Source organism: Psittacula echo, assembly GCF_963264785.1.
Source record: "Psittacula echo genome assembly, chromosome: 21".
NCBI lineage: Eukaryota > Metazoa > Chordata > Aves > Psittaciformes > Psittacidae > Psittacula > Psittacula echo.
In genome coordinates this window covers 6,460,967-6,529,883 of record NC_137757.1, presented here as the reverse complement: position 1 = coordinate 6,529,883, position 68,917 = coordinate 6,460,967, and the positions used below count along the sequence as shown (strand labels likewise).

General features: G+C 49.2%; 4 protein-coding genes across 8 annotated transcripts in view; 3 read left to right on the top strand and 1 right to left on the bottom strand.

The window, feature by feature from the left end:
• The window catches only part of AGO3 (argonaute RISC catalytic component 3), a 26,570-nt gene extending 2,743 nt beyond the window's left edge, over nt 1–23,827 (top strand). Inside the window, exons 2-19 of the mRNA XM_080632445.1 lie at nt 6,389–6,560; nt 8,825–8,945; nt 9,480–9,688; nt 10,735–10,871; nt 13,430–13,564; nt 15,743–15,830; nt 15,974–16,121; nt 16,402–16,521; nt 17,343–17,465; nt 17,671–17,804; nt 18,195–18,379; nt 18,651–18,810; nt 19,242–19,332; nt 20,006–20,200; nt 20,550–20,684; nt 21,330–21,431; nt 22,172–22,371; nt 22,994–23,827. Coding sequence (XP_080488571.1) covers nt 6,389–6,560; nt 8,825–8,945; nt 9,480–9,688; nt 10,735–10,871; nt 13,430–13,564; nt 15,743–15,830; nt 15,974–16,121; nt 16,402–16,521; nt 17,343–17,465; nt 17,671–17,804; nt 18,195–18,379; nt 18,651–18,810; nt 19,242–19,332; nt 20,006–20,200; nt 20,550–20,684; nt 21,330–21,431; nt 22,172–22,371; nt 22,994–23,102 — 2,564 coding nt within the window. The 3' untranslated portion in view covers nt 23,103–23,827. The remainder of the gene's footprint in view (nt 1–6,388; nt 6,561–8,824; nt 8,946–9,479; nt 9,689–10,734; nt 10,872–13,429; nt 13,565–15,742; nt 15,831–15,973; nt 16,122–16,401; nt 16,522–17,342; nt 17,466–17,670; nt 17,805–18,194; nt 18,380–18,650; nt 18,811–19,241; nt 19,333–20,005; nt 20,201–20,549; nt 20,685–21,329; nt 21,432–22,171; nt 22,372–22,993) is intronic.
• Nucleotides 23,828–35,729: 11,902 nt separating this feature from the next.
• On the top strand, nt 35,730–41,133 carry TEKT2 (tektin 2; the record flags this gene model as incomplete). Of its 2 annotated transcripts, XM_080632284.1 has the most annotated exons (9): nt 35,730–35,885; nt 36,267–36,392; nt 36,997–37,202; nt 37,723–37,866; nt 38,412–38,526; nt 38,863–38,970; nt 39,402–39,545; nt 39,772–39,851; nt 40,807–41,133. In XM_080632284.1, 9 exons carry the CDS (start codon nt 35,730–35,732, stop codon nt 41,075–41,077), a joined length of 1,350 nt encoding a protein of 449 aa, XP_080488410.1. In that variant the 3' UTR covers nt 41,078–41,133. The 2 variants fall into 2 exon arrangements, with proteins under 2 accessions (XP_080488410.1, XP_080488411.1); XM_080632285.1 differs by lacking the exon at nt 38,863–38,970.
• Nucleotides 41,134–41,827: 694 nt separating this feature from the next.
• On the top strand, nt 41,828–50,289 carry ADPRS (ADP-ribosylserine hydrolase; the record flags this gene model as incomplete). Of its 4 annotated transcripts, none has more annotated exons than XR_013958287.1 (8): nt 41,828–42,065; nt 42,753–42,849; nt 43,667–43,874; nt 43,983–44,167; nt 44,257–44,357; nt 44,840–45,458; nt 49,523–49,730; nt 50,062–50,289. XR_013958287.1 is itself a non-coding variant. In XM_080632567.1 (6 exons), the coding sequence occupies 6 exons, from the start codon at nt 41,828–41,830 to the stop codon at nt 45,130–45,132; spliced, it is 1,122 nt and encodes a 373-aa protein (XP_080488693.1). In that variant the 3' UTR covers nt 45,133–46,983. The 4 variants fall into 4 exon arrangements, 1 of the variants encoding a protein (XP_080488693.1); XR_013958288.1 differs by having other exon boundaries at nt 50,067–50,089; XR_013958289.1 differs by lacking the exons at nt 49,523–49,730; nt 50,062–50,289 and adding an exon at nt 46,985–47,822.
• Nucleotides 50,290–51,045: 756 nt separating this feature from the next.
• COL8A2 (collagen type VIII alpha 2 chain) lies at nt 51,046–58,352 on the bottom strand (the record flags this gene model as incomplete). The annotated part of the gene is made up of 2 exons (XM_080632531.1): nt 51,046–52,967; nt 58,187–58,352. 2 exons carry the CDS (start codon nt 58,350–58,352, stop codon nt 51,046–51,048), a joined length of 2,088 nt encoding a protein of 695 aa, XP_080488657.1.
• Nucleotides 58,353–68,917: the final 10,565 nt, after the last annotated feature.

The following is a 68,917-nucleotide window of genomic DNA, read 5'->3' as shown; positions in this document are numbered from 1 at the left end:
CAGAGATGGCTTGATAACTGAAGGCGTTTTTCTCTCTCATTAGACTGTATAACCAAACCGTCATGCAAAGCATTTACCTCTTAATTAAAGACGAGTTTCTAGTTGGACACAAGTCAGTTTGGTTCTTCAGTCACAGGATCTCATTTCTTTGTGCTGCAGTGCATTCTTCTGAAAACAGTGACATTTGCCATGAATTTATTGTTTCTTTCAAGTTTGTTCACATGCAGACTTGTTGGGAGGTAAAGGGAATGTTAGGGTTATGTTTAGGTAACATGAAAGTGTGGTTTATGCTGCAGGAGGCTCTCTAAACTCGGTGATATGACTGTATCTCGGATCTTGGTGTTCTGCTCTTAGATATTTTTCAGGCAGTAAACTGAAAACAAGGGGACTGCTTGCATGTAATCTTGAAACCTAAATAGCTTAGGGTGTCCTTGCCCATGGCAGGGGGTTGGAACTGGATGGGCTTTGAGGTCCCTTCCAACCTGAACCATTCCAGGATTCTATGCACAGCGCATTTCACTCTGCAGAGCCGCAATTGAGAGGTAGTGAGTGTGGGAAGGAATTATGCGGTTTTCAAACCAGTAAATGTGAAACCAGGAAAATAAAAATGAGTGCATGAAAATCAGCGTTTTTACTTATAAAGTAGGTTTTTCTTTGATGTAAATGCAAGCACATTAGTAAAGGTTTCATTTGGTGGCAAAACGTGGTATACCTACACACAACAATAAAGATTGTGTCAGTTTAACTTCCTGGTTTAGGTGTGTGGAAGTATCTTCAAGGGAAAAGCATTGCATTTTCTCTTCTCCCATTAACTTTACAAGGGGCATATAAGTGGCTTTTTTGAGCTTAAAGTTATTTATGATGAGATTTTTCAATGGCTCAGAAGCATTTATTATCTTGTAAATGCTTCCTGAACACTTCCCTGTGCTTTCTGGAACTTTGTTAGGCCAGAACAAGCCAGCACACTGGTATTTACTTGTGCAGTTGGCTGTTACTGAGCATGGCAGCAAAAGGTTGGCTTTTGATGGGTTTTGACATGACTTAGTATCTAAAACCTTAAAGCAAAAAAAGTCCAACTTGCGAGTAGGAATGTTGAGGAAACGTGGATTGCGTTACTCACAAATAATGTGATGCCACCGAGCGAGGCTGCAGCTACAGAAACGAGGCAGTTTATGGCTTCTGGCGTAAGGAAGAGCGCGACCATTGAGACCAATGTTTAAACATAATCTTCCCCATCTCTTTTCTTAATCTAGGATTATTTTTTGGTAGCAAAAGGGTTTTCTTTGAGCTCCACAGGCTGGGCCTCAGAGCCCAAGCAGAGGCCAGGGGCCCTCTGAAAGGGAATCTCTTTTTTCCCCCTCCATCCTCTCCATGGAGAGCTTTTTCCCATGTGCAGGCTCCAGCCTGAGGACAGGAGCTGATAGACAAAATCTGCCTTGTGTTACTGAGCCAGAGCTTAAATAATATTTCACCTGTGAAGTCCTCTCTCATGCGTTCAGGGCTGCTCAGTCACCCATTCAGTTAGAGATTTAGAACTGGTTTATAGGCAAACCCAAAACTAGTAAGTAATCATCTATTCGTATTTTTTGGTTTTATAACACTGAAGCCACAGTAGGAAAGAGGATTTTTTTGTGCTGGAAGTGTGGTGCTGTCTCTCTGCAAGGAAAGGCTCATGTAACGAAATCTGTATTTTCTATTAGCATCTTGTTAGGAATCAGTGTTTTGCTTCGTACTGTAAAACCCTCTTGCATGCCAAAAGCTTCAGTTTGCTCTAAGATGGTTTGTTGAAAGTATTTGCAGGTTTCTGTGCTTCTGCTCTTTCTGTTCAGGCTTTATTCCGATGAAGGCTTCGTTTGGTTGCTAGGTAGATTCAAGCCTGTGCGTTGGATGCACGCCAGATGTGTTCTATACTGCTGGCTGCATTGCCATAGAGATTACAGTCAATTTTTGTTGTGCTTAATCTTTATTATAACATCCATAATTCCGTGGAGGAACAGCATCTGATTCAAAGCTTATTTCAGCTGTTAGAGGGACTTCCGTGTTGGTCTGGAATATTATCTGTTTTGAGTGGGAATTGTGGGTCTGAACACTGACAACTGCAAATCTCCACTGGTTTCAGGCTCTGTTAGAGGAAATGGGTCTGTTGGCGGAGGTGCCACATAGTCACGCTTGAAATTAGTTTCATTGTCCATGTATTTTAATGTTACTCCAAACTTCAGCTCTTTGGAAAAGCAGTATTGGGATGAGCTTTTCCCTCAGAATGTATTTCATAACCAATCCACTTCATTTTAGCAAATGTTCTTTACCATTTTGAAATGTTACTTTCCTCATTAAGCCCTTGAAAAGTGATGGTTCTTTTTTTCTTCTCTCTTTGGGTTTTGTTGGAATGGTAGATTCAATCAGAGCAAAGCTCTTCAAACATCTTCCCTCTCTCAGGAGCAAGCTACTTAGCTATGGGATGTAGACCTTTGACATGTCACTCAGCCTGGTGCGGCAGGCATAAATGACCAGCACAGATCATGGTCCTCTGTGTATTGGGCTGGAGCAGTAATAACCCATATATGCCCATGGGAAATACCGGTGTAAATCCCCTGCAGTATGCAACAGGGACTCAAGATACGCACTTAGAATGTGGCAGGGAGTAGCGCATGGTCATGCAGTACATCGTTGGGTGCTGTTGGTAAATGGAGATGAAACATTCCTGGTTTAGTATTTGTCTGTTTTGCTGGTATCTTGTAAGGGGTTTTGCTTCTACTTGCCTGTTGAGCATTCATTTGTGAGGGGAAAAAAAAGTCTTCTGGCCTTGGTGGTTGATGTTCATAATGAACCTAGAGGTAAATGCCCATGAGAGTAGGTTTAGATTAGGTATTAGACAAAGCTCTTCCCTGTGAGGGTGCTGAGGCGCTGGCACAGGGTGCCCAGAGAAGCTGTGGCTGCCCCATCCCTGGCAGTGTTCAAGGCCAGGTTGGACACAGGGGCTTGGAGCAAGCTGCTCCAGTGGAAGGGGTCCCTGCCCATGGTAGGGGTTGGAGCTGGATGAGCTTTAAGGTCCTTTCCAACCCAAACTGTGCTATGATTCTGTGAATAACTTCAGCAAATGCTAGGAATGGTAATTCATAAATTGATAATACCTTTAGTTCCCAAAGAGGTTATTTTTTCTTGCCGTGTGTTATTACTGATTTAAATGCTTAGTTCAATATTTCCGTTGCAGGTTTTTCCAGTGTGTTCTGTAATGAGTAAAATTCAGACGGTTCAAGTTATTTAGTGGTGGATCTTGTATCTTCTTGAAATGTACTTCTTTGCTGTATAAAAGTCTTCCAAGAATCTGAAGCATTCATTGTAGTTCCTATCTGGGTATTTGTTGTTCTGTGTTATAAATCAGTTGACTTGTCAACGCTGGGGACTTTCCTTAACTGGTGTGAGGAATTAAGTGCTATTCTGGCAGGCTCAACAGGCTCGGGTTGTTGTATCTTGGATTTTTAAGAACATACTAGGCATCTGTACGTAACTAATGGCAGAGTAACAATAGTTTCTTAAAGCCAGAGGAGCTTCTCCTCTAAAACTTGTGGGCAGCTCAACAGTGAAGGGCTTCTCTTCTGAAGGCATCAAGATGCTGCACGCTCTGCCGTAACGCTTTTGCAAAGGCTCTTCGGAGCTTTAGAGACTTTGGATTTGCAGTGGTTTAACAATGCAAACTAATGAGGCTGCCAGTCACGGTCTGGGATACTTAGGATAATACTACTTTTAGTATTTTTGGGTCGTGTGTTTATTTCCTTAGCTTGACACAGGACTTAGGCATGAGGTTGAGTGAATCACTGCTGCGATACAGGAGCAGTAGCTGGCCTTGAAGAGCATTGCTTGTTATTTGTGTTTTACTGGGGTTTGAGTCACAGGTTTGAAGCCAGTGACACAGACTTTCACAATGTACAATCTGGCAATGTAGTGTACTTTGAAAGCAGGATATTCCGAGTGGGTGCTAGTGGATTTGGGCAGTGAGAGCAGAATTGAATTAACAACATACTCCTTTTTTTTTAAGATAACTGACTCAAGGAAGCATATGCATCACACAAAATGATAGCAGAATCAGATTAATTCTGAAGAACTATTCCTGACTAGTGTGTGGACCTGCACTTCTTCCTCATTTCTTGGTCGTTTCAGTCCTGTTTGCCAAAATCTGGGCTCTGACTTCTTCCAGGGTGAGCCGGTTCCTGAGGAGCTGTGTGTGCTGCAGCTGAACAAGGCAGGCTGAAGAAAGCCTTTGTCTCAATACTGGTGGTTTGGAGTTTTGCTCCCTGCTGTTTTCCGAGGAGCAGAGGTTGGAGGCCTGCTCGTACTTGGCTTTGGGTAGAGCGTTCCTTTTGTGGCCCAGGATTTTGAAGCCCCCTGCCTCGTATCGTATCTCTGATCAGGATTTTGCCACTGTGCAGCTGATGACTAGGATTCTGTTAGAGGGGTGGACAACAGGATAGCATTCGCATAAAAGAGCTTATTGGTCAATAAGTTCTACTTGATGCAATAAGTTCTACTTGATGAGGAGATGGTGAAAAAGGTGTCAGCCACGCTGTATTTCCCATGCGCTTCTCCCCTAACCCTCATGAAGATTGAATTTACACTGTTGCTTCTGTGCTTATGTATTTTAGCTACTGGTTTTGCACTTTTCATTCATTGTGGGGGTAGACAGGGCAGACCAGACTACAGCAGCCTTTCAGTGTTACCTTTATTCCAGCAGTTTTGTTAGCATTTCCTACAGATATGAACTAAATAGAAACCATGGTTTGTATGTATCCGTAGTATTAAAATAAGCTATTGAGTCATTTGTGTCACTCCAGTGTTTAGTAGTAACTTTCTGCATATGCTTGTATTCTGAAAATATATCTGGAGTAAATTGTAGAGCTGCTTTTACGCGGGTGACGGTATTGAAATGGAGAAAAAGTTGAAAAGAACAGATGCTTGGAACAAGTTGTGTGTAAGCATGGGCTGTGAGGGTGGTTTCAATGATGCTGCTTGGTTCATGGTTTTTGCTTTGTGGCTCGAAGCCAAGCCCACTCAGAAGTTTTGGGTAGGTTTCTGAGTAAAGCCAGACAAATTTCCACTTAGCTTTGATGCTCCCCTTTTCTCAGTACATGGTTTCCTTCAAGATAAGGCAGTTATTTTTTCCAGGAATGGAGATTAATAAAAAGGCAGATCAGACATTTTTACCAGCTCTTGACATTTTAACTCTTCCGGGAAAATGAGGGGGCTGGAATCGCTGTCTGCGTCACTGAGTAGGAGTAGAGGGGAGAACTTTAAAGTAACTTAATTGAGCACTCTGTAAATCATGACATTTGTACAATGAGTAATTGTTTTAAAGCTCAGGCTACAAAGCAGTTTGCTTTTGTTGTTGTTGCTTGTCTGGAAAGAGAGATTTTGGAGTGGAAATACCAGGAGAAATTCTTGAAAGTGGGCTATGTTTATTAGCGTGTTTGGTCTTGAAGTAACCCAGAGCTGAGTATTCTCATCTAGATGATGCAAAGTGAATTAAATAGATAACCAGAGGAGAATGTAACATCTATTACGAGACAGGTGGGTTTAGCTGCCTTTCAAATACCTGTCCCTTATTGCAGATGTTGATGGTTTCTCTAGGCAGCTATGGGAATTCTGCCCTAATTTAGAAGTAATCAAGAGTTTTACAATCCTGTATCTTAATCTGTGTCTTTGCTCTTCTGGCCAGTCGGCTTTATCAGTGCGGTTAGCCAGGAGGCAGTGGGTTTACTCCTCATCCATTTTCAGCCAGCAAAGTTCAGGAATAATCTGACTTCCAAAACTAAGCTAATAATGACAACGAAATGAAGAGTTTATCACAAAGAACGTGCATCAGTCTTTTATTCTGCACAGCGTTGTTATTAGTGGGCTGTGCAGAAGAGATCTTTAAAACGTTTTGTGTTTAATGGCTTTCCACAATAGCGAAGTGTTACAAGGAAAAGCAACCTTGGTTTTGTGTGTTAGGGAAATGTGATTTTCTTTGTGCTAATCTGAATCTGAGCTGAAACTCATCAGTAAGAAAACAGGCTAGGTATGGGTGGAGGCTCAAGGAGTTAAAATAGGCAAGTGCTTGGAACTTAATAGGTTATCACGCTGTTTGATGTGTGCTGTTTGATGCAGGTCATTTTCCCTTCTTCCTGCATGCTGGCTCTGGTGTCTTTCCTGGTTGTCCAATGCGTCGGTTCAGGGAATTGCCTGGGACTGAAAAAGGGGAGTACGTTAGTAAGCTCAATGGGGTACAAGTACGTGTACCTGCAAACACAAGGAGCCTTATGCATTTTTAAGCTGCATGTAAGCAGGTAGTACCTTTACAACACAGCTTCTGTTGTGCTTCTCTCCTAAGCGGTGCTGGTTTTGTCTTCCACAGGACCCGTCGGGGCCCAGCCCCTCCTCATGGTGCCCAGACGTCCCGGCTATGGCACCATGGGCAAACCCATTAAACTGCTGGCCAACTGCTTCCAAGTTGAAATCCCAAAGATTGATGTCTACCTCTATGAGGTGGATATCAAACCAGATAAGTGTCCTCGGAGAGTGAACAGGTAAGAAGATGGGATTTGTATTGGAAGTCATATTGAAATAGTTGAGCAGTAAGCTGGTTTTCCCTTTGTTAGTAGATATTTCATGCAGTCAGTATATTTGAAATGGTCAGACTTGGTTTGAGCTCCATCTATGTCCTGTCTCTGGTGTTATAGCATTCCATATAGTACATTGTATCTCATCTTATTTTCGTGTCTGCAATATATTAGGGTCAGTTAAATCTCATTCTAGACCACTTTATGTCTAGATTGCTGGTTAAATAGAGAGAATATTGTCATGTTCTGTATCCCTGATCATTTAGTGATCCAACAAACTGTATGTATTCAGTGCAGGATTGCGGGTACAGCTCTGTATGTATGGGCTTTGTGTACTTTGTCCTAAACCTTACAGATTTTGGGAGCCAGAGAAACCTCAGAAAGAGGAGTTAACTGAAAACCTGACACTGGGGATAGAACACTTCTTGCTTTCAGAAAGATTACAACATTTCGTATTTCCTGTATTGTGAAATCTGTTTCATCAGTGAAAGTTGAGGGTAGCTGAAAAGCAGCTTTTCCCTCTTTCATCTGTAACTTTTTCTTTTACATTCTAACAATTTTTCCCCTGCATGCTGCAGGTATGAAGGCTATTCAGATAGCTGTGATTCATTAAAAGGAGAGTAATAAATTGCTAAAATTGGGATAGAATAGTTCTGTGTGAATTAATACCTAATATAATCTTACAGTTATCAAAGGTTCATTTACTACTGTATTGTTAAATGAAGGATGCTTGTGAAGCCGTGTCCATCGGGATGGAAGGAGAATATCAACTGCTCTAAACTTAGTGATTTATATGCCTGATTCTTTCCTAGTGTGATCTTGTAATGAAGATCAGTGTCATTTCACTTAAAATCAGTTATCTAAACCCATTTTTTTGTCTGTTGTATGGCCATGCTGGATTAAAATAGACTGAGAGAGACAAAGCTGTAAGAACTGCAGCAGTTGCAGTCTGTGAATCTGCGTAGTTGCTTCCAGAGCAGTGGGCGAAATTACAGAGGTTTGAAAAAAAGAGCATTTGAAATAAGTTGTTTTGAAATGGCAACTCAATTTTATATAACGTATGCAAGAAAAACAATCCCTCTGTGGTGCCATTTGTAGGGTGATTTCCAGCTCGCTTCCAGACGCAGAGCTGCTGTTTGTCACAGCTTGCTTTAGTTGGTTACGCGTTAGATAAAGCCTGTGTCTTCTGAACACAGAAGAGAGGCAAAAGCATTTGGTTTGGGTTTGTAAAGTAACTCTTTGTGAAATGCTGCATGTTCCTGTTCACCTAAATAATGGTCATTTGCTGAAGAGCATGTTTACAGCTGATAAAAGCTTTGCATGCCTTTTCTGAGTCTCGGATTGAGATTCTAACTGTTCCTTTAGGCTTTTGTTAGGTTGTGTGGAGGTTGGTTGTTTCTCAGAAGTGCTCTTTATAGACCAGAGTTAGTTTTAAGTGCTTTTTGAGGTTTCTTATTGGTAGATTTGGTTGCTATAGCATAGGTGTAGTTCAGATGCACACGTAACTTTGTCCAGAAGCTCATCAACTTTCTATTCTACCAGGAAAGATATTGTCTTCCGTATTCATGGTATCAACTGGTAGAAGCAGTCATCTGGGTTTTGTCAAGGTAAACTGAGAAAACTGGTTGGATGCAGGCAGCAAACCTACTGTTTTCTTTATTGCCACCAGCTTATACTAAATAAGTTAGGAGAATCTGTACTTATGTGCAAATTTGATCAGGCTTTTACTTGATTTTGTAGTAAAAACTCAGGTTAAGGATTTGAAGCTAAGACATTTTTAGGGTACCTCATTTTTGTGTACAGTGTGGGCAGAATTCATAACTTAATGGAAGAGCAGATGGACGTTACTAGGTAGACACAGCAATTTACTGTGTCCGTGAACTGGCAGAGCTTTCGGTCGTGAGTTTGTACTGGTTTTTCATAACACTATCTTGTGGTTTTCTTCCAAGGTAAGTGTCTCCTTGTTTCCTATCATAAAGGTTATATGAAGGTCTCAGTTCTAGGACTTTCTGAAATGATTTCAGTAAGAATATTTTCCAGTATTTGAGCATTTGCATTGATTCTGATTTTATTCTTTAGTGTTTATCTGTGATTTTAGTTGTATGTGAAGCCCCTTTTTGAAGCACCAGTGGGTGTTCTATAACTCACTCAAGTAATGCTTGTTGAAATGAGCCAGTTCCAGTCTGATACTTCTTTGGAAACATCTTCAATGTAAATATCAACTTTTCCAGGGAGGTGGTGGACTCAATGGTGCAGCATTTTAAAGTGACAATATTTGGGGACCGTAGACCGGTTTATGATGGGAAAAGAAGCCTCTATACAGCCAATCCACTGCCTGTGGCCACTACTGGGGTAAGAACTAGAAACAAAAATATACTTGTAATAGCTTTGTAGGAAACAAAAATCAACAAACCCAACTTGCAGTATTGCTGAGTTCAGAAAAACTGGAATTGACTTACAGCATCTGTGTGGAAATGGAGTCTTGATGTATTTCCTGCAACTACCAATGTATGTAAATGTGCATGCAATAGCTGCATTCAGAGAGAATTTAGCAGCCTCTTTCTACAGCAAAATCTATCAAATACTCAGTTTTACAGACTAATACATTACCTTATGAAGTACTATTAAAAAAAATCAAAGCACAGTTTCTCTGGGATGAAGAGTTTTCTGATTCAAGATGGCAAAAAGTTATGTGATCCTGTTCTGCTTGGTGAGGACCCACTTCTCTTTGGTTTGTGTATTTGATAACAGACTTTTATCACATGTGCTCTGTCCTAAATATGTGAGGTTTTGAGTCTCTGGCCCAGTTTTGGAAGGAGTGGAATCTCAAGGCCATCAGACTCAGATTAAACAGCTGCCTTCTTTTTCTCTCCCTCCCACACGCAGGTGGATTTGGATGTGACATTGCCAGGGGAAGGCGGAAAAGATCGGCCCTTCAAAGTGTCAATAAAGTTTGTTTCTCGGGTGAGCTGGCACTTGCTGCATGAAGTTTTGACAGGAAGAACCTTGCCTGAGCCTCTGGAACTAGACAAACCTATCAGCACTAACCCTGTTCATGCTGTCGATGTGGTGCTACGACACCTACCCTCCATGAAGTAGGTTCACTGTCTTCCTGCAGTCTGTCTATACCTGAAGTGTCCCCAGTGGGAGACCTTCATCCCTGTTTCTTCACAGGTGAAAAGACAAAAACGATCATTCCCCTTATGCAGCACGGCTGGTTAGCTGGACTGGCTGAGGGGATTAAAGCCAATTATGTACAAGTGTGTGTTTCTGTAGACATTTAGGCTCCAGAGCAGGTGATGTATTTGAACGCCTCAGGAAATAGGAGGCACTTCTAATAGGCCTTTAATTGAAATACTGAGGGGTTGTAGCACTGCTTCCACGTTTTCTGCTCAACTCGAGCCAAGTAGGGTGGCTTGATGGCAGTGACTGTCTGAAAGCACGAGTCTTTAATTCAGCCATAACCACCCATCAATGGTGCATGCTTCTCATGCTTTAAATACACAGTTGAGACTAGATACCTGTCCTAACAAAGTCTGTGATTCTTTATCTCAGAACCCTGGAACATTAGAGAAGGCCAAAGTAATTTTGCTTTGCTTGGTCAGGGAAAGTTACTTTCAAAGCTCAGCTGCTGGCTTCACCTCCCACGATCCTGGGGGAACAGCGGAGGTGTTAGTAAGGCACGAAGGTTCCTTAGCTGCTGTTTTCTGAGAGAGAAGCAGGACTTTCCCTGGTTCTTTGTTTCCACCATAGTTATTACATTTCTCCGAGTACGTTTTAAAACATGCAGGATGGTGTGAGGGTCAGTCCAGTGTGTACAATGCTGTTGCACAAAATCTGCTGTGATGGAGATTATACTTTCTTGAAGTGGAAGATCAGAAAGGGTAAGCTCACTTAGTTCTTGATTTGTTGTAAAAACTGAAAGTGGTTGCTAAAACCAGCAAATGTTTTGTCTCAATTTAAAACCACTGCAACAGGAACAGAGGCATTTGAAGTGTTATCATTTAAACTTAGTTCTTGGCACAGATTTCTGTGCACAAAATCCCCACCCAAAATAACAATGCTGCGTATTCTAATCTTTATGATAGAACCTTTTATTTGGAAAGCCATAGCATGACCGTGTGCTCGTCTTTTTCACCAGATATACCCCTGTGGGCCGCTCCTTTTTCTCAGCTCCAGAAGGCTATGATCACCCCTTGGGTGGGGGTAGGGAGGTCTGGTTTGGATTCCATCAGTCTGTTCGGCCTGCCATGTGGAAGATGATGCTCAACATTGATGGTAAGTTGGGATTCAGGGTTAGGAATAAAGGTAATAGTGACCATGCTCTTCAGAATAAAAATGATCTCAGCAGTCAGTCATTTTGCTTCAGTTGGTGGTACCACGTTTCTGTGTGGTGGTAACTTTTGGTGCCATCTGTTCAGAGAAGGATTTAGTAACCAGAAACCGCCTTCTACACTGATTTCTTGATTCATACTGTAGATGATAAAGAGTTAAAGAAGCTCGGGGATATTTTGCTAGAACTTATATGAGAATAAGAAAACCTTAAAACTTAATTGCATTATACCCAAGGGGTTTTCACTTGAAAAATCCTCGTCTCATTGCTGAGTTGGGAGATTTAGTGGCTTTTTCTTGTACTAGCCTTATCAAATACATTAACTGTGAAGTCAACCTACTGCAGAAGTTGTAATGATAATAGTAGAGTGAGATTGTAATAATGAAGTGTAAGTGTGCCTACACTGGCTTTCTGTTCAGTCACTTCAGACCAGACCAATATGGCAAAGGCTGCCTAGAAATCCCTGTCTTTTTCTGGATTTGTCATCGTGTCAGTGATGGCAGAAACGTACCTCCCGTATTAAAAAACCCCAATAACCCTAAAATCCTACATCGGAAGGAAAAGCCTGGCATAGCTGTTTTCCTTACTGAACTCCTGTATTGCTGCTTCCACAGTGGTTCGGGCCAGTTGCTTAAGATGTGTCTCCGTGCAGCTGCCCGCAGTAGGTGTTGTTCAATACTGGCAAGAAAACTCTGTAAACTTCATCACAAACACTTTTGTGAATCGGGCTAATTGAGAAGGGCTTTCTTATGCAAACTCAGACCTGCTTTGCTCCACTTTATTAAGCCCCAGATGAATGCATCTGAGATCAGCTGGTGCGTGTGTCAGGCTCTCTGGCTCTCTAAGAGCTCTGAGTCTATTTAGTTGCTAAACCCCTATTGAAAAATGTCAGCGTTTGAGATGCAGGTGCTGCCGAAAGTTTTCTCCAATTCACATTCTGTTCTCGCTGTCTGTTTGAAATGCTTTATAAACCCAAGGTAAATAGTCTGTCTTTTCTGCATGAGGCTAAGCATTCTGTCAGGTTGCGCTTAGCATCTGGCTTGGAGCATAATAACGTGTTGCAGGTGATACTGAGCTTTCAGGCTGAAAATTTCCAAGTCCATGTGTTCTGGTTTACTTCAGTTGTGGATGGTACCCATGTGACTTTATAGTTCTTCTGAAATTGCCTTTCTGTCAGCAGCTATAGTGTAGCTGTTGTTTGAAAATGGATGTAGAAATCTTACCTGAGAAATAACTAGCACCAATATCTGTGTGGTAGGGACAAGAGTATTCATTTACATCAATTTATTACTTTCTGTGAAGCAAGTGTGTCTTAACCAGCATTAGAAAGCATAGCAGTAACTCTTGCAGTAGTAATATTTCAGTCCTTTCTGTGAATGAGAATCTTCAGACCTATGTAAGCTGTGGTTTACAGAGCACTGGCTTCATGTTGTGGTTTGAGGCTGTGAAGTTTACCTCCAAATCCCAGTGCTTGAGTTTTGGCTTAGTTGAACTTGTACGAGGTTCTCTGCAGAATGTGTTTGTGTCACTGGTGTTGCTGGGGGGCACAAAGCACACGCTGCCAGTGGCTGGGGGGAAGCTGCTGGTGTTCATTCAGTAATCGACATCCGGAGGTGTGGGCCGGGTGCATCACGCGAAGTTGGCAGCCTCCTGAAGTGACACATCTCTGAAGAATGTCGTGTTTTGTGTATCAGTGCAGGGATGCGGTGGTTTGGGGACACGGGATCTGCAAAACTCAGAGAATGCTGGGCGTGTTTCTTTTGGTGTTGCCACTTTAAGTTGTAACAGTACAGAGCGGTTTGCTTGTGTCTGAGCTGTACCTGGTGCCACCTCCCCTTTCCTACTGAAAGGTGTGGTTTCCATTGCTTGTCGCTTTGTCAAGCAGATTGTTTGTGGTCTTCCTTCCATGGAATGAGTCAACTGCCCTGTTCAGAAACAGTATATTGTCACTTAATGTGTCATTAGTATGCAGGGAGGGAGAGAGGTTTTAGTAGATCAACGATTGCACTCACCACTACACTAACATAATTGATGCACAGTCAAAATAGTGCTCATGTTCCTATCAAATATTGTTTTAGCAACTCAGCAGATCATATCATTGACAAAATTATATTGCGTATTGAATAATCTTAGCGTTTCATGTGAACTGTTCCGTAGAGAGACATTAATAAAGCTGCATGCTTGCAGCTCCATCCCGAGTTGAAAGAGAACGTCTCTCTGGGGCATGGCAGTTCTCTAGAAATAAATGTGATCTGGGGAAAAAGCCTTTCAAAACCTTGAAACGCAAAGTGGTTGCAGAATGACTGTGCTGGAGACTGATTCACTGTGGGCCCCACGCTGGCTGCTGTATACTCAGTTGTTGCGAGGCTTGCTAATCTGTTGAAGAAAGTGTGCTGCACGTTTGCTTGGGGGTCACGTGGAATTTTAAAGAGCACTCATTTATGTACTGCTTCACAACAGCCTCACTTGGGCTTTCTGACACAGAATGTTTTGTTCTTTTCAGTTTCTGCCACTGCCTTCTACAAAGCACAACCTGTAATTCAGTTTATGTGTGAAGTTCTTGACATTCATAATATTGATGAACAGCCAAGACCTCTGACTGATTCTCATCGGGTAAAATTCACCAAAGAGATAAAGGGTGAGTAGGAACAGATCTGTTCTGTCTCAGGTAACACAATCAGGCTAATTCTAAGGGGTTTGTTTTAACTGGAACCCTGGTTAGCACGCATCAGAAGAGCCCTGGAACTGCCAAGAGAACTGCAGTATGCCCTGCCTGTGGTTCTTGTCCTGAATGAAACAGTGCAGCTCTACAGAGAGATTAAAAATGCTGTATGTTCCCAGTGGCTTTAAGAGGGCAAAAGAAAGTGTGTTGTTTACTGCCTGGGTAGAGGTAAGTGCTCCTGCCTTGCTGGATGACCAACCTTATATAAGTGAGGCTCACTGAGGCCATGGTTATGTTGTTCTGTAGAGCTCCTGCTGTTTAAATGCCAAGGCAATGAGAAGATTGATTTCCAAGCTAACAAACATCATTGATTCTTTGAAAGTAACTGATTGCTTTATGGAAACACAAGTACCACTTGCAAACTTGCAGCTGAGGGCCAAATTGCATTCCAAAGAAATTGCATAAGCTGCTGGTTGGAGTAGGTTCACTCCATATATGCTACTTTACTTTGAGTTTTCCCATATCCTTTTGTTCCAGTGTAATTTGCAGAGAGAAAAGCCTTGAAAGGGCATAGCTCTCCAAAGCTCTGCTCTTAAATACTTGTGTTACTTGATGCAGGATTAGATCCTATTGAAATGCTGGGCAGCAAAAAAGTAAATTTTAAGTTAGAATTTAGAAATAATAAACTTAGAAATAGAGCAGTCATGGGGGTGAAATATGTAATATTTTGTAGTTGTCCTCACATGCCTCCTTTTTACATCTGCCTGTCTGTCTTCATTCTGGAGAATGAGAAGCTGTCTCTGCTTGATCTTGGATGCCTCAGACACTGTGTTAGTGTAGTCAGAAAACCTCGAGAGGTTACCTTTGCTGTCAATATTTGGTTTTACTACTGTAGTATCTGGGAACTCCAGCCAAGATGTGATCTTCACAGTAAAACAAACCCTGCATTAAAGACTTGGCGGTCTGTGAGCAGCTCTGTGGGAGGGTAGTGCCTCTGTAGTGTCACAGCAAATTAATGACAGAGCGGTGAGTGGTTCCAGATAGCTCTGTATTCACAACCCTCTTTTCCTTGGCCACACTGCTTCATGGTGTCTTTTTTGTGTTTTCTCTTTGTGCTGTATCAGGGCAGTGGTAGTTTATTTTTGATTATGCCATCCTCTAATGCTGGTGTTAGTGTTGCAGGAATCAATGAAATACAGTTGATATGTCTTCGGGATGTCTGTGTCCCTGGTAAACTGAACACAGTACCTGCTTTCTTGTACTTAGGGACCTGATTTGATGTGGGGTATTCAATCCATTGCCCACAATCCACATGAGCCTCAACAGGACAAGTCATCCAGCTGCTTTCTCAAAAGCCTTCACTAGTAGACCATAGGTTGAACCTTCTGGATAACAAGGCTTTGTTTTCAGCTGCCTTCTTTTCCATGGGCTGGGGAAAGACATAACAGTGCATCTGTGCTGTGCAGCACTTGTGTGATAAGCTCAGCACTCCCAGCAGATGTTGAGTCTACTTGCTGTGTACAGTCCAGACAGTGAGTGCCCAGTCAATAGAAAGAGCCACTGAAAGCCTCTTGAAGCTGCCACTGTTGCTGCTATCGTGGATAGAGAGAGATAAGCCCGGCGTGCCTCTGGTATGTAGGCTGAGTGCTTTTAGGCAAGATCTTCGGCTGCTCAAAAGCTCGAGTTAAATTTGGTCAATGAAATTAAAGAGAATTACAGGCTGCCTGAGGACACAAAGTTGGGGAAGTGAACAATAAGGTAGAAATCTGGTTTTGCCCTTTTAATTTGAGTTATATGGGAACTGATAGTTTTAAGAGGCGTTCAGCACTGAGAACGAGAACAAAAGAAGATGGTGAAGACAGTGTCTGTGTCTGAGATTAGTCACATGCCTGTTAAATGAAGCTGCTACAAGCAATTCAGATGACATTGAACGTTAAATGTTATACATTATGATTTGGTTTTGAGGATAACGCCCGATTAGTCAGAAATCAATTAATAATGAAAGTAAAATGCTTAGAGAACATAATTTCTCCTGTTGAGCCATTTGACACTGACTATCAAAGCTGTTAGAGCATGCTCTATTGTGTGAAACCTTGTCCCCTGGGGAGATTTTTGTGTGGTTATGACATTTTTTTCTGTGCTACTTTTCTGCAGGTCTCAAGGTAGAAGTGACTCACTGTGGAACGATGAGAAGGAAATACCGTGTTTGTAATGTAACAAGAAGGCCTGCAAGTCACCAAACGTAAGATGCTTTTTGTCAAAGCATAAACTGTGATAGCTTAGCACTGCATGTGTAACAGGGCCTAATACTGTGTGGGTTTGGAGGGTGTTGATATTTGCCAACTAAGATTTCTGTCCATTTTATTAAAATGAGTGTCTTTTCAGCTTTCCTTTACAGTTAGAAAATGGGCAGACAGTGGAGAGAACAGTAGCACAGTATTTCAGAGAGAAATACAGCCTCCAGCTGAAATACCCTCATCTTCCCTGCCTACAAGTGGGACAAGAACAGAAACACACCTACCTGCCTTTAGAAGTAATGAACTTACTCTGATAAATCAGCTTGTTGTTGGTAGGCTGTATCACTTTGCAAGAGGTTAAGAAGTTGTGTGCTTTGCAGTACAAACATGTTCCCGTATTTACATGCTCGTTCTTCTATTTCACTGAAGACTTGTTTAGTGTTTTAAAGTAAGACTATGCAGTTGATTAAACACATTGGGATGTGTTTTGTAGTGATAGTGTTGTGTGTTGACGTTATGTTGGGATCAGTATCTAAGAGCTCCTAATGTGTATTGACGCTTCTGCCTTCCTTTCAGGTATGTAATATTGTAGCTGGCCAGCGGTGTATCAAGAAACTGACAGACAATCAAACATCGACTATGATAAAGGCCACAGCGAGATCTGCTCCAGACAGGCAGGAGGAAATAAGCAGATTGGTTAGTTCTTTACTTTCACTTTGGTGTGATACTGCTCATGAAATGAACTGCACTAGATAACATGAATGCAAAAACCCTGATGTGACCAACCTTGTCTCTGCATTCCTCCTAGCCCTTAAGTTAATAGATTTTAACTACCTCTTAAAAGAGGATCTATTTAAAATAGCTTGCAACAGCAGCCCTTTTCTTTCTGTTAGCAGTTTGAAGGTGGTGGCATCTTCTGTACTAGAGATGTTTGACTGCTTTCTTTAGTAAACACTACATATTTTCATCTGATGAGTCCAATATTGTTTCTTGGTGCTGAATCCAGACACTGAACATCAGTGGTTTTCTGACTTGAATTATAGAACTTCAACATTTTTGGTTGAATACTCTTATAAACGGATAGCTCGCATTGCAACCAATCTGGTTTCCAGCTGACAAATTAGCCATAATTTTTCAATTAAAGAAGGCTGTTCTGGAAAATTCAGAAGACCTGAATGTGCAGTAATAGAATACATCGATTTGATTAGTCTTGGGTTTGCTTGTCTCTAAAGGAGGATGCTTTTTGATCTATCCTGTGAATAAACAAAATGCTTTTGAATGAGCATGCTAGATGAGCACTTGAGTAACAAAAAATACCTTATCCAATGTATCTTATCTCATGGTATTAATTATTTTCACTGGAAATAGGTTGATGGTGTTAAGCAGTTAAATCTGAGCCTTGTTTAGTAACAGGGGGAATGGTTGTAGAACCCTTCCGCAGCAATCCTGTCAGTCTTTTGTTTATTACATGAATTGTAAGTAGGTACTTCTGTAACATGGGAAAACTCTTCTTTTAGGTGAGAAGTGCAAATTATGATGCAGATCCATTTGTTCAAGAGTTCCAGTTCAAAGTCCGGGATGAGATGGCCCATGTGACGGGGCGCGTGCTCCCAGCTCCGATGCTGCAGTATGGAGGACGGGTGAGGTTTTTGCTCATTCTTCTATTTCCCTTTTGAAGAGTGATTTGCTGTGCACGTTGACAATTTTAGTCAGTTCAGTTGCATTGTGCAATGCAGGGATCAGAGTTTGAATGGTAGAACTTGCGTTTTGTTATCCTGAAACTCGACACACGTAGGCTTTTTCCTCCTTCACTCACTTAGACATCTGTTGCTTTTGTTTCCACAGAATCGAACGGTGGCAACCCCAAGCCATGGAGTATGGGACATGAGAGGGAAGCAGTTTCACACTGGTGTTGAGATCAAAATGTGGGCCATAGCTTGCTTTGCAACACAGAGACAATGCAGAGAAGAAATACTGAAGTAAGGCATGTCGTGGTTCAGGCTTTGAAGAAGCCACTTTAGTGAAAACATGAATGTAGAACTTCTAATGAGTGTTTTATCTGGTTTTAATCATCGAAGATATTAGGGAAAGAATCCATTCTGGTTTACTTCCTCACCGGAAGCTACAGTCAAAACACTGCACCTGAGTACACTGTGGGGTTCTGGTCCTGTGATATTGCTGTTCTGTGTAGAGTTTCTTTCGGCATCTTGAGTGAAGCACTGAATGTCTCTGAACTCTTTTTTTTTGTCACATTCTGGCCTTTAAAGCTGTTTGGAATTGTCTTCCTTTGAACAGCACAGTTCTTCTGTCCCCTTCTGCTTTGGTTGTTGTGTGATATTGTGAAAACTCAAAACACTTCTCATCCTTAGGGGTTTCACAGACCAGCTGCGCAAGATCTCCAAGGATGCAGGGATGCCCATCCAAGGCCAGCCCTGCTTCTGCAAATACGCCCAGGGGGCAGACAGTGTGGAGCCCATGTTTCGACACCTCAAGAACACCTATTCAGGGCTTCAGCTCATCATTGTCATCCTGCCAGGGAAAACACCAGTGTATGGTAAGGAAATACTTCTGTCTTTACCTTCTTGGTCAAGTATTGTTCTAAGAAACTTGCTGCCCAGCAACGTTAGAAAGTTCTTCAGGACCATTCTTTGGGCGTTAGAAACCAGCATTTTGTGTCTAAAACTCAAATTACTTGGAAGCAGGTAGAGAGGTCAGAAGTTGTTTTGCAGAGTGTGTACATTCAAATTATTGTGACTTAAGCTAAGCTCACAACAGAGCAATAATTTCAAAGGGACTCAAGTTGTATCCTAATGTTTGCTTCTCAGCGGAGGTGAAACGTGTGGGAGATACACTCTTGGGAATGGCCACACAGTGCGTTCAAGTCAAGAACGTCATTAAAACATCTCCACAGACCCTATCAAATCTGTGCCTGAAGATTAATGTTAAACTTGGAGGAATCAACAACATCCTTGTACCTCATCAACGGTAAGACTGTGGAGACTGATGTGGAGTTTCTTTTAACAGATGTGGTTACGTTTGCTACTTAGCACCTAAAATTTAAGTGTGGCAGTACCTCAGTGGTGCTTAGGCAACCTCCAAGTGCTAGTGTAATCATCTTGTAGAATGATAGCTTCTGCAACAAGCTGTTTGTACTGTTCGTGTGTAGCTCTGCGGTGTTTCTCCACTAGAATCATGCCCCAGTACATGGCAGTGTATTTTGGAATGACTGCTGTGGTGGTGTTTTGAAGTTCACGTGGTGTGCACAAAGACTTCATTGTCTGGGTTTGGCCAGAGGACCTGATAGGAAGGCTTCTCCGTGCAGCTTAGCTGAAAGAGAATCAAAACCCCACAGTGAGCAATAACCTTCACCAACTGTTCACCTACAATTGTGACTTAGCCCTTTTTTCTTTTTGAAGACCTTCTGTGTTCCAGCAGCCAGTGATCTTTTTGGGAGCTGATGTCACTCACCCTCCTGCTGGAGATGGGAAGAAGCCTTCCATAGCTGCTGTAAGTTTCATTAAATTAGCATTGTTTTTTCATCTTAGGTGAAGGTTAGGACACTAAATGCAACTCATGGACTATGGCTGTGTCAAATGTCTTCCAGGGCTTATGCCAGTTCTTTGTACACATTTCCAGTGTTATTTAAAGTCATGTCTTTAGAAGAGCTTGAGGCTTCAGACTTTTCTTACCTTGATTTAAAAACTAAAAAGGTAAAATGGCAGTTATGTTGAATAATGTACTTCTGCAAAACTGTTCCAAAGGCGATGGTGCAGCTTTGTGATGTTCGCTAATAACACTTTTGAACCTTTAAAGAAGCAAATTGTCATTAAAGGCCTGGTTTGGCAGGAATGGTTTCGATAAGTTACCTTTTGTGTTGGTATGGTTCAGGAGGTCAAGGTGATGGTTGGATGCATGGTCAGTACCTTCCTATTTTGTCCCCTTGGATTTTACTTGCCATTGATGGTAGATTCCAATTCTACAGATTCATTTGAGGTGCTTAGAGGACGAGTTTTATACCTGTTTTCAGAAAGCGTTAAACCTATATCTACTAGAAATTCCAGTTAAACATGTTACTGTGGTTGATCCTTTAACATAAATATCTTGACATCACTCTTCTTGGCTATTTTAGTGGGTATAGATTTGGTCCTGAAGCCTTTCCTCATGTAATCTTCCCCTGAAGGTTGTAGGTAGTATGGATGCTCATCCAAGCCGGTACTGTGCCACAGTGAGAGTTCAGCGACCCCGGCAGGAGATCATCCAAGACCTAGCCTCCATGGTGAGAGAGCTCCTCATCCAGTTCTACAAGTCAACACGGTTCAAGCCCACACGTATCATCTTCTATAGGGACGGGGTCTCTGAAGGACAGTTTCGACAGGTGGGTTCATTTGTGGGTTTCTGCAAGGACTTTGTTACTACAGAACAACTCCAGTTCTCGTGTTTGAGTAGCGGTACTGTTTGAGTTGCTTACATTTGCACAAAGGTACCACAAAATAATTGAGACTTAAGGAGAGAATTTCTTAAGCGTGTTGGGTAAGAAAAGTTGCAACTTCTTTCCTGTCTGGGAAGGCAAAGTCTTAGAACTTGGGAAAATATGTTTCGAACAACTTCCTAAGATTACTGTGTAGCAAAGTTGCACTTAGTATTAACTACAGACTATTTATTTGGTGTTGTGTGTAGGATACAATGGAAAGAAAGCCTAAACTATTCTGTTCTTGTGTTTGTAGGTTTTGTATTATGAACTGCTAGCCATTAGAGAAGCTTGCATCAGTTTGGAGAAGGATTACCAGCCTGGAATAACCTATATTGTGGTGCAGAAGCGACATCATACACGACTGTTCTGTGCTGACAGAACAGAAAGGGTAATCATTGCCCTCTCTCATAGTAGCCTTATGTGAAAAGCTTGATGTCTAGCGCTTAAGCTGCTGGGGAAGATATTAGTGTGGGCTTTTCTGAGTCTGAGTGTCTTTGCATTCAGGGGGGATGTTGAATAGATAAGCACAAAATGCAGCCCAAAATTGAGAAATGGTTGACCTTAAATGTGTTAAAAAACCAAACCACACAAACTCCATAATCCCCAGCAGGCTTTGTCACGTTGCCCTCGTCTGTCAATGAGCTATGGCTAACGTGTGTGGGACAGACTAGAACCAAGTCTGCAGCAACTGTGAGAGAAGAAAATACAAAAGGAAGAAATCACTTTTCTTCCGAGTGAGTCAGTCCAAACTCAAGCTGACAATTCCAAATACAAATGTACGTGCAGTCCTTCAGCCTGTCTGAGCCTGAAGGTTCTAAAGGGCTTTAAGTGCAGTGTTGCGTGTTGAGATGGTAAGTGCCATTCAGTGTCCTTGTCAGACGTCCCTCGCTGCTCTATTGACGCACTGCAAACTGTACTGAGGCAGCTTATTCCTGGAAACCTTGTGTGGGTTGAATAGAAACTTGTATTTTTAATAACAGTGAGGTGGATAAACAGTTGTTAGCTGTACTTCTTAACAAAACCTTTTCTCTAGGTTGGACGAAGTGGCAATATTCCAGCTGGAACAACTGTAGATACAGACATTACACATCCATATGAGTTTGATTTTTACCTCTGTAGCCATGCTGGAATACAGGTACGGTTGTTTCTTTGGAAGTGAATGTGAATTTAGAGCATGTTTTTCTCCCTTTTGTGACACTTGTGTCTGCAGACACTTACTTAGTAGGGAAATGTCATTTAGCTCAGTTTTATTTGGGATATCACAGTACTTTTATGATTTATAGCCACAGGGAAGTTAACGTGGAATCAAGTTTTCAGATGTAAACCGTTTGAAAGACTGAAGGCAGTGTTTATTTGCTGACTAAATGCACACCAGTGAATTACAGGCTGTGGAATTAGATCCAACAGTGTGGTGGTATTGCCAGCAGTACAGTGGAGAGTCAACTTAATGACAAATTCTATTAAGGTGTGGCTTAAAAATGGAAAAAGAAATCCATAAGGAATTGTGAAGAGTTAAAAGCAGCAGTTACTTCTCTGGGAAATGTGTTTTGGTGAGAAACAGTTTTAATTGAAGGTAGTTAAGAGCTGGTGTAATCATGGCTTAGTCGTGTTGGGAGCAGGTTTTAGTCGTTGAGGGTTATCTAGAAGGCATGTGGTTTTTTCCAGGCAAGGATAATAGGGGTAACATAATCATGTAAGTGTTAAACTTCTTATTCGCCTTTATAAACACGTATAGGGCTGACCCAAGACTGTATTTTCTCTGGCTGCTGTTACATAGGCGTTCAGACTCGATAGTCTGGCCCTTTCTGAACTGAAACATCTGACTTGATTGTATGGAAAAACCAGATAAGTGAATTGATGTTCCCTTCTTCTTAGGGTACCAGCCGTCCCTCACACTATCATGTTTTGTGGGATGATAACTGTTTTACTGCAGATGAGCTCCAGCTGCTGACTTACCAGCTCTGCCACACATATGTGCGCTGTACACGATCAGTTTCTATACCTGCACCAGCGTATTATGCTCACCTGGTAGCATTCAGAGCACGATACCATCTCGTGGACAAAGAACATGACAGGTAAATGAAAACATGTGCCGGAGGTTTATCTCCCTGTTGGTCTTTGCTGCATTGTCAGGCATAAAGCCACCTGCCTACAGGTAATTACTGCTTGTTTTGCAGTTAATTTTTGTTACCTCTAGGACTAATCTTAAGGTACTCATTTCCTGCCAGCTGCTGTTCAGATTGAGACAAGAGTGGGTTGGTGGATTCAACTGAAAAACACTCAGAATAAAAGAACAAAGTTTAGTTTAATGAAGAATTCTGTTACTACTTTAATGTGGTGTGAGGGGACAAGCCACGCAGCTAGGGGCTTTTTTGCTATATAGAGTACATATGAATGAAGCAAATGTTAAGTGCCTTCTGCTTACCTGCCTTCCCTTTGTACAGCCAGAAGTATTTTGTATGCTTCAAGCCATCAGTATATTTGTAATAGGCTTATTTTGAGATGAGCAAACGGAGCAGCTAAGGTAAAGGGGTATGTCAAAAGCCTTGGGGTTGCTGGGTGAATAAAGCAGCCTTTGCTCGGTATCCAGTTCTGTGACTTACTGCCACATTGCTCACCTAAAGCAGAGGTGTGAAGGCAGCTTTTTGATCTGAATTAATGCGATTCACTGCTTGTTTTTGTCTCGTTCTGTGGCAGTGCTGAAGGAAGCCATGTTTCAGGACAAAGCAATGGGAGAGACCCGCAGGCCCTCGCGAAGGCTGTACAAATTCACCAAGACACCTTACGCACGATGTACTTCGCTTAAATCAATAGACGGGGAGCATACTCACTGAAAGGAAGAACTGAACAATTAAGCCACATACAATGTATGTTTCCAGTGGGGTTGGTTTAGGGGGTGTGCCTCCGATCGTGCTGAAGTTGATGCTGTGCAGGGGTGAGAGGCTAAACCCTTAAATTGACGCAAGGAAGATTGTTTACTTCATTGAGGAACACAGCACTATTATGCAATATGAAACCAGCCAACTGCTTTTTTGGTGCGGGCTCCTGCAGGCAGCACCACCATCATGTTTTAGTTTCGTTTCTTTTTTGACTCTCTCGTAGTTGAACCCTCTTTAAAATGCCTTTACCTCAAGTTGCTCGGCAGCACAACTGCAAAAAACACAAAGAATACTAAGAAAATTGATGGTGTAATTTCAAAAAGCAAAGCACCTCTCGAGGAACAATCCCAGGGATTGTTTGGGAAGTGTGCAAAAGAACCCCCCGAAACGAGTTCTGTACCCCCACTGCATTGAGGAACCTTTCAATATTGCCATTAAAGCATTCGAATGTCAACATATCCAAGTACATTTGAATGTACATCACTAATTAGAAACAACTGATCGGGGGGAAGATGTTTTGCACACTAACCCAGTAATTGGAGCCTAGTTCAGCCAACTGCTGCCTCTGTGTCTTTCTTCACAGCTTTGGAGTTCTCGGCTCCAATAGTTCCCTTTCTAAAAGCAAACAAAGAAGCTAGTGGTATTATGTGCAGGCAGTAGTGATCCAAACTCGTCTTGCTCCCTGGTGAATTTACTAAAGCTGCTGTTTTACCTAGTCCAAAAGTTTCAATTCTTTTCTATCTGGCAAGTCAAATACGGTGAAGCTTCACGTGAGATCCAGTGTCCCACGTTTTCTGGGATGACACCTACTAAACACCAGAACTGAAACTTTAGAGCTGAGGTCTTTCTGGGAAAAAAAGAAATGCTAGTTTACTTGCTGCCTCTCACACCTTAATGTGATTTCATATGTATGTGTTTTTGAAGTGTAGCTTCCTTTTGTTTCTTTTATATTTATTAGAGTAATAATAATGCTTTAATTTAATGATGACAGAACATATGGTCAACAGCAACTTTTATTTTTTAGAAGTGTAACCGTGTTTATTTTTAAAAGAAACTGACAACTTGTTTTGCTATCTTTTAGTGCAATAAGCGTTCTAAAGGAAAACTGTGTCCATTGAGCTGTGCTGAAGCAGTGTTTGTACCACTATCTGTGGCAGAATGGACACCTCCATGATTTTAAAAGGACAAAGTAAAAGCCTTAATTTTGAAAGGAAAGTTTTATAGTCAGAAGGAATCTTGACTTTTCCTTTTTTAAATCAAAAACAACAGCAAAAATACTTCTAGAACTCTGCAAGCTTTACTTGTCACTGCAGGATTTTGATTTAACAAAGGAATTGGCCTTATTTTTGGCTTTGCAATGTGGAGGATATTTGAAATAAATGGAAAGAGTTTTTTATTAAGCTCTAAGTTTTTACATGCGTAGTTAAATCTACTTGACATCACTAAAATGTCTGGAATTAATAGGAGTTTTTAGGCTTTTTTCCTCTTTGATAATGACTTTCCTTTTAAAATTAAGTTATTGGTAACTTCATTTCACTTTGCAAATAAAGAGGGCTGGGATAGTTCTAACATGTTAAATCACTGAAATGTGAAACAAATTAACGGGACTCTTTCATTCCACTTTAAAGGTAAAACAATATTTCAGATGTCAGAGACAAGCATTTATTCAACGAGGGGACTGGGGAGTTTTGCACTTTGTAAACTCGTGAACTGCATTTTTGACTGTTTTTATTTGCACTGGTTCATAGTATATATACTGCAGATCCTTTGTATGGGCATTGCTGTTATCCCAGCCCTTCTGAACTCCACCTGCTCTCCACATGAAAACCAGTGGGTTGGTTTAAGTAGCTCCTCTCCTGTCATTCTCATGAAATCCGCTGTTTGCCAATATACTGTATTTTGAGCCTAAAAGCTGAGCCCATTTTGCTTCAACAGGCATGACTCTCCCCTTTTTCTTTTCTGCCAGAAAACAAAGTACTGTATTTTGTGCATTTGTATATTGTATTGAAGTGTACGTAGTGCTGTTCACAACACTGTCTCAAAGAGCTTTACTAAACCGTTAGTGTATCCACATATTTTATCTCCCACTATCAAGGAGGTTAATGTAAAAAAAGACTAACTTTGCAACGTTAAATTGCACTGCAATAGCCGTGACAGCGGGCAGTTGGCTTGGGGAGCCTCAGAGAGAAGGCAGGACAGGAGCAAGGGAGGCTCAGCAGGCCGGGACGTGTCCGGGGATCCCTGGGGCCTGGGGAGCCGTGTGCCTTCATCGGCTGCTCCCGCAGAGCCCCAGCCATGCTCCTTGACCTCTTAATGCACTCGCCTTTCAGCCCCTTCAGGTAAACCTGCTGCAGGGAGGTTGATGTAAGGAAAGAACTAGAGCAGGATGGGTTCTGAGGCAGTCTCTCAGACGTTTCCCCTGTCTGTGACCTGACAGTTCTCTCACGGAAGCACTCGAGCTTGTAGTTCCGTTTGGAAAAGGGTCAGGTTAGGCTTTTTACAGAAAAGTGTTTTGAAATAGATGGGTTTTTTAACAAAACCAAATATTTTACAGAGACTTCTTGTGCTTTTCTGGTGTTCAGATGAAAATTCCTTTCTAAACCGGTCTGTTAAAGCTCCTTTCAAAGACACCACCTGCTTCTCATCCTGCCCACACTCAGTGACTACGATTTGAGAAGCTTTTTGGCTTGCTACTTTCACCAAAACCTAACCTAACGAGCCTTCAGTGGGAAAGTGACTTCAGTGACGTGTCGAGCTAGCGTTTCACCTGGTTTTCATGTGAAGAGTATTTGGAAGTTTTAATCTCTACTCTTGGTTTTGCAAATATCTACGTCAAGTGCCGATACTTATTTGTATTACAATATCAAGTTACTGACGTTGTGAGGGCCACACATTTATGATGCTGTAGCTGCTATATTTATTTAAATGGAGATGGACAATTACTGCACTAAGGAATGAGGAGAATAAGCAAGGAATCAAGGTTAGTTAGAGATCTTGGTTTGTTTTTTCAGAAGAGAATTAATGGTGTGAAATATCAAGTGTAACAAAGGGTGCTGTCATTTTAACTGAGATTAAATAGCCAGATATTCTTCCTTTGTTTAAGAACATATATATTTTGATGTTTGCAGTTTGGGGGTGGGGGGGCGGGATAAATGGTACCTCATCTGTGGTGGCAGTTTCCAGTATATTTTCAGAGTATATGGATTTCTTTTATTTTTGTACCTGCTCTCCTTTAAAAAAAAAAAAATAGAAAAAAAAATTAATCTCAAAAGCTTATGTGCTGTTTGGGGAAATCTTGAGTGAGATTCCCAGATCCCCCCTCTGCCTGGGAGCTGCCTGTATATGGTCCAAAGAGGGATGCGGGTGAAGGCTGACAGCTCTCTACTTCCTTTGCAGGCATCCCGGCCTCGGGTTTATGCCAATCTAGACAAGACGGTTCCTGTCTCCTAGGCTGCTGTACCAGTTACTGCAGGAGACCTCGCTTGTACCTAGCAAGTGCCACTAATTGCTCCTGTGGTGGGAGCACGCACAAGGGCCCAGCCTGGGCTGGGGAAGGGGAGCCTTTGGGCATCAGCCACACAAACCTGCTGCACTGATACTGTGCCAGCAGCCGGAACCGCTCCCGGGGCCGGTGCAGGGCTCTGTGACCTAGCAGAAAGCCAGGCAAAACCTGTGCTCTGGTGACTAGTAGATCCAGATTTGGAGAGGAAAGTAGAGTGTTCTGTGGTTGAGGCGTTCAACTTGCAACATCTGCTATCAGAATGAGGAACTCCACTCGAAGTAGCTTTTTTTTCCTTTGTAGGGCAATTCAGCTGTGGCCATTTGACTCAGGATCGCTGTATTACTGTTCAGTGTGGAATCTGGTTAAACGTGTCCAGCAGTTGTTTTATAGCGTTCATTCTGGCATCCTTTTGGAAGTTTGTTTGGCCACAGAAATGGTTTTTGGGAGTAAAATGGGTTTCTGGAAGCTGTCAGTCAAACTATTTCAAGATGCTATTGGTCCTAAAGTAGTTTCATTTCTCCATATATGAATTTTTGTCCTATAAAATGCTCAGTGTAAGATCCTGGATAGTCAACTTCTGTACAAATTCCAGCTACCAGTACTGGTTTTCTACTAGGCTTGAAATCCACTGTGGAGAAATTGCAAACTCAGCCTACGCTTAAAAAAGCTTGAGGCCTTTTTTATTTATATATATATTTACTTTCTTCATATCTTGTCCTCTTTCGATATCTTCCCTTTTGTGATCTGAGGGTTTAGAACCTTGCTCAAGCACTTTTATAACCAAGGAATCAAAAGCTCCAGTATGTACATCGAAACTATACATTCAGTTTTCAGAGAGCATTATTTCTAGGTGGCCATCTCAGCGTCTGGTCACACCAGGCAGATACTGTCCCTTTCCGTGCTGTGGCGTTTCGTGGCTGCTCCTGGCAGGTTGATTGGATCTAGTGAGAAAAATCTGTTAGGGTGTCAAAGGGAAAGATTCCTGCCTGTCTTTTCTACCCAGAGGTGGTACTTTAGACCGATACTGGGCGCTCGGATACGATCTTTGTTTCAGCCCGTGTTTAAATAAAGCCTCATTTAGCAAATTCACTCATTGTTTTTTGTAAACCTGAAAAGATCATGGTTAGAGCTTGAGCTTTTCAATGCTTTCTGCTAGTAGAAGATTTTGTACTGTCGGTAGTTGTGAGATGGGTACAGGATCCTACGCTTTACCTCCTTAGCAGAGTCTCAAGAATCCTGATCTCTATGACACTACAACAAAACCAAATTGTTGTCCCCAAGTAGACAAAGGTGCATGTGGAGGGGAAGGAGTTTAAGGGAGAGGCTTGTGAGGGAAGATCTCAAAGCATCAGTTTTACAGAAACAAGGGTGTTGATGGAGAGATGCCATCCTCGTGCCCTGGCCTTTTCCTGTCTTGTCTGAGGTACCCCCTCACCTAACACGGGTAGTTAACATAGGGTCCTTTTAAAACCAAGCAGTTCCACTGTTAAAAACTTGGAGTGATCTTTATTTTTTTTAAGCAAGACAGTCCTCAGAAAGTGCCTTTTTAGAAGATGGTGCTGTAGATTTTTATTTTCCAGTTGTACGTGGCTGAAAATCTAAGATAAATTATTGAAAATGCCAAGTGTTTGATGGTATCTTTCAGGTACTTTCAAGCATCAGCTTCTCTGAGTCAGGACCAAGAATAACCAGGAAGATGTTTTCCTTTGGAGGGAGAAGCATTGAGGAGCGATCACCAAATTCAGCTGGTAGGCTAGGATTGGGTTTCATTTGGTCAATGCAATTCACCTCTTCTCACTGAGGGAATTTGGGGATGGAAATGTAGAAGCAGCAGCACGGGGCTTCTGGGGGATGTAATCAGTGCTGAAGGGGAATCCATAGCTACTGAAGGATGTCATCTCTTCGATGTAGCGTGCTCCCAAAGATGTAGACAAACTCAAAGCTGTCTCTGAAGGCTTAGGAGATGGTCAGTCTTAAGCAAGCTTGCTTGGGTGGTTAAAGGAGTGATGTGCCATGTATCGATGGGACTGGGGGTACCAATACACTGGGTGGGATGGGCAGTGCTGCCCCACTCAGGGCTTGGGTCCATGGTGAGTTTGGTGAGCATTCCTCTGGTCAGGAAAAGTTGTAGACTAGACTATTAAACACTGCACCTCAGTAACCTTGTAATGCTGCATAAAGTAATAATAATAGCAAAGTTCTGCTTTGATTACACTGTAATGTGCTTGCACATGCCTGCAAAAAATACACAACTTTCATTTTTGTAACAGTCTTAACAGCAGTTATCAGGCTTTTTTTCTTTATGATGAACCTTGTCCTTTATTGTGGTGTTCCTGTATATTTGTTGGTAATCTCTGTGCAGCTCCTAGGTCTGTGTGTCTGGTCTGTCTGTTGCTTTTAACACTTATTTTTAGGAGGGAGAGGTTTCTGAATGTTTGGGGTTTCTTCTCCAAAGTCAGCTTAACTAGTCCTGTTTGAGAGGAGACAATAAAACACCTTCCTAGACAGACTGCTTCAGTTGGTACCTTGTTTCTTTAAAACAGAAATCAGTTTAGGTGCATTTTATTACTGTTCACAGAGTATTGGGCATTTCAGATGTGGAATAACTTGATGTCAGTCGGGATATTTTTGAATATCAGGAGCTTAAGCGCAAAACTCCCACTGTTATTGCAAGTGGCCTCTTGGCAGGAAGAAGTTCATGTCCAGACTATTTCTAGGAATTAGCAGAGCTTTTTGACATCTCTTAATTTGATTGATGAAATATTTGGGGTCGGCATTCCCCAAGTGGGGCCGTGACCCACACCTCGGTGTTGAAAGGGATGCTCAGCATCTACCCACCGAGACTACGGATCAAGTATTTTTGCTGTGTAGATTTCTTCTGATTCAAGTTAGAGAAATGAACTGATGTTTCTTGTAGTTTGTTACCAACCTTCTTGTCTTACTACAGTGCCCAATGCCACTTGGTATTTAAGCTTGCAATGATGTTAACTTATTTTATATTCCTGATCTCTTAATGTTATTAGGCTAGGATTTAGAAAGCATCTTTTCAGTCTAAAGTCTGAGCCAAAACTCTGTCTTCTGTCCCTTTTAGCAGTAGGTGTTTTTATCTTTTAGACAAAAAGGGCCAAAAATCTTGCACCATCAGCTTGTTTGCAGCAATACTCTCTTCCCTTGCCTGTCAACCAGTTTATTTTCTATCTGCATTTAGCTAACACCTGAAACTGTTGAGATTTAGAAGGAAGTTGCTGCCTCTTCTTTCTACCAAAAGAAATGAAGTGGACTTTGCATCTGATGATGCTGGTTTCTGTTGGGCACAAATCTCCTCCTACAAGTCTTGCTTTGGTGATGATGAACTGTAGCACCCATGGGTTTAATCACAGTAGAAATGTTCTGTATGTTTCTGTTGAAGTCGTTGGAGGGTGCATGGGGATTTAAAGTATCCCATTTAAATACAAGCTAATAAACTGCTGAAGATGTAGATACTCTCTTAAAATACTTCAAATATAAAAAGAAAAGCCAGACAACAAACCAAAAACTCCCCAGTAACCTAATTCACATGGATAGTTTTAACTCCTCCTCCTTCCTGGCAAAGTTTGAGACTGAGAATTTGCTGTAATTGATGCTACTCACAGTAAATGGTGCTGGGATTAATCCTAAAGCTAAGCTGACTGAGCTGTGTGTTTTGTGAAGAGAAGTGGTAGTGGTGACTGTGCTATTAAACCAGTAGTAAAAAGCTCTAAAAAATCCAAGGAGGAAACTTGTCTCTGTATTGAAAAAGCTGGATATACTGCAAAAAACTCATGCTGCTAAAGCCTTGTGAACGTGTATCTTTGTACCCACAGTTTACCCTGAAAGACCTTACATGACTACTTCAAAAACTAAGGGGAAAAATGAGGGGAAAAGCATTTTCCTGTATTTGAGTGCCTGTTCACATCCTAAAAGGCCAGTGCTGAGAAGCAGGTGGCAGTGCCTGTAACAGCTGTATAACTAAATCAAACTGTATTTTGTATCTCAACCTTGATGCTACCTTACCTGGTTTGAAGCAGACACAGGTTCCAGATTGGTGCTGTCTGAAACAGCAGAGCTGAGGGGTTTGTGGGCAGTATCTGACCCCTCCAGACAACACAGATGCTCCGGTAGGTTTCTGATTGCAGTTTTCATGCAGTTCCCACTGAAGTGTGCCTGGCTACCAAGAAAAACAGCAGCAGGCAGTTGTAGAGTTAATTTTGCTGTAGCACTACAGTTGCTCTGCTTTTCCTCAGCTCTTACCTACCTCCCTGTTCCCTTAGGCAGGATGCTCTCCCTTGCTGCCTGTGTAGAGCTAGCCGTGTGGAGGATGCTGTGGCTGTGTGGAAGGTGAATCGGCTCTAGATGTGGGAGAGGTGTGATAGCGATGAAAGCAACAGCCTGTAGAAATAAAGGACTGGGTAGGAGTTGGGTGGATGTCAGGATTTTCCCACTTCAGGGAAATCAATGGGAACATCAAACATGAGCTGAGGTGTCCTGATCTGTTGGTGTCAGACTTGAGCTCACCGAGAGCAAGCATGTGCCTTTTTCTGATCAAGAACAGAACTGGGAAAACTTGTGTTTGCATTGGTAGTATGGTTAGTAGTATTCTTGAACTGGTTTTAAAGCTTGAAGTCCCTGGTCAGAACGGAGTTGGGTTTATGTTGTATTACTTAAGCAAAGTGAGCCCTGAACTATTTATGAATTTGAACTACCCAGAGAGGAGAAGCCTTTAAAAGAAGTGGCTTCTGGAGAGTAATGTCATCAAATAAACGTAATTCCTGGTAGACTTGCAATTCATGTTTCTCTGTCTAATGAGAATTATTAATTCTGCCTTTATCTGAATGCTGCCTGTCCAGTAATGTCTTCACTCTTCACCGTGCTCCTGCAGCTTTCCATACACTCCATTGCTTCTTCCCCCCCATTCCCCTTTGGTAGCTGTAAGGACAAGAATGTTGTGCAGGGAATGTCAGGGAGCAGAGGTCTGATTTAAGTGTGGGAATGTGGAGGTGAGGATTCAACATCATCCTTCAGGAGAACCAGTTTTGCCAGCAGCTGAGGGTAGTGGTGGCTGTGGAAAACCGTGTGGTCTCTGGGGTATGGAAGGGGTTAGCAAAGTGGTACGAGGGGAGAAAAGATCCCCCATCCTCTGATACCGAGGTACTAGGAGAGGGAAGGCTGTTAGAGACTGTGTGCTGTGCTGAAGTGAGCACCTGTGTCCTTAGATGCTACTTTGGGCTTAAAGCTGCTACGAAAGTGGATTTTTCAGACCAAAATGGAAGAGCTTTTCAAATAGGTTGGTTTTGATGCAGGTTTAAGATACTGATGAGTTATGGGGCCAGGAACTCTGGTCTCAATGCTGGCTCTGAAATGGTTTCTCTCCCTGACCTTGGCTAAACCACTCTGCCTCGCTTTTCACCCTATCTAGAAAATATGTCTGATGATTCACATGGCCTTATGCGAGCTAGCTCTTCATGTTCTGAGGATGAACCACAATGTGGAAGTGCTGTCACCTCTACAAAGCTGAGCATCTTCTTGCATCTTCAGTGAATACAGTTCTATTCAGAGCCCATCTCTGACGTGAGGATGTGCTTTTCACTTAATCTCACTGCAGCTCTGCTGAGGAAGGCTGTTGGGTTTGGTCCCATGATGTTTACCTGTTGCTTGCTTTTAAGGAAATCCATTTGTTGCAAAACAGGCTGTCAGCAAGCAAGTTCATTTAAATGCAAGTTGGGCTTTTTTTCCATTGCTGAGAATTATATAAATCTTTCAAACACATTTGGAAGTTGGAAAATTCATACCTCCTGTAATACTACCTAGCAACACAGAAAAATATATGTTGAGATCAGGGCTGTGCAAGCCCATAAATCCTAGGTCCACAACCTGTCCAGGTGTGCAAAAAAGAGCTATTAAAGTAATAACGACTAAGCTTTCATTATGCTTACACTTGGAAATCTCTTAAATAGATTTAAAACCAGTTTCTTTGATAGAAAATCCATGTCTTGCTGGTTAGTGCTCACTCAGACATAATAGCAGAGTAATACCCACTGGGGCAATGCTAAATGGAAAGAACCTTTTGAAGTTTGGGAACCTGCTGATGAGCCAGCAAAGTGGAAACTTGAGTAGTGCTCTTTAAGTGGTGAGGCAGAAAACCTCAGCAAGAGGAGGATTGCTAGAGGTGAAGTTTGTCTTCTGGCAATTTGGCAGTGAAGAATGGCTTCTTTTGGGAACTCGGTTTCGTACATCACTTTCCTCCTGTGGTTATAGGGTTCTTTTAGTTTTCTTTGGACTTTATTTCTATCCTTCAGTAAGATGTTGTCGTTTCTGCAGTTTTCAGTGTTGAATCTAGCCTTGAGACAACTTAATGTTGTTTTCCTGTAGAAAAACCTGCTTCTAGAGAGTTGCATTTGGTGTCTGTTTCGCAGGCAGCTTGGAAAAGCTAACCTCAGCATGGCAATAAAGTTGGCAGAACAAGATTTTGGTCTGAAATGTTGATTTTACAGGCTCATTGCCCAGCTCCTACTGCCACAAGCAGCGGCTCCGGCATAAGCACCTGCGTTTCACAGCTTAGGTGACGCACGTTGGGCTCACAGGGTACGCAGATCCTCCTGTTGTATTCGCCTTTTCTTCACTTGGTGTAAGCAGTTCAAGCTTCCTCAGCTAGCCTGTTGTTGGTTGTCATGGGGAAAACCTAGGTTGTTTGGGGAAAAACTGGGCTGTTTGCATGGCCTGGAGGTGTCTGATCATGGATAAAAGCATTGCCTATCAGCAGGTATTACTTTAAAGCTTTCACAGTAATTGGTAGCATTCAGTTGTGAGCCAATATGGGTGTTAAAAGTATCTTCAGGAGAAGGTGGCATAGTGCATGCCATAACCATTGCTAGTGATGGAGCTGTGTGTGTTTAGGAGACTTCTGGAAGCAATGTCGTGCATATAAATTTTGCGTATTGAATACCATATGTTTGAATTAGAAATATTGTGCTGTTTGGGATTCCTTTTCAGAGTAAAATTCCAATAAACCAGTCTGGTGAATTGAGATTCCCTGATTCCCTTCTATGTGTCTTGCTCTTAATGATATGCTGGTAACTGCTCCCTTGTTTTGGTGTTAACCATTGCTTGTTAAGCAGGAACTTGACTCTGTTCCCACCATGAAGGTACTGGGGGGGGATTTGAAGCAAAAGGGAATTGTTTCAAGACTGAAGCCGAGCCGTGACTTGAGACATTGCACAAAGAGATTGTAACCGGATGGCAAACAAACTGGTAAAAGCCTTTATTTTTACTTACCCATCTCGACCATGTGTGCCTATTTGTATTGCGGATGTGGGCTGCAGCCCTGCGGGGCGGGAGGGCATCCATGCTTCGCTGTGGCCTGAGCTGTCCTCGCGGGGTGGAAGCGGTCTCCTCTGCCCCTGCTCCCTTTCCAGACGAATTGTTCATGCCAAATTTTCTACCTGTCCCAAGCTGCTTTCTTTCCAGCACAGTAAAAACGTCACCTTCTGTCCCTGTTCCTTCCCTCCCATCTGTAACCTCTGTACGACTGCGCGTAGTACACACAGCGGTCCTCAGATCTCTGCTGGCTTTAGATACCATCGAGTTGGGTGTATTGTAAACGAACCGTATTCATTTGAAAAATAAACTTCTTTTTTTTTTTTTTGGAAATGCATATGTGATGTTTGAATTATTGTTTTTAATATACTCACATGGCATTGAGTGATCCGGGGTGGATGGAGGGGGAGGCGCTGGCCTGAACTGGGTGCTATCGGGAGGGAGGTGCTGTGCGTCTCTGCCGTTAAACGGCTTTACTTTCTTACTTGGATTTGATTTAACGCCGTGGAATTGTTTTAAAACCAAGGAATCACTTGTGGAAGTGCTGGGATCAGGGGTTTTAAACCCCCCTGCTGTCCTCCAAGCCGGAGCTGTGCCCTGTGCCGCTCACTCCATGCCGGGGCCAGGACTCCCCTCGCCCCATCCCCTTGGTTATGTATCGAGTTTTAAAGTAATAGCAATGATAAGGACCGGTTTCGGTGTTGGTTTGCCTCGGTTTGCAGCGTTCCCGTCCCCGTGAGCCGCTGTCCCCCCCCGCTCTGCGGCCCAGGAGCCCTGAGGGGAGGGCGGGGGAGCCCCGGCCGCGCTGCCTAGCAACGGGGCCGCGCGCTACCGGCAACCGGCCCGGCGGCCGTGAGGGGAGCGGGAGCGGGACCGCGACCAGGACTGGACCTGAGGAGACCGGTGAGGGAGCGGGGCCGGGCCGCGGGGCCTGGCGGTGAGGGGAAGGCCGAGAAAGCTGCGGGGCGGGCCCCAAGAGAGCAGCAGGGCCCCGGCACGGAGGAGCTGGGGTGGGTGCCCTGCTCAGGCCGGCTGGAGCCCGGGCAGGGTGAGGGCGCCTGTGCCCCGCAGGGCTCTGGGACCTCTGTGGCCCCGCAGCCCCAGCCCTGGCTGTCAGGCTTCCTTCCTTCCCCAGCGGTCCTTGGTGTGTTTGGGGCTGCTCAAGGAGCTCCGTGCCTGAGAGGGCTTGGGGAGGCCCAGGCAGGGGATGTTCTGGAGCCAGGTTCTCTGCCCCGGGTCTCCTCCTGACTCTGGATTTGGGGGTTTTCTCTGCAATTCTTGCCGGTTTTGCAGGGCTGTGCAGGGTAGCCAAGGGGGTGGCTGTGTGCTATCCTGGCCCTGCAAAGCCTTCAGCTCCCCTGGGGCTGCAGCCTTGGGCTGAGCCTACACCCGTGTAACAGGAGCAGTAATCAGCCATTTTGTCCAGGCCCAATGAATACCAATGGGAGATGGTGCAGTGAGCAGCTCCTTGTCTCTCTGTGAACAACGCCATTCTCCAGGGCTTCCTCCTGGCCTGGGACAGAGAGTGGCTTCCATCTCCTACCCCCGTGCTTCCCCTGCTGTGTGGGCACGGGTCTGCACTGTTCTGTATGTGAGGTTAGAGCTTGCTGCTGCCTTTCTCTTGAAGAGCTTTCCAGGTTGCGGCTGCACCTCCATTTCCAATGCATTCCTGTGAATAAACACAACACTCTCCCCCCCCTTCCGTCCCCTGCTTAGGGCCATGGCCACGCTGAGCGTCAAGCCGGGGCAGCGGTGCACCGTGCCAGACTGGCTCACCAGCTACCAGCTCCTGTCTGCTGAGGCTGAGCGCCTGCGGTCTGCTTCACACCAAGTCCGGCAGGAAGCACGAACTCTCCGCAACGAAACCAGCAACCAGGTGGGACGTGCGGCAGGGAGGCTGCTGCCAGGCTTGCCAGAAGAGCAGGCTGAGGAGTATGGGGTTGTGACAAGATCTGGGTGTATGGAGGAGGGGACAGGAGGAGGCTGTACCTGTACAGAACATGCTGAATCCTTCCATTTCCTGTAGACCCATATGCAGTGATGCTCACGCACTGTCAGGAAATCCCTGGGAGTGATTCTTGGATCCCTCACAACTTGTGTTGTTTTCTGTGCTGTCTGCTCGTGTGGATGATAATCAGACCGAATGGCACCGTGGTGCTGTACTCTGTGAGGGGTCAGTCAGTCCTGAAAATAGGGAAAAGCTTCGGCAATGTTCACATTTGCAAGTTAAGAACAAGAGTTTCTCCTCTAATTCCAGGCAAAATGGGATGAGCACGACAACCGAACCCGCCTGGCTGAACGTATCAGGAGCGTGAACAGATGGAAGGAGACCCTGGACAAATGCCTTGCAGATGTAGATGCGGAAATCGATGCCTTAGCCAAAGTATGTTGGGAAGACAGATGGCTGGGAATCAACTTACGCTCTCAACATGGGATGTTCAATAATTGAGGCTTTTCTTTTGCAATGGGCAAGCCCATATGGAGTTCGAGGGGTTTTATTGCAGGTCTACCAAACCCCATACCTGATGAAATGGCTTTATGGAAAGCATATCACTGTGCTCTTGGCTAAGCCATGCCATTTGGTGGAGCTGTGCATTGCATGCTCATGCTTGGGCTTTTGGGTTGTTTTCGTTGTTTGGGGGTTTTTTAAAGCTCTGAAGGATGATGAGAAATGTGTTAGCAGCATCAGTCACAACTCTTTGATTTTAAATAGAGGAAAGCAGTGGGACCTCTCTCTGATTCTTTCAGTTCTAAACCCGGAAGGTGCTGCTCCTGCAGTCATTAGACTCTAGCCAGGGGCAATGCAGATCTAGAAGACCAATGTGCTTGGTTCTTGTGATTTTCATTCCAGGCTTGCTAAAAGTTTTCAGAACTGTCAAGACAGGCAGTGCAAAGCCCTCTTAACAAGGGTATCAGCGGGTTCCCCTTCCTTTCTTCCTCCCATCCCTGAAGGAGACTGCACCCACCCACCAGGTTGCTTCTTCCAGGTGAAGGAAGCAGCAGAACGTGCCCTCCAGGCAAAGAACCTGTCTTTGGACGTTGCCATTGAGTGCCTGACACTCCGGGAGAGCCGCCGCGCCATCGATGTGGTGAGGGACCCTGTGGAGGAGGAACTGCACAAGGAGGTGAAGTTGATAGAGAAAGCCAAGAGAGAGCTGCAGCAGAAAGCGAGTGAAGCCTTCGAACAGCTCTGGTGAGGCAAATGTGACCGGGCTCTGTCCTCCTTGCTTGCTCCCAGCAGTTTAACGTGCCTCCAGTGCCATGCTGAGCAGTGGCAAGCAGGCCAGGGGCAGGGAACCACTCGGAGGAGCCTCTGAGGATAGTTGTCAATGTCTGTGGGGTTTGAGGTTGTAGGGTAGAGCATGTCAGGGGAAAGACTTCATCAGCATCCTTGGAACATTTTGGCCCAGACAGATGCCTTGTGCCACCTGCCTTGGTTCATGACCTGGAGGTGGTAGAGCTCTTGGGCTCTAATCCATGCTGGGTCACTGCCCTGCAACAGGAGGGTGGGCAGCTCAGCTCAGCAGCATCATGCTGGAGCAAGCATAGGGGAGCCAGGCAGGCTGCTCTACCCAGTTGGGCCAAGTTCACTGGGAGGGCAGGAGCTCATCACTCATCTTGAAAAGGGCTGATGTGGTGATGAATGCTTTGGAAAGTCTGAGCTACCTCCCCCTTGGCATGCTCACTGCTGACCTCAGCCCTGCTTTCTGCAGCCTCTTACAAGAAGCTCGCCAGCAGCTGAGCAGTGACCACCAGTGCAAGATGGAAGCGTTGGAATTAGATCGTATGTGCTTATCCCTCAACATAAACTCTCCCAGTATCTCCTTCAAGGTCAACCCAACTCGGGTCCCAAACGGGTAAGGAAGAAACCTGCCCTTGTGTGGCCAAATCCGTGCTGGTGCTCAAAGAGCCCTGGGATGCTTTTTCCTTCTGTGCTCTATCCCAGCTTGATGGATGCAGTTTTGGAGACAGGTCTGAACAGGAACTGGCTTCTGGGATTTGTTGTGGCTCCTGAATTGTGAGGCCACACACTTTTGGGAGTTATCTAAACTGTCACCACAAAACCAGAGGAACTTGCCACCCTGCCTCCCTCATGCTTGGCTACCCAGTAGCATGGCACCAGCCTCTGGCACAGCTTATCGGGGGGTGTTGCTCCCCATTTGCACTTTCTCGGTGTTTTATAGCACGGCTTGGATGTGTCTCTGTTCTGAGCAGCTGTTGGGCTCAGTGCAGGAGCCATGGGGTAGCAATTTCCTGCTGGTGTGAGGAAATAACACAGAACACAACCTCCAGAATTCCTGAGTCATTTTGTGCTGCACGAAGCCACCTCGGCCTGCAGCAGGTGGTCCCTTTTGAACTGTCTTGCAAATACTCATTTTCATAACTGCTGCTTTGTTCACAGATCAACTACGGTTGATGAGTGGGAACAGAACAGCCAGAGCAACAAGGAGCGTGCAGAGGCAGAACTGAAAACCTCTGCTGAGCTCCGAGAAGCCACAGTGCTTGCCATTGCCCAGGTAAATTAGTCCCTTTGGTGGTGCAGAAGTTCTGCATCCTACGGGGAGAATGAGCTGGCGTGTGCTGTGGCCAGGGGAAGGGAGTCTTTGAAAAGACAGCACTGACCCATAGGCCTCTCATAAGAGAGGAGCTTGATGATGCTGTGGAGCTTGCAGTGGTGTCAGCAGCTTGGGAGACATGTACCTCTCCATCACTCCCTGCCTTTTGGCTGCAGGGGCTGCATGGCAGCCAGAACTCAGCTGGGTTTGCTCATAGGCTTGTCCCAACCCAGCAAGCAGCAGCTGGGAAGGAAACATCTTCTAGATGTGTGTGACTGGAGCCTGTTCTCTCTTCAGACAAACAACGAGCTGGAGGCTCAGCGTGTAGCTACAGAGTTTGCCTTGCGCAAGAGGATTAGAGACCTGGAGAAAGCCTATGATGAACTGAAATGGCAGGAGCAGAATGTAAATGTTGCTTCTTTGGTTATCAACCACAAACTTGGGTTAACCCAAAAGGCTGTTTGTTATGTGGAAAGCTATTTAACCTGAGCATAGTTTCCACATGGGAGCTGTTAAGGGGCACATCTGTGATCCCTGCAGCATCCTACCTCCTTCAGCTGTCACAGTTGCTGCTCGGGGACTTCTCAGCAGTAGTGCCAGGTTTTGGCCTATTAATTTCAACCTTGGTCTCAGCTGCTGTGGCCATAAACCACCAGCAGCACCATGCCTGGGCCGTGTGAGAAGCCCAAACTACAAAGCAGTGGGGTTCAGCACTTGAAAGCCCAGCAGCCCTTGTATAAAATCTATTCCCTGCACAGTAAAAGCCTGGGAGGCCTGGGGCTGTGTTCCAGTCTGTATCCCTGCCTGTCCCTCATGATAGTTGTCTATACCCTCAGACCTTGGAGGAAATTGCTGAGATGGAGGAGGAGATCCGACGCCTGGAGGAAGAGCTTCGGAGGAAGATGCAGGATCTGAAAGTGGTGCACACCCGCCTGGAGACCCGCACCTATCGGCCCCGTGCAGACCTCTGCCAGGATCAGGTCCTGCCAGGAGGGACTGGGGGAACTGGCTGGGCCTGGGGCTTGATCTGAAAGATGAGGATGCATTTGGAGAAAACTACAGTGGGGCTGAACTCTGGGTCCTACAGTCACCTCAGAGCGAGGAAATAAATGCTGCAGCTAGGCTAGCAGGGGAGGGAGAGAACTGAGGGCTTTGGGGAACAACACTTCAGCCCTGCTCACTGCCTTCTCCCTCCCCACCTCACAGGTCCAGTATGGGCTAACAGATGAGGTCCACCAGCTGGAGGGAACGATCCGTGCGCTCAAACAGAAGCTGGCAGAGTCACAGTAAGTCTCCTGCTCTCTGGGGCAGTGTGGTGGCCCAGCACTGCCTGTGTGAGCAGCCCTGGAGCTTGCACGCTTCCAGAAGCTGTGTTTTAGAGCTTGTGTCTGTTCAGCTCAGGAGTGGAAATAACTCTTGGGGCTTGGTGGGGAGCTGGGCTGGGCAGTGTGGTGCAGGTGAGGCAGCAGAGGTCCCTGTGGTGGAAGGGCAAACAGGGTTCCCATGGTCCCTGCTTGGTTCTGGCTTCACAGGGCACAGACAGTCCTAAAAGGGGAAAAAATAAGGGGTGAAAAGTGGAGAAAGAAGGGGAAGGGCTGGGCGCATCTCTGTGCCACACTCCAGGGGCAGCATAATCAAATGGTTTGGGTCGGAAGGGATCTTAAAGCTCATCCAGCTCCAACCCCTGCTACGGGCAGGGACCCCTTCCACTAGAGCAGCTTGCTCCAAGCCCCTGTGTCCAACCTGGCCTTGAACACTGCCAGGGATGGGGCAGCCACAGCTTCTCTGGGCACCCTGGGCCAGTGCCTCAGCACCCTCACAGGGAAGAGCTTCTGCCTAAGAGCTCATCTCAGTCTCCCCTCTGGCAGGTTCAAGCCATTCCCCTTGTCCTGTCCCTACAGGCCCTTGTCCCAAGCCCCTCTCCAGGTTTCTTGTAGCCCCTTCAGGCACTGGAGCTGCAGTAAGTTCTTCCCAGATCTTTCTCTTCTCCAGGATGCACAAGCCCAGCTCTCTCAGCTTGGCTCCATAGTATGCTTCATAGGAAGCACATGAGCTCGCTGCTCCCAGCTCCAAACCGGGCTGCTCAGCACCAAGAACTGCCTCATGCCTTTGTTCTTCATGCGAAGGCAAACGCTGCACAGAGATTGCTGCTGCCAGAAAGTGGGAAATCAGGTGTTTCCCACCCAACCTGGGCAGTGAACGTGGTGCCTGAACCCAACTCCTTTCACTTCTTGTTCACAGGGGTTCCCTGGATGCTCTTTACCAACAACTTCACCGCATTCGGACAGATCTTGGCTACAAAACGAATTCCCTGGTGGTGGACAACAAGTGCATGGACACCCGGAGGAAGCTCCTGGTCCCTTCTGAGAGGTTTCTGCCGGAGGCTGAGACTTTCCCCAGGGCCACAACCTGCGCCCTCCCTGCGCGGACAAACGGGCAGCAGGAGCTGGTGAAAGAGAGCGCTACTGACTGCGTTCTGTATGGAGGGAAGCGGACATCTGTGTCGTGTTAGGAGAACGGAACCCTGCTCCCTCCTCCGCGTTTATTATATAACTGTCTGTGCCCCCCCAGTCCCTGTGTGATGCTCCCAGGAGCATTGCAGACAATAAAAAGAGTCTGTCCCCAGGATAACTTTGTCATCTGACAGCGCTGGAAGCGTTTCATGGCAGGGATTGAACCCATCGGGGCTCCTGAGTGGTTGAAACCCTTCAGGGTGCGAGGCAGGGCTGGGGAATGGGACGGGGTGAGGCTGGCAGCCCCTCGGAGCCGCTCGCTGCCTGTCCCCGCTCCCAGCTCCCTGGGGTTGTGCAGCTTTAGGTTGGGATTTCCCCTCGGGGGGGGGGACACCGTGGTGGAAGCAAGTGCTTCCATGGAGCCTGTTCTGCCTCCTTACGGCACCGGCTTTGTTCAAGGAATTGCAGGGCTTGGGTTCTGCTTCAGTTTTACTGTTGCTATTCCAGGCACGTTCTTCCCAAGAGGAATGCCAGTGTCTGCACCGGGACCGGGACTTGGCCTGCTTCTCTTCCCCGAAGTGGGACATGATACTCGGCAACCTCCCCGGGGGAAGGCAGGCTGGGGCTCACTGCTGATAACGAGGAATTAAGGATAAAACCCAGCGTTTTCCCAATCCATTGGGAAATCAGGCTCCAGCTTTTTCGGGCCCGCCCAGCCGCCGCGCTCCTCCAAGCCGCCAGGGGGTGGTGTCCGCGGCAGTCGCCCCCTGGTGGCCCGGAGGAGCGCGGCGGCGGCGGCGCGGTAGAAGATGGCGGCGGCGGGGTCGGGGTCGAGCTCAGGCTCGGGGCGGGCGTCGGCGCGGCCGCGACCGGGACCCGGCCGGTTCCGGGGCTGCTTGGCCGGGGCGTTGCTGGGTGACTGCCTGGGCGCCGTCTTCGAAGGCAGAAGCGTTGTGAAGCTGCCCGATCTGCTGAGCTTCCTCCGAGGCCTGGAGCCGGCGCCCGGGCCGCCTGATGAGGGGGAAGCGGCCGGCAGCGCCCGCAGAGGTGGGCGGGAACACCGGGAGCGGGAAGGGGGTCGGGCCTGGCCCCAGCACCCCACAGATTCGGGCTTTAGGGTGCCCCCCCCAGCACCTCTGAAGCGTGGGTGCCCTCGGTCCTGCCCCTCACCCCAGCGGGGGACCTCCCCGGACACCCATGGGTGCCCCCAGGCGCGTTTCATGTATGGTGCTGGGAACCGGGGTATCGCAGTGCAGGGGTGTCAGCAAGGAGCAGAGGTACCAAACCCAGATTAGGAGTAAGGGCAGCACAAGAAGGCTTATTTAACTCTTAGCAAGCAATGATGCATTCCTGTTGGGGTTCTGTTTGCAGTCGTGTCCAGAAATGCAACAGTCCTTTCTCTTCTCATCAGCATACACTGTGAGATCCTTGAGAAAGCGACTTGTCTCACTTGTCCTTACATGCCTCTGGGTATCAGACACTTCCTCTTGATTCTTACTAATCTGTAAATGCACTCTGTCTCGTTCTTGCTGCGGGTGCATCTCTCTTGCCGTGTTTCTTACTCTGATGACCACAGCCAGTGACAAGCTGGGTGCTGGGCAACCTCTGGTAGTGTTTTAATCCAGCTGTACAGGGAATTGGGCCTCGGAGAACAGGGAGGTGCTGGCAGTGGGGACGGAGAGGGGCAGAGTTTGTCCCTGGGTGGTCACATTACATTTGGACCTTCTGTTGTAGAAACGCTCTCATACACGGACGACACAGCCATGAGCAGGTCGGTGGTGCAGTCCCTGCTGGCCAAGAGGGAGTTTGATGAAGTTGATATGGCCAAGAGGTAAGGACTGCAGCAGCTTCAGGGCCCGGAGTGTTGGCATTTACTAGTGAAGGCAAAACACCCTTATGATTAAGCAGTCACTGTAATGTTCTGTGAAAGGGGGCAGGGGCTGAGGCAAAGTCTTTGCTAGTTTGTGGAGGGGGAAAAGAAAATAGGAAAGTGATGGCTAATCCTGTAATTCATTGTGTGCTGTGCACTGCCCGGGAACAAGCAGCAGCATTCCTTCTAGCACAGGTTCAGAGCCTGCCTTGAATGAAGTAGGATAGGACTTGCTGTGTTGCAGCTGTGTGTATATATCCACCTTTGTGGAAGATGATGTTTAGAAATGGCAGAAGCATTTTCTTTCATGTTTATTTGTTGCTATTTATGTTTGTACTTCCCTTAATTAAGTTAGCGAGTATTAGTGAGGTCAGCTGCAGTTTGTTTATGATCCATTTCCTTTCTGAATCCAGGGCCCTGGGAGCATTTGGTTCCACTTAAGGGAGAACATTTATTTGTTTAGAAAACTCTTCCATTGAACTCGAACAAAAGACTTTCTTTGTGGTTGTGACCCATGGAAATGTTTCCAGTTTGCTTCTATTTCAAGGCAAAGTCAAGAGGGAAACAAGTGGGTTGTGAGAGGTGATGGTTTATTCACCCTTTCCTCCTTTCACACTGATTTTTTGGGAATCAGATTCTTTCCCTACAGAACTGAATCACTTGGACCCTGACTGTCATGGAATTAATTCACTTTATCGACAGCCTCTGTACAAACTTTGGGAACAGACCAAATACCCCCTGTGTTTTTCCTCACCTGCTGCTCTCTCATGCACACCAGGTTTGCTGAGGAGTACAAGAAGGAACCCAACAGGGGCTATGGGATGGCTGTTGTCAATGTCTTCAAGAAGCTCTTGAGCCCCAAGTGCAGCGATGTCTTTGAACCAGCAAGATCCCAGTTTAATGGGAAAGGCTCCTATGGCAATGGTGGTGCCATGAGGGTGGCAGGCATCTCTCTCACATACTCTGATGTCCAGGATGTCAAGAAGGTACCGTGCTTGCTCCTGCGGGCACCTCAGCTCTGGCAGTGCTGCTGTCAGACCAGGCTGAGCAGGACCTCTCAGGTAGGCTTGCTAAGGATGTGTTTTCATTCCCAGTTTGCGAAGCTGAGTGCTGAACTGACCCATGCCAACTCCCTGGGCTACAACGGAGCCATCCTGCAGGCCCTGGCTGTGCATCTTGCCCTGCAGGGAGAGGTCAGCAAAGAGACCTTCCTGGAGCAGCTCATTAGCCACATGGAAGATGTAGAGGCAGATGATAAGTCTCTTACTGACGCACGAGCGTAAGTAGCTGTGGGGAGCACTGGCTCTGCTGTGTACAGTTTATTCTGAGTTCACATTCTCTTTTCTCCATTGTACTCTTTGTGTCCAGGCTGGGATTTGAAGATTTACCCTTTTCAAGGCGCCTAAAGAAAATAAAGGAATTCTTGGAACTCAGCAGTGTTCCAAAAGCAGATGTATTGTTTGAACTGGGTAAGTACCTTTCTTACTCTAAGTACTAGGAAAGAGCTGAAAGCAGGACTGACTCAGCCAGCCTGGCTGACGTGTCCTCCCACAGGTTGCCACTTCAGCCTCTGCTGCCTGTAGGCATAGAACGTGCTAGAAAATTACATGCTGTTGTGCACACCAGCCAGTAATTTTGAGTCTTGACCCAATGACTCCCTCTTTGTACAGGTGGGGAAGAAATGTCTTGCTAAGGAAAACTTAATTGTGCATAATATTTCTTAGTATTCTAAGATCTCTTGTCTTAATGGCTGTCAGATCTTCATGTTGGATGGGAATGAGGAGATGTGTATGGCCAAGCTTCTTAGAGATGCAGGCTTGTGTGCCTTGTCATAATACCAGTAGTGAAAGCAACTGACAATAGGAAGCTGTGGTTAGAAGGGTAAAGGGCCTTCTGTGGGAAGGAAGACAGGAATGTTCTGCAGCACTGATGATGCCTGGCTTTGTTACAGGCAATGGCATCGCCGCTTTGAGGTCTGTCCCTACTGCGATTTACTCCTTCCTGCGCTGTATGGAGGCTGACCCAGACATTCCTGATGACTACAACAATCTGCAGAGGACCATCATCTACTGCATCTCTCTGGGTGGAGACACAGACACCATTGCTACCATGGCAGGAGCTATTGCAGGGGCTTATTATGGGGAGGAACAGATACCCCCAAGTTGGGAGGAGAGCTGTGAAGCTTTTCAAGAGACACAGAAGCTGGCAAATAGCATGTATGAACTCTATTGCCAGCGGCTCTGAGCGCCAAGGGGAGTGTGTTTTGGAAGGCAAAGGCAGGTGGTCACCTCTGCTTTCCTGGTCAGGATCTGGTGGTGGATCCACACTGCAGACACCTGTGAGCCTCCACCTGAGCCAGATGCTGCTGTGAGCTGAGAGCTGGAAGCACAAGCTGGTTCAGAAGAAAGGGGATATACCCTTCAGTTGCAGTTTGGCTGGGAAGGGGCTGCATGTGACACCTGGACAGTGGGTGCATCTCCTCTGAAGTGTACGGGGGCATCTAGTTTTTCATGAGATTCCTGCTGCTTGCTTTGTCCACCATTATGCCATTTTGTCATTGCAGTTACTAGGTGGGTGTCTGAATTTACTGACTTTCTTGCTGGTTCTGTCTGCTCCACTGTGCTGTGGCCTTTGTTTCAGTGGCCTGTCCTGCAGTGGCTTTGATAGGCTCCACACCCCTCTTAAAAGACCAGCTCTCACTCAGCTGACCAGTTCAGGGGTGGAGGTGGGAGTTGTCAGAGGTACTTCCCTGGAGGATGTCCTGCGTGCAGCAGGGGTTGCCCCCCTTCCTGTGGAGTGAGGATGCTGGATTGTAGATGTCCCAGGGAGGTTTGCTTCCTTAAAAGCAGAATGAGCAGTGGCAGAGGTTGGAGAAGGGCTTCCTTTGCATTGCTGGTTGTGCTGGGAGAAATGCCTTTGGTGCATGCAGGGTCCCTGTTGCTGCTGGAAGGGAGTGGGACTCGTTACTGCTCTTTGCTCTGCGAGCTACCTGACACCATCCTCAGTTATTGCATTTTATGTTCCCTTACATGCTGGCTTTCACATTGCTGCAGCTACTCCTTTGTTTCAAATCTGTGCATCCTGCGTTCTTATTGCTGTCCCGTGCATGTCCAGAGCACTAAGTGAGTTGCTGTTTAAATCTGTGGGTGAGGATAGTTGTGAAACCTGGTGTTTAACAAGCACTGAACTCCTGGTTCTGCTGCCGTCAGTGACAGAAACTACCTCAGCAGGAAGCAGGAGTTACTTCTTACAGCTGTAAAACTCTGTGCTTGGTAAGAATCGTCTGAAAATAAAGGAAAATGTAGTTAATTAGGGGAGAATTTATCCAAGTTCAAGCAATTTGTGCATCTGAAGCTGGTACTGGTGGCTGAGAACATTCTAGCAAAGCTGGGTTGTTCCAGAGTCTTGCATCTGAAACCTTTGCGTAGCGGAGCTGGTCAGAAAGGGAGCAATAGCTTGGCACATCTAAAAAGGGTTGAAAAGCTGTGTAATAATTGAAAACAAAAAGGAAGGAAGAGGCAAGCAGTCACCATATGGAAATGCTTATAAACCTGACTGTGACCATGTAATTCTCTATTACTGCTCTAGTATTCCTTGTGGCTGTTCCCTGCTTGCTCCCTGCTGGTATCACACACGGTGGTGGTGTGTGTCAGGCTGCAGGCACGTGTGGAAACACTGGCTGTGGGAAACTAGGTCGTTCCCATTCTTCCTGTAGTCTGCTTCCTCCTAGTGCCCTTGTTCTGTGTGACACTGTAATGGGCTTCCCTTGTATAAGCGAATTCTTGTTCTGAGAGCATGTGGAATTTCGGTCTGTTGTATATTTATGTATTGTGATGCAGATCAGAGAGGCACAAAGTCGGGTTTTCCCCGTTGTTCTGCCACAAGTGTGGACATATTCATGGGATTATTTAAAGAAAGAGATTTTCCTTTTAAAGCAGCTTTGTAATTGTAAATGTTGGGAACTCACAAAGAGTGGAATAGCTCCTGTTCGAAAATAGACAGCTCATTTGAGGGCAGAATTGAAGTGTGTACTCAAACACTGAGCTCTGGCTTCCTTGGAAAGAAATAAAGTCACTTGGTTATCTTTGTTTATTAGCCACTGCTCCTGTCTTTTCATTCAAGTCGTGAAGTTGTGCTTCTGTACTAAATGACAAGAGGAGTTGTATGAAAATCGCCAGGCTGTTTCTTCCCACCCTGTGCTTCACTTTAGGACTCAGCCTGAAACTACTTTGCTTTGGCTTCTTGAAATCTGTAGAAAGCAGAGGAGAAGTTGTTTGGTGCTGGACGGAGACATCTCACGTGTAGCCAGGACTTGTGCTTCATTTGGGGTGAGTTTGAGTACTGGAAATCTGCTGTAAAAACCACTGTCAGGCAGCCCTTCTTGCCCGTGAGCCATAATGGGAGTTAGAGGTTTACTGGAGAGGCCCTTTTCTTTTGCACGCTGCATTTGCAGTGAGGACCAGCACGTGGAAGGAGTTCAGCTGGCAGAGCGCAATGTGCAGTGATTACGCACGGACCAGGGTGGCTGCTGGATGCTCCCACCACTGGTGGCAGGAGAACCACTTGTTCTTCATCATCCCCTTTTGTAGGAGTCTGCCCATGTGGCAGCCAGGCTTCTCCAGAAGCGTCACCTGTGACAGGGTGCAGCTCCTCTTCCAGGTAGGAAATCAGGTGGGAAAACATATTTTCTTTGTGCTTGTAGCCTCTGGAAGTGTTTTGCTCCAGGTGATTCACCATTTCCTCCATGTGTTACTGAGCTGCTTTTGCTGCTCAGGATGTGAAGGTTGGCTGTGGATGAGGTCGTGTAACATACTGAAAGCAAGTGTGATGGTGGAAAACAGGAGGGAAAGGGAATCCCCAACACTTTGCCTGACATTCCGCAAGTTACAGTGGCCGGTGTGGAAGGGTCTGGATTTCATCCTTTTCTAAAATGAACTTCCTGAGATGGGACTCTTGTCCTTAATCACAAGAAACAGCAGTACCTTCTTATAGGAGAATGTGGTTGATGAAGCAAATCTGGGAACAGGTAGGCTGGGTTTGAGAAGGAAACAGCATGAGAGATATCTATGAATGGTCTTTCTAGCAAGGCTGAGCGAGCCCATTAATAACAGGACAGAGGCACAGCTGAGCCCACCTTTTATACAATAAGTTTTATTGATGTTTTGTCAATACAATCAAGTACTGCAGTTTTAGTTCTGAAGAGAAGGCCAGTTTCTGATCACAAAAAGAGTGCATTTTAAACCAACTTTTACTATGACAAACAGTGCATGTAGTATTTACAAAACTAAAAACCTCTATATACTAGGTTAGAAATGAAGATACTAGAGGCAAATTTAACAAAAATAGTAAGAATTTGTATATAAAAATGCACATTGTAATGCAGTTTTCATAATTAAAAATAGACATACTTCATCCAACCCAACCTTTTTTACTATTGTGATTGAAACCAAAATCCCATGCGCTCACACACACGACAAAATAATCCTTTCTGCTGGCGAATATCACATACTCAGTATTCCAGAATAAAACCTCTTCCTGACAGTGTCCAGTTTAGTGAACAGCCTCCCTCATCCTGTGCATCGTTTTATTTCTAGCCTAACTATGTGCATGTTATATCTTTGCCTTTCAATTGCTGTGTAAATGTAAGAGGTTATATAGCTGCGGAAGGTTGATTATGGTTTATGCTCTGCACATGAAGGGAAAGTGAAATAATTGCAAAACAATATCTACAGCACTGAAGGAGTTAATGTCTCGGTGTGGTTATAATGAGTAATTTTATCATTGCTTTTTTGCCAGCTAGGACAAGAAGTTTAGAATAAAAACTGAACAAGAAGAGAGGGAATGGAGGTTAGAACACAGTATAAATAAGTCGCTTTGCTGAGTAACAGGATGAAGCTCCCAGCCCCGCGTGGGAAGCTCCTGGCCCTGCTGCAGGTAGTGTGGGCAGTGGGAACAGCCCCACTGCTGGCCAGGGCCTGGCCTGGCACCCGCTCCAGTCCTTGGCTGTTCTCCACAGGAAAGAAGCTTCAGTAAAGGAGACACAGGCCCCATCCTAGCGCCCTCCCAAGCCTGGGCTTGAAGAAAACATCTGAGCTTCCACTTCTCATTTTAGGGACTCTTTGTAAGGCTGCTGTTCCTGCTGGGAAATAACCTGTTATGAGCAAAACCCAGATGGTCCTGACACCCTCCTGCCTTTGGGAGCCGAAAACATCCAGCAGGATCAGACACCGGGGCAGCCCTTCAGCTTGGGAATGTTTCTTCTTTGTACAAAACTTGTAGCTTTATGGGGAGAAAATCCCAGGGAGGGGGACAAGCCAGCCTCAATCAGGCAGTAGCTGAAGCACTGGCCTTTAACTGTACGTTTCCTTGCTGTGTTTCTTAATTGCAGGGATAGGTGTGTTTTAAAAGGAAGCCCTGGATGGCAAGAGGCAGAAACACAGGACAGGCTTAATGAGAAAAACAAACTAAACAGAAACAGAAATAGAAAAGTTATTTAAATATCTTGCACAGTTCATCTGGAGAACAATCCCAAGCCCCACTCTTGCTACACTTTCTTTGGCCATTGAACAGGCTGTAGGAAAACTTAAGGGCAATAATTGCTCAGCTGGTGACCAAATTGTTGCTGTTTTCTCAGGGCTGTGCCTTTGCAGAGGGACACAGTGCGTAGCACGTGTGGATTAACTTCAGCAGCGAGCTCCTCCATCGCTGGGATGAGAACAACCATCCTACCATGAGAAAGGCTGCAAGCAACAGGGTTCAGGTGCTCCCTTTACCAAATGACAGAGCAGCCAAGTGGTCAGGATCGTGCATACCTCTCCCGGAACCTTCCAGCTCATCCTCAGGTCGGTAACATTTCAAGCGTGAGTGAGACAAAGTGGTAACAACAGACAAACGTGATTATTTTCTTTTAGCCTAAGTCACAGACTGGCACCTGGACTGGTGCTTTGACAGGTACATATTGCACTAGACTCGTAAATAACATTGTTAAGTAGATAATAGCACCGTGGTAAAATGACTGAATGGAAAGTTAGAATGAATGCTCATTTTTTCTTAATTAAAAGATCCCCAGGGGAAGGGGGGAGTTTACACATCCCGAAATAGTGAGACAGTAAAAGCAAGTTGTCCGTAAGTGGCACTTTCAAGGAAGCACAACTAAACTTTCTGTCAAACCAGGCTAGAAGCAGCATAAGCCGGGCTCGCAGTGCCATCCTTGTGTTCTCAAAGAGTAAAGATGCTCGTGAGGCCAAGCAAGTCTTTGAGCTGCAAAGAGACAGAACAGAACTAGCCCTGGGACTTGCCAGTAGATGAATGAACCCAAGAGAGGCTCCTTGTTCATCACAGGGGTCCCAGCTTCCCTCAACGGCTTTGGAATAGGTCGTCTGTCATCCTCTCAGATGCCAGTGCCTGGATGGTTTTATTCCTAAAGATGCTGAGGAGGAGGGTTAAAAATAACATTTAATTCTTCTAAGAAGGTGCTTATGCAAAGTGTTCCACTTTTTATGATTATACATCCAACCACACTGAATCCGGAGTGAAGCAGAGAGACTGCTGCAAAGCACAGTCTGAAAGAACAGGCATCAGTGAGACCAGAACTTGGGCATCTGATGGGTTGGGAAGGAAATTTCTCAATCCATCACGGATCTCTGCTGCTGTAGAGGTTTGTGTTAAGTGCCTGGCACCCCTGCGTTGGTTAGCAAATACACTATCCATTACAACAGCTGTATTTATTTCACTTGTACTCAAAATGGGAAACGAGGGCACTTGATTACAGACCAGAAGGGTCTGCTCTTCCAGATGACCCTCTGGATCACAGAGCAGTTTGCTGCAGAGCCAGATCCTTGCCATCCCAAGCACGTTCCTGGGTTTGATGTACAGTCACTAGGGTAAAAGTTATTCCAAGTAGGCTTTGCTGAGGAAGTCACTCCCCTGCCTCCCTTCTCGATCCCCCCAAAAAAGATGGATAGATGTCTCCTTTCTGGTTACCCTCTTGACTCATGGATCAAACAGCGTGAAGCAAGGTCCCACCACAGCGGCTCGCGCCTTCTTCCCAGTGATTTTTCTTTTTTGTATTAATTTTAAACTTTTTTATCAAAAACAAACAAACAAAAAGACAGTTTATGGCTAACGTGGGAGAAAAGGAAACGTGCCCAACAGCCGTTATGTGGGGCAAAGCAGGAACCCAGAGAAGGAGGAGTGGATGTATTCCGTGGAGTACAGCCCGTTGGCCTGGTCCGAGGGCATTTGTACCCAGACTTGGTCGTTCTCCTTGAGTTCAAGCACGGCACTGCCCGAGGCCTGGTCCAGGTAACCCTTTTTGTACTCGTCGTAGGTGTAGGTGGCAGGCACGTTGTTCTTATAAAGCGCCACCCAAACGTTGGTCCCTTTGACGTGCACGTGGTAGGCAAAGTAGTAGATGCCGGATACGGGGCAGGTGAATATCCCTGTGACCGGGTTGTAGCCGTTGTGCCCGTTATACAAAGTCCGGTCAAACTTGACCGGCATGCCCGACGCTGGGAATGGGGAGGTGAGGATGGCGGTGAAGGCTGGCGCGATGCGGGCGGAGAGCTCTCCTCGGCCGTACTGCGGCTTCCCTGGCTTCCCATTCCCCAGCACGGCTCCCTCCACGCCTCCGTCTGGGAGGTGCAGCCCCGCGATGCCGGTCTCGTCGAACACCCCGGGTGCTCCTGGCGGCCCGGGTGGCCCCGGTGGGCCCGGTGGCCCATTCAGCCCCGGCGTGCCCGGCATTCCCGGTGGGCCGATGGGTCCGGCCATGCCAGGCTCACCGGTCTTCCCCTCACCGGGAACCCCAGGGAGCCCGGGCTCCCCTTTCAGCCCTGGTAGCCCCTGAGGCCCCATGGGACCTGCAGGTCCTTGCAAGCCTGGGATGCCAGAGGGGCCCCTCAGCCCAGGCTGTCCCGGGATCCCACCATCCCCTTTCGGCCCGGGGCCACCCGTTAATCCTGGCACCCCAGGGAGGCCGATGAACCCTGGTTCCCCTTTGGGGCCCATTGGGCCAGGGGGTCCCAGTGACCCGGGCAGGCCCCTTTCTCCCGGCACCCCCGGCTTCCCTGCGAAGCCACTGGGGCCCTGGTCACCGCGTATCCCCGGCATTCCTGGGGGCCCACTCGGCCCCACATCCCCTTTGGATCCAGGCAGCCCATGCTTGCCCGGCAGGCCCATGGACCCTGGTGGGCCTGGTGGCCCGATGATGCCAGCAGGACCTGGCTCTCCCGGCTCCCCATCAACACCAGGTTCCCCCTTATCGCCGATGGCTCCAGGCACCCCAGGCTGCCCACGGTCTCCTTTCAGGCCTGGCAAACCCGGCTTCCCATAGCCCGTCGGGCCTGGCAAACCAGGGAGGCCGCGGATCCCAGGCTCTCCCTTTGGTCCCATGGGACCCTGTATCCCTGGCACCCCTGCAGCACCTGGGACACCGATCCCATCAATGCCAGGGGGGCCCCGGGGCCCCATGGGGCCGGGCTCCCCATTGATGCCAGGCCCACCTGGGGGGCCCATGTCGCCCTTCTCCCCCGGTGCACCCGGCAGCCCGTCAAGGCCAGGTTTTCCAACTCCAATGGGCCCTGGAGGCCCTGCAGGGCCAGGAGGGCCCCCGTTCCCCCGGGGCCCCGGTAACCCCGGCTTCCCCACACCATTCTCGCCCTTCATCCCTCGCTCTCCGCGGGGACCCGGCTCCCCTTTTGGGCCAGGTTCACCTCGAAACCCAGGCAAGCCAGGGCCGCCCTGGGGACCCGGCTTCCCATTGACGGAGATGCCGGCTGGCCCTGGCAGCCCCGGGGGGCCGGGCAGTCCTCTTGGCCCTTGCTCTCCTCGAATGCCAGGCTCGCCCTTGGCTCCGGGCATCCCTTTCATACCCGCCTTTCCAGGGAGCCCTGGGATGCCAGGTTTCCCAATGCCCGAGAAGCCAGGGGGCCCAGCTGGCCCGGGCTGGCCGTGCATTCCCGGTTTCCCTGTGCCCGGTTTTCCTGGGTAGCCGGGAGGCCCTGGGGGTCCACGTGGGCCGGGCTTCCCTGGTGGTCCTGGCTCCCCTTTGAGGTCCATCGGCAGCAGCGGTGGCATGTCTGTGGGGAGAGGAGACACGGAGCTTTAGTGGGACCGAGCGTGCCTGGTGCGTGATGCCTTCGGGGTGTTAAAGCCGCAGGATCTGTACTTGCCAGAGTGCCCTTCTCTAGAAATGGTTTTGTTTCAACATGGGCACAGGGGCTTCCTGGCCCACCACATCAGCAGGACTGTCTTGAGGCAAGACCTTGCCCAGAGTCCGGGGTACTAATCCAAGCCTGACTCCTTCCATCCCTCCACAGAGGGTGTCAACAAGAGCAGCAATTGCCGTCGGCTCTGGCGGTGTTGCTCTTTGCTGACCCACTGTGGGGCTTTCTTAGGAGCTGGATTCAACCCTTCTGCTGCCTCACTTCCCAGAGGCCTCGAAAGCACCGTGGGATTTGGTCGCTCCTGCCTGGCTTCAGTTGAGAGGATGGTGACAGAGCCAAGACTGAGGATAATCCCTGCACCCCATCCCGCGGGTCCAGGGCCTCAGGAGACCTTTAATCCTTTTGGATTAACAAGAAAACTCTTGGACATGTGCTGAAGAGACCAAAGAGGTGATTCGTGCATGGGTTAAGACATGCCCGCGGTGCTCGCTGGCTCAGCTCCCGGGGCCAGCAAGACACAGAAAAACTCCCCAAAGAGAATTAAAAAGTGCTGAGGATGGAGGAAAAGCCAACAGCTTCGAGGGAAACGCAACCTCGGTTACGTCCAAATGAGTCAGCCCAGCTGGGAATAGGCTGGAACCACTTGACATTTAACGAATTTATAGGGCTCTTTTGCAAACGGATACAAGAAAGAAACTACTGGGCTGAGAGAGTACAAAGGCGAGGAGAGGCAGATGCCATGCCCACCGCAGCTCGGGGCTTAAAGCACAGACGTGAGCATAAAGAACTCCCTGCGGCTGGGTGTTTGCTTCCCCCGTGACACCAGGAATGGGCGAGAAAGAATAAATCTGACAGAGTGTTTCTTGGGAAGCTGGTAATTAGGGACACGCTTGGCAGTGGCTGTGATGGGAAATGGGAGAGGAAAGGGCTTTGACATCTTGGTAGATCATTCCAGCTGGGAACAGACCTGTATGGCCAAGTGCCTGGGATGGGAATGGATCGTGTCTAGGCTGGGGCAGAACATGGTGCCCCAGTGTAACTGAGGAGGGGGCAAGGGGGTCCCTGAGCTCTGCCTGGGCACTGAGCAAGCTGAGCCTGGGTACCCGCAGCACCAGGATCTGCCACCACAGAGAGCTTCCAGTCCACGGGAAGAGATTAGGGGAGATTTGAGACACGTGAAAGGAATAACCATGGCAGCAGCAGGCACTGGTGCCGCAGAGGTGGCTTTACCTTTCCTAAGCCCAGCCATTAGCTCTGGCCATTCCCAAGCCTGATGCCTGCTTGTTTTCCTTCTGGCACTGGAAACGTTTTCAGAGCTTATCTGTAAATCAAAGCCTGGCCCGCATCCTAGGGTGTGATAGAGGTCACTTGGCTCTCTGGATGGAGGAAATACTTGTCTGTCAAGACATTGCCACTGGATTTCTGCAAACCTCCTGCTCCTTCCCCCAGAAAACGGTGTGGGAAAGAAGGCAAAGGCAGATGGGAAGGGTTGCACTGAAGCAGATTTCTGGAATTCTGGAAAAAGCCATTTCTCCAGACAATGAGTTCAGTGTGGTTTCCCCCTCTGCCTTTCTTGTTCTCTTTTTTTCTCCTTGCGATGGTTTGAAAAGAATGAGTTTTCTAGGTCATTTTGCATGGAATCAGAACAAGGATCTACAGCTGAGCCCGCGGAGGAAGGGAAAAGCACACACACGCTCTCACACAAGGCAGCGGAGAGCAGCGCCAGGCGAGAGCTGCCAGCTTGCAGGCGGCCAAAAAAGCAGACGGGGAAACCAAACCGGGGCCCTTAGCGGAGAGAAACTGGGGCAGCGCAGCCCCGCTGGTGTCCGATTTCAAACGCCCGTGTCTTACCACAGACACATGTCTGGGAGCGCTGCATTTCACAGCAGCAGCATGGGGTTGTGTTCCCCTGGAAGCATGAACAAAGCTGCCATGAATGCTAATGCAAGGAGCCAGCTGGGGCAGCGGGAAGGGGAAGCAGCAGGCACAGTCCCTGCGAGCTCTCCTCCTGGTACCACCAAGCTTTCTACCTCCTCAGGAGCATGGATACGGCCAGGTGGGATCCTGCTGTGTTCACCCCTGCACGCCTGCAGGAGGGACGCAGCAGCACAGAGTGGCCAACAGAGGAAGAATCCAGCAAGATGGGAAGTGGTTCCCAGCCACGAGCAGCCAGCAGCGGGTCTGGCCAGCGCGGCCGGATGACACTGCAGGAAGGAGAGGTTGGCTGCTCCATGGCAGAGCCTGCCCGAGCTTGTTCCAGTGCTGCTGCCAAGCCCTGTCTCGTGAGAGTGAGTTTCACAGGCTCACAGGAACACTGCACAGCCCTGGTGTTATTGCATCCCTCATCCTGTCTTCTACTGGAGGCTCAGCACAGGACCCAGCCGCAGCCCTGCTGAGAGCTGCCGTGCAAGGGGGTGGTGGTGAGATGGCAGCAGGCTGCAGAGCACAGCATGACAACGGCAAACAAGGTTTCTCCGTTAGCAGGAGCTGAGGGATCTGGAGGCCTCTTGGCCACATGCATGCAGCAGCAGCCCCACAGGGATCACACGTCTGAGTCCTTAAAAGCAGCAGCACTTGTGGGCCCCCAGCTCTGGGGATGCTGGATCCCTGATAGCAGAGGTTGTGCAATGATTTGGCACTGAGCTTGCCCAAGCCTGGGGAGGTGAAAAGTGCTCCTTTAGCTTTGCAGCGGAGGTTGGTGCTCCCAGGTGATTGGTGTTGCTACTAGAGGGGAACTGGCACAAACCCCAACCCCAGGCATCGCCTGGGCCTTATCTCTGCCCTGAGCTGGGATGCTGCTGACTTGACTCCTCACATGCACAGGGAAATGATGGGCTCCCTGAGCCATTTACCTGCACAGACCTGGCTTTAAGCAACCCAAAATAAAACCCAGCTCTGCAAATATCTTGAATACTTAAATGCTCTTAGCATTTTAACGTGTAGCAGCATCTCCTGCCCAGCGCTGCCTCTGTGCTCCTGGGGAGTCTGGCACCCTGAGGAACCCAGCCCTGCCTCTCACTACATGGCACCCGCGGGCTGATGAAAGCCCCCCCATGAGGGGTCCCAGCCCCAGGGGCAGCCCAGGGGGGTCCCACACAGCGCAGGGGTAACACACAGGGGCACGGCACGGCCCAGCACCCTCACAGTGAGCCCCCAGAGCAGGGCAGGAGGCCAAATTGGAGGTTAAGCAGAGATGGGAGCTCAGTAGGACCCAGGAGGCACCGGCTTCCCCAGCTGCCTCTGTGCAGCCTCATAGCTGGTGGCTACCTGCATCCCCGCTGCCTGCATCCCCGCTGCCTGCATCCCCGCTGCCTGCATCCCCGCTGCCTGCATCCCCGCTGCCGGCATCCCCGCTGCTGTCCTTTCATTCCCAGGCGTTTTAGGAGAGTAACCTCCGGGGCACTCCATTGCTCTGCCCTGCCTCAGTGTCTCCTCTAAGCCCTGTCTAACCTGGTGAAGCTTGCACCCAAACCACTTGCAAGCTGCCAGGCACACTCACTGCTCAGTCGGCCATGGTTAGCAGGCAGCAGTGCTCAGAGGCAGCACAAGCATAGGAAGAAAGGGGGGGAAAGAAGGAAACCCAGCAGGGAGATATTTGAATCCGGTCCCACCAGCAGCTGAAGCGTTCCTGCACTGCGCTGGAAGGTTTTGGCTCTGGCCGGGATTCAGGGAGCAGCTTTACAACAGCTGGGAAGGGGGCAGGGAGGCAGGGGGGTCGCAGCGTGCTTCGGCGCCAGGTTTTGCTGTGTGCTTTCTGACGTGTGCTGAGCTGAACTCCTGATAAGCCGTTCCGCCCAGCAGTAAATCAGGCACCCGCAGCCCAGCCTGCTCCAGTTTCTCCTCCCAGAGCCAAGACTTTGGCTCCCTGGAGGGTCTGGGTCTGTGTGAACGCATGGGGAGGGCTCCAACAGCTCTTCCCAAGGGCAAAGCACCGGCCTGGGGGATCCAGGCACCTGAGCGCCTGCACTGCCCCATCCCACAGTGCTGCCAGCAGCAGCTGGATGTGGGGGGAGTGCTGGGACTTGTGTGTTTGGGATCAAGCATCCTTGAAGTGAAGGTGCTGCTGCTGCCCTGGGTGCGCCCCGGGGAGATGCTGGGACAAGGGGCACCCCGATGAGCTGCAGAGAGCTGCAGAACCTCAGTCACACTCAATGCTTGCTGTTTGCACAGAGCCCTGAGCAGTTCCCCAAGGTGGGGGAAATGGCCATGTACTAATAACATGCAGGTAGGGGATGGTGTGCAGGCAGGGCTCGGGGTGCAGGCAGGGCTCAAGGTGCAGGCAGGGCTCAATGTGCAGGCAGGGCTCAGGGTGCAGGCAGGGCTCAGGGTGCAGGCAGGGCTCAGGGTGCAGGCAGGGCTCAGGGTGCAGGCAGGGCTCAATGTGCAGGCAGGGCTCAGGGTGCAGGCAGGGCTCAATGTGCAGGCAGGGCTCAGGGTGCAGGCAGGGCTCAATGTGCAGGCAGGGCTCAGGGTGCAGGCAGGGGAGCTCAGGGCAGGAGGTTATGAAAGGCTGGGGCTGGGTTGGCAGCAGTGCCTTACCCTGGCTGTGCACAGCACATGGAGCTCAGTGGGCAGTGATTTAACACTTGTGGGGTTTCTGTTGCTGCTCTCCAAGGGAGGAAACGTCTCTGCTGCTCTTCCCTCACCAGGCTGGGTCCCAGCTCTGGCCTTGGCCCTCTTTCCTTTCCCAGCTGGTGTGAAACGCAGACAGGGAAAATGGAATAGGTGGAGGAGTGGAAAAAGCCTTTCCGGGATAGCTCAGGTTTAACATGCAGTGAGAGGGAGGGATGGAGAGCAACTGGGCTGTGCCTCAGAGCTACCAGCAAGCGTGCAGCAGGATGGGAGCAAAAGGCTTGCGGGTCCCCTTTGTGCACTGGCCCCCAGGTGGAGGGACCCAGGGGTGCTCGACTTCAGTGAGCCTCTCCCTGTGCCCATCCTCGTCCTGCACTGAGTTCAGGACAGCCAAACCATTCTTCTGTGCTTGGCCAAAGATGCTTTGGGCAGCAGCACCCACCCGGGCTGCACCCTGCGACCCAAGGGTGAGGGGATGATGAGTGCCTGATGGCTGTGGATGCTCCAGTCCCTTCTCCACGTCCCCATGTCCCCCCCACGCCGCAGAGTGCGTCCCTTACCCAGGTACTGCCCTTTGCCTTCACGGAAGGGGGGTCCCAGGGGTCCCTTCACCATGGGCTGCATGTACTTCACTTGGGCATAGCCCCCCACACCGCCTCCCACTGCCGAGCGAAGGCCGACCACCATCACCAGCACCAGCAGCAGCACCACGGCGTCCGGCAGCATCCTGTTCCCCTCTGCTCCTGCGGACAAAGCAACAGTGAGAGCGGGCACCGCAGCCCCCATCTGCACCCTCTATCCCACAAGGATCAGCTGAGAGCCTGGGAAGGATCCCAGCAGGAGCCTTTTTCTGGCCCACAGATGCCCTGGACCCGTTCCCCTTCCCGCCACGCGCCGCCTGGAAGATGCACAATGAATACACGGGTTATGACCAGCAGAGCCTTTCAGAGGCTGCCCCAGTGCCTGTGTGTCCGGGGTTATTCCTGTGTTGCATCCCTCAGGCAAGCAGGGTCTCCTCTAGCAAAAGCCAAGCTCTCTCTGCCTCAGGAGCAGCTAGGGGACGCATCTTCCCAGGAATTCTTCAGGAGCAGCATCTCCCAAACGGGTGCTGGACCCAAACCACGTTGTTGGAGCCTGAGACTCCCTGTGTTTTAAGGCACTTTGCGGGCAGCGATGGGAGCTCACTCAGAGGGTGAAGGATGGGAGCCCTGTGCACTTGGGAGCAGCAGCCTCTGCCTTGAACCAAATACCCCCATAACTACACCTCTGCTCTGGCAGCTTCCTTGGTGCCAGCTCCATGCACGAAGCTGCAAACATTGATCTGCAAAGAGCATTTGTTTTCGGAAGCTCAAAGAACCGGTGATGCCGGAGCTGCACTGCTTCGCCTCCTCCTCGCACTAATTGACCCATGGGGGTTATCAATGAGCATTAAGCTGTGCCTCTCCTGCCGGGGAGCAGGGGCAGGGCTGCAGCACACCGGGATTTGATCGGAATTTCCTGGATTGCTTTTGCTGAAGCAGCAGTGAAAAAAAAGCTGCAGCAGAGAGAGAGAAAGAGCCCCCACCAAGAGCAAGTGCAACGCACATTAAAGCAAACTGATAAAGGGAAGGGGAGCCCTGGCGTGGGATTGATCCTGATGTGACCTTAGAGAGGCTCCAGTGCCCAGAGGAGCTACAGGAAACCTGGAGAGAGGCTTTAGACAAGGGCCTGTAGGGACAGGCCAAGGAGAATGGCTTTAACCTGCCAGAGGGGAGACTGAGCTGAGCTCTTAGGCAGAAGCTCTTCCCTGTGAGGGTGCTGAGGCGCTGGCCCAGGGTGCCCAGAGAAGCTGTGGCTGCCCCATCCCTGGCAGTGCTCAAGGCCAGGTTGGACACAGGGGCTTGGAGCAAGCTGCTCCAGTGGAAGGGGTCCCTGCCCGTGGCAGGGGTTGGAGCTGGAGGAGCTTTAAGGTCCCTTCAGCCCAAACCAGGCTGTTGTTCTGTGCCACAGCAGTGATGGAAGCAGAGCTCTCCTCTGCCCATCCCACCGGAGCCAGCAGTGCCAGCACCATTCCAGAGCCAGGCTCAGCCAGGGACACGTTCTCACAGCCACCAGCGGCGCAGGGACGGCCTCAGCACCTTTATTGTGTTTCTGTCTTCAGGGCGGAGACGAGGAACCCGTGTTTTTGTGAAGCGTTATTTTACAGGGATTTGTTTAAGGGAAAACGAATCCCATTTTAAGGGATTGCAGCTGTAAAAATACAGTTTCTGCTAAATAAGAGAGGAGAGCAAACCCCTGAATCAGCTATTTATTTGTTTTCCTTACCTGGTGTGACCCCTGCGCCTCCACCTCGAGCTCCCTCCCTTCCCAGCTCACTCTTCTCCCACCTGGCCTTTATTCACCTCTGCTCAACTGGGGTGTTTGCACCATCCTCAGTGAGCCCACGCCATGGGAGCAGCACCCTGGGGTGCTCAGCACCTCGCTGCTGGGTGCTGAGGAGCGTTTGCAGATGTCCCCCCATCCTGTGAGCCCTTGGAATGAGATGGAACCGGCGATTAGATATTCCAGATAGAACTGGAGCCAGAGGAAGGGAGGGGAAGGACAGGGTGATCCGGATGCTTTGGCTTCGGGTGTGAAACCGAGTCCCCCTCGCGCCGCGCCGAGGTGACCGCGTCTGTAACCCGGAGGCTCCAGACATGGGCTTAGCTCCTGCACGTCCTCCCTTGGTCTGCATGGGGCATCCCGCCTGCCCTGGAGGCAATGGGAGGGAGCCTGGCCTCAGACCCCCTGGCACACGTCTCTGGTCCTCAAGGAAACGGGGTCCCTGGTGCTTTGCATCCCCCCCGGCGGTGCCCGGCACCGGGGCAGGAGGCCTCCCATTACCCGGGCTCTCCAGGCGGTGATTTAATAACCATAAAATGGAAACATCTGGAGCCTCATGTGATGGATAAAGTGCGCACGACGCGGCTGTGAAGAGGCTCTTTCATGCCTGAGCTCTCCTGCGTTATGAAGTGATAATTAATCACCACGAGCGGCCCTGCAGCGCTCTCATCTCCCAGGGCAGGTTGCAGGCGTCGGCCGGTTCATGGTGCAGATGGCACGGTCCGTCCTCCGCTCCGCTGCATCCGGCAGAAATCCCATGGGGAGCCGCTTTTCCTCACTTGGAGCAGTTCTGGGAGGAGAAGCTGGGCCAGAAGAGTTCATAGAGGGGAACCTTCCGGGTCCAGCGACGTGGTTCGGTCCCCCCAGGATGCTGGAGCAGGGATGGGGTTGAGCAGCACCGCGCTGCCTGGCTGCGGGGGGGAGCACGGCGCGGCACCGAGCCCCTTGGCACGGCTTCAGAGCGCAGCACGGCCGCGCTAGCGGTGCGAGTGCCTGCTCCCCTGGCAGCCGGTGAGCAGACGTGTTAAAAACCCCTGGCACGCAATGAAAGCGCCGGGGAAAGGGAAAAAAACCTCGCACTTAAAGCATGAGAAAGGAGACAAGAAATGACACCTTGTTCTCGCGGCAGCCGCGGCCCCTTCTGCCCCCAGCGCTGCAGGAACAGCCCTGGCTTGTGCTGGTTGGGCTGGCGAGCTCCTGGTGTGCTCCCGGCCGTTCCCAACGGAAAGGGGCTGCTGCTGCCCTGCGCTGTCCCCATCTCTCTGCAGCATCCGTGTCAGTGCTCCTGGTGCAGAGGGGGTGGCATCCCAGTGAGCAGCACCCGGCACGGCGCTCGCTTCCCCGCGCACACAACCGGGCGCTTGTTCACTGAGGGGCAGTGATTTACGGCCCCTGTTATTTAAATATTAACGCTGGGCCTGGCAGCACCGCGCCTGCTCCTTCAGGGGGAGTTATTTTCTCAGTCAATAGATGAGATCCGCAGGGGAGCGGTGACCGCGACTGAAGGGCAGGAGAAGGCAGAAGTTGTTTAAACCCAGCAGTGAAAGCAGGATCAGTGCAGGGCGCGGCGCTGGCCCTCACCCCGGCTCCATCCCTGCACCAAAGCCAGGGTCACGCAGCCCCCATGGAGTTTGCTGCGACACCGGGATGAGCAGGATTGCGGCTGTTGATGCGCTTCAACTGCATGGGCATGATCCCATCCCCGTGCCACACACTGGGAGCACGGCCATGGGCACCGCCGGGGCAGAAGCTCACTGCTGAGCACCGCGCACTCATCCAGCTCCGATGGACACTGCAAAGAGAAAGCACCAAGAAAGCAGCCGGTGCTTGTGGGTGGGCTGGAGCAGCGCGGGCTTGGACGCCGCCGTGTCCCATCGAGCTGCTCCATCCTCCGGTCATTTGCAATAGAGAACTAAAGCAGGGAGGTTTTCCAAGCCCAACCCGGGGCTGGACGGGCTCCAGCGGGAGGTGGATGATTTGGTTTACGCTACACATGCTTTAAAAATAACAATGAGAGGAGGCGCGGACGCAAAGGGAGCCGCTGAAACAGAGCGCGCACGTTGTTTCCGTAGGCTGGGCCGCCAAAGGCATCAGGCAGCAGCTCGGCCGAGCAGCGCCGGAGCAGGCTTGGCACGAGCCGGTCCTTAAATGCATGACAGCGGCCCCGATCCAGAGGCTGCAGCACGGCCCCGGAGCCTCCCCTGCCCGCAGCCAGGGAACAAGAAAACATTTTCCTTGATGGAAAGAAAACACCAACCCCGTGGGCAGGCGGCCCCCGACGCCCCGGCAGTGCCCGCGCTGGGCGCGGCACAGCATGGCACAGCATGGTGCATTGCCCTGCGGCACAGCCCCGTGGTGCCTTCAGCCCACAGAGCCACCGAATGGCCTCATCTCTAACCTGAGCCTGGTTCAGTCTGAACCCATCACCTCTTGTCCTGTCGCTACAGTCCCCAGTGAAAAGCCCCTCTTTGGCATAAGCCGTGCTGCGGGTGGCGGCTGGGTCCATCCATGTTGCTCCGCTCCCAGCAGGGGTTGCAGCCAAATTAACACCAAGGCTGCTGGGTCTGTGCTGATCAGTGACTACTGCAGGGCTGGAGGGCTGCAGGAAAGGCCATGGCCTGAGCTGCTCTTGGTAGCCACGGGCCAGCCGGTACATGTGAGGCTCAGGCCGTGCCGGGATGCAGGAGGGGCTGCGGTGGCAGGAGCCTGGGGCCGGGGTACCACACAAGACATGGGACGCTGGGCTCTGCTCGCTCTGACAGTCACAAACTTGCTGCCAAACCAGCCTGGGTGTCTCCCCCTCGACCCACTGTAGCGATACACAATGGGCGATGGTGTCAGGCTGTCACAGGGGCCGTGGCAGGGACCCCGAGGTCCATTTCTGGTGCTGACAACAGGATCGGTGCCGCCGCTTGATCCCTCACCCGCGGGGTCAGGGAGCAGCTTAAGGCGATTACTGCCCCTCGGTGCGTGCCGGCAGCGCCGCAGGGCGTGAGCCCGCTGCAGGTCACAGCTCAGGGCTTAATCCTGCCCCCGGCTGTCAAAACCCCGGCTGATCGCTGCACCGGGAGAAGCCATCCCCAGGGAACGGGGCTCACCGAGGTGTCTGGGGACGCAGACAGAGACCTCCGGGTCTGTCCTGGCTCAGACCTGGGTCTGGGGGGGGAAACCCTGTCCCAGAGCTGCAGAAACGCCCGGTTTCTGCCCATGGTGTGAGCTTGAGCGCGGGTCACAGCATCCCTGCGGCACCGCGGGCCCCTTGTCGAAACAGGGCTGGGAAATCCCCCTGCGTGCCCATGCGGGACCCCAAGGGACGTGTTCCCCCCTCGGCCTGGCCCTGATGGGGGGTTTCAGCCCCCCGGTCCCATCCTTCTCCCGCCGCCAGCCTCACCCCACTGACATACCAGACTGCACAGCAGTAATAGCAGGGTTGCCTGCCAGGTGCATAGTTTGACCAGTGGGATCACACGTGCCAAACCACAGGTATTTTATGAGACGTTTCCTGTTATGAAGACATTTTTGTGGGGATTCATTTTTTTTCTTCCCTTCTTCTTCCCCTCTCCTCCTCCTCCTCCTCCTCCTCCTCCCTTCCATCCCAGCAGGATGGTGCCTGCCTGGAGGGCAGCAGAGACTCCTTTCCCAATAGCCCCAAGCTGGAGCAAAGCTGGAACCAGAGCACTGGAGCTGGGACATGCAGCAAGGACTGTGGTGCCAGAGGGTCCCGGCCCCTTTTCCACACCGGCAGCATCCGGGCAGGGTCTGGAGCTCCTCTCCCATGCTCTGTGCACCCACAGCAGTGGGGCCTGAGCTGTGTGAAGCCCGAATTGCTCCATGAGCCCATGCTGTGACCTGGCCACAGCCTCCGGTACCGGATCCTGGTGTGGGATGTGGAGCATCTGCCCAGAGACCCCAGGCAGGGCCATGGCTGGTGGAGCATCACTCCCTGGGCACCGGCTGGGTCAGCCAAAGCAGCCCCGCTCCAGGGACACATCAGCTGCGGTGGGAAGCAGACGGTGCTTACCCGGTCCCTGGGTCAGAGGCTGCTTTTCCCTGCGCAGAATCGGTGTTTTCCAATGCCACGGGAGTTTTTGCACTGAAATCCGCTAATCCTGGAGGGACCCGCGGAGAGCGATTCCCATCGCGGGGAATGTGTGGGCAAGCGGCCATCAACCACAGACATTTAAACTCTCAGCCTCGTGCTGGGGTCACTGCCTTAATTATAACGAGCTGTGGTCCAGGCCAGAGCCTTCTGGGGTGCTCAGAGCGGCGCAGGCAGCACCTCGGGGGGATGCAGCTCCTATGCCTGAGTGAATGTGATGATGCTACGGCTGCTCCAGCCCCTGTCCATGCACCCCATGGGGCAGGGAATTGAGGGGGCCGGGAATGCCCAAGCTGCTGAGACTGAACAGAGGAGAAGCCTGGTCTGAACCAGGTTCATCCCTCAGGTGTTAAACAAGTGACTGCTCTGCAGGACGTGTCCATTTCATCACATCCAGGATCATCTCCTGCCCCAGACCCCAAAGCTGCCATCCCACCCTCTGTTCATCAGCCCTGATGTCCGTCTCTCCTGCAAGAGCCCCCTCTGGTTGTAAACAGGAGCTTCAGTGGTGGCACGTGCCCTCTCCATGCTCCATCCATCACAACGACCTCATGCCACGAGGAAAACAGGCTCCAGAGCAGCGGGAGCACATGGGGACAGCAGCTCCCGAGCCAGTTCCTGGTGCCATTGGTTGGCAGCTCTCTCCCACGTTACCACCACGGCATTCCCTGTGCCATCGTTTTCCCAGGCTGAGCGCCACCAGCACCCTCCCAGCTGCCCAGATCCAATGGGAAATGTGTGAGCTGCTGCTTCCCCTTTGCAAAGCACCAGGAACACATCCCAGCCTCCCCGCGGCGAGCCTGGCTCCTGGATGGGAACAGCCTCACCGTGTTTATCCTAACGGTCATTTTGGGTTAGTGTCAGGGGTTGAAATTCCCCCTCCCTCGCTTTGCTGGGTCCTTTGATCTCCGTTTCCTCTCCTCTTCCAGCTTTTTAGCAGCACCCCCAGGTGCGCCTGCCTGGTGCCTGTGCTGCTGCCTGCAGCCTGCAGTGCTCCCGCAGCACATCCTCGCCGTGCACATCCTCACCTCGCACGTCCCCCACAAACCCCTCTGGGATAACGCTGCTGAAGCCCCCCTCACCCTCAGAGCTGCGTTTTCTTGGGGCTTCAGCATTTCAGGGGTGACCCCAACAGGGCAAGAACCCCCCCATTCACTGCAAACCTTCCCCATCACTGCCAATCCCAGCACCTCAGTCACAGGCCTGGGCACCAGGCTGTGTCCACTGCACTACGGCATGGCCACAAGCGATGGGGATGTGCCCCAGTGTGGTGCTGGGGGCTCACACTCTGCCTGCCTTAGGGTTAACCCATGCAGGTGCAGCGCTGATGGGCTCTGGGCACCAGGTCCCCCTGCTTCTGTGTCACTGCTCCAGCTGCTGCCCCACGTCTGGGGTTAGCGAGGGGGAAATATTGTTTATGCTTCTCCAATATCTGCCTTCTGTTTTGCATTTGCCTTCTCTTCAAAGATAGGGAGCCGCCTCTGCCAAGATTCCTGAGGAGATCTCCTCAGCAATGCCGACCGCGCTCCCCACCGCACTCAAAGAAAACAAACGTCAGGCCAAGGATTGATATGAAATAGTTTAAAAATGAGAAAAAGCTGCCTTAGAGCGAGGTTTACATTAAAACACAGCTCAGGAGCGGGAGCCTCGCCTGCGCCCTCCCCGCCGCGGCGGGATTGGGTTACCTGCCCGCTCCCAACCCTGCTCACCGGGGGCTCGCCAGGGCGAGATGCGGTGCAGTGGGTCCTGGTTCTTCCCCCAGCATCCTGCCAGGGACCCTCCCACCCTGCTTTGCTCAGAACATCCCCACCCCAGTGGTCGCTGCCCCGCGTTCCATCCCAACCCCTGCCCAGGTCCCAGCCCAGCATCTCCCTGCAGCAGCGCCCAGGGCAGAGCATCCCAACGGGGACCAGTTCCTCCTGAGTGTGGGGTCAGGATGAGCAGTGGTGGGGCTGGGTGAGCTGTGGGGCAGCACAGTGGGGAGGAGGAGCAGGGGCTGACAAGCCTGACCTTGGCTTGGGGCTATCAGAGGGTTAAGACCCTGTTTGCCTCCCAATAGCCCAGTCAAAAAAACGAGCGTCTGGTCCCAACAGGACCCTCATCCCCCAGGGCTGCAGCTTCAACCCTCCCCATCCTGCTGCCCTGAGCACCCCTTCCTGGTTCCCATCCTCATCCCATTCCCATCCCTGCCGCCGCCGGGGCCATGCACCATAGGGCAGCTTTCCCGGCCCGGCAGCGGCGGCGGAGCTGCAGACGCGCATTCGCACCCCGGCGAGGGGATGGAGCTCCTCGGGCACGGCTCTCGTTTGTGTTCTTTAATTCACTTTAATTTATGGGCGCTGATTGAGGGCCCAGCAGCCCGAGGTGAGCAGTGGAAACTCTGACAAGGCGCTACCATAAACCACGCTCCCGCCGCCCGCCTGGCGCTGGCCCCGCGCTGCCGGCTTGGGTTTCAGCTTCCCTCTGCTCCATAATGAGCGTTTCATGGGCTGGGTGCAGGAGCCTGCATGGGGGCTCTGCAGGGCTCCCTGCACCCATCCCAGTGCCACTCCGGGTGCCCCCCCCAGCACGTGCCCTTCTCTCGGGACAGACATGGATTATTTTCCTGGAATTCTGCGTGTTCGGGGCTGTCTCGAGGCGTTTCAGCACTGCTGAATCAGCCGCTTCCAGCCCTCGATTTCAAATTTTTGCTCCTTTTTTTAAGTTAGTTTCCACATTTCCTTTGTCTCGGAGCCGAAAGCCTCACAGGGAATTCCAGTGGCTCCGCTTTCCCGGGGATTACGCCAAACCACCCCCGTGTCCCTCCGGCCCCATGGCAGAGGCAGCCGATTTTCCTCCCCAGGGGTTGCATGGGGTCTGGGCCAGCCGGGTGCTGTGTCCTGGGGGATGCAGGGAGCTGCTCACCGTTCCCACGTGCACCCTCTCTGTTTGTCCTAAACAAAGAGCTTCCAACCTCATGTAATGCCACTGTCTTATCATCAGGCTGCTAATTCCCAGCGCAATCAAGTATCTCATTTAATGTCCCCTGTGGAGCAGCCAGACCTGGACCACACCAGAGCAGCTGAAAGGAGAGTGGGATGGATGAGATGCCCCAGAGCATCCCAAGGGAACAAAACAACTTCTGGACTCAGGTAGGAGAGAGGAGCAGCCAGGACAGCACTGGGAGTGAGTGGAGACACGACCAAAGAGCTGGGGACCTTCACAGGCTCCAGGGCTAAAGAGCATCTCCCTTGGGCATCTCCGTTACCATTGACCCTTCACCAAGCAAAACTGGGTCCTGGGGCCCAAGCACCAGTGGAGATCAGTGCAGAATGGACACTGTGCATTGGGGGCTGGGTGGCAATGGGAGGGAAGTCCCGGAGGATCCCACCCCATCCCCGCCGCCTGGCCAGGGCTCAACACGCCTACGGTGCCTCCAGGCTCCCGGGAGCCTTCCTGCACGAGCCCACGGGCATTTTCCACCTCATTTACAGCAAGAGCATTAAAATGCTGTTTTCCAAAGGCACGGCAGCTGAAATGCCAGGCCCTGGGTGGGATTTGGCAGGCGGCCGATGGAAGGATGGGTGGCTCTGGCCACGACCGGGTGCCGGGAACCCCGCATCCGTGCTGGCCCTTGGCACACTGCAGCCGGTCCCCAAGGGAAGCACTGGGGGCCACCACTGCCTCTGTCCCCCACAGGCAGGGCAGGCAGCGGCCAGCACAAGGCTCCCGGATGGGTCCTGTCCCGTGCTTGGCTCCCGGCGCTGCCGGGATGCTTTTGTTGGGAAGTTACGGCTGCCCCTTCCCACGGCCCCCGCTGGGCTCTGCCAGCGTCCGACCATGGCCCCTTGTGCCGGCAGAAAGCAAGCGCTGCCCAAAGCCGGTGTCCCACTGCCTCCAACCATCCCATCACCAAACGTCCTGGCCACTGAGCACCCTGGCCCCGTGCGCCTCAGTTGGGCCACGGGGCTGTTCCGGGGGCTTTCAGCACCACCCAGAGAGGTGTCCGATGCTGTTGGTTATAAACGTGCTGGCTCCAGCCCAGCTCCTGCCAGGTCCCATGCAGGAAAAAGCCCAATGGAGCCAACACAAACAGAGCCAGCAGCATCCCCACACGGTAGGAGGTAACGCCGAGAGGGCCAAGGATGCTCCAGCTGAACTGCCCGGCCCCAGGCCGCCCAGCGGGGTGGATGTGCCTTGGTACCATGGCTCCAGGGCTGGGATTCAGCAGCACCTGGCTGCCACTATGGGTTCAGAGCTGCCCTGGGTGGACCCAAATGTGTGGCACAGAAGTGCCCGTGCCCTGCTCAGGGTCTGCAGAGCCGCAGTGGGTAGATGCTGAACTGCAATTACTGTGGGATCCATGATGCTGCGGCTGCCCCCAGCTTCCTACCCTGCTCCCTGGGCACTCCATGGGGACAATCAGCCCCGCTTGTGGTCAGTGCTCTCTGCAGGGACAAAGGACCTCAAATACTGGCTGGGGTGAGGGTCCAGTCATGTTTGAGGGAGCAAAAGGGCTGCGGCATGGATGGGTTCCCCTTGGCACCGGCTCCAGGCCCCAGCAGCACGGCAACAATTGGGTTATTGTGAGCGTGCCACTGGGGACACGACTGAGATGGGGAATTCCACAAACCCGGCTCTTTCCGCTTGTCCCACTCACTTTCCCAGCCCAGGCTAATCCCTTAAGATGCTCTGTCAGCACAGCCACGGTCCCGCAGCCTGCACGGAGGGACGGCAGCTCCTGGCCCCGCTCTCCCTTGGGCACCATCCAAGGGCAAAGGCGCTGCGGTGACGTGGTCCCAGCTTCTCCCTTCAGAGCCAAGGTGGGAGCAGACAAAAGCACCAGGAGCGC